The sequence below is a fragment of the Lagopus leucura genome, unplaced genomic scaffold, assembly GCF_019238085.1.
Source record: "Lagopus leucura isolate 7727_CA_CO unplaced genomic scaffold, USGS_WTPT01 Super-Scaffold_1, whole genome shotgun sequence".
NCBI classification, from domain to species: domain Eukaryota; kingdom Metazoa; phylum Chordata; class Aves; order Galliformes; family Phasianidae; genus Lagopus; species Lagopus leucura.
This window is the reverse complement of record NW_024962250.1, coordinates 28,741,681-28,813,769: the sequence shown is the minus strand read 5'-3', so window position 1 is coordinate 28,813,769 and position 72,089 is coordinate 28,741,681. Positions and strand designations below refer to the sequence as shown.

The following is a 72,089-nucleotide window of genomic DNA, read 5'->3' as shown; positions in this document are numbered from 1 at the left end:
AGTGTATTTTGTATGAAGAAAGGAAGGGGTGGAAGAAAAGCAATATATTAGAAACATGAGTATGTGCCCTGGCTTGTCCATCGGTCTTGGCATCATTTTATTTATACATTTTCTAAAGGATTAGAAGTAATCAGTTCCAGAGGATGTGCTCTGGAGTATTGGCAGCGTCTACTTTCTTGGCAATCATTCCAAATATTTTATATAGTTTCATATTGTTTTGTGCAGTACTGTGCATTGGAGGTTTGACGTAAACAGCATTGATATTTCAACTCCTATGGCAACAGCCTTCTTCCTATGTGCTCTGAGCTCTGTGAAGTCTGGGAGCTGGAGGGACCTGGTAAGCACCAGGGAATGCTCTCCTGTGAGGAGCAGAAGAACCCTCAGAGCCCCAGCAATACGTGGCTCCGCTGAGCCCTTCCAGCAACCTCATTTCCACTCCACCTGCATGAGGGCCTTGTCAGTGGGCAGCAAGACTCGAGCAGTTCTCATGCAGGATGTGCTCATTACATTCTTGTTTGCAGCTCTGCCTTACTCACCAGGTGAGAAATAATGAAGCTCCCCAACCCCTTCATTTTAACATTTGCTTATAAATAACTCCTAAGGTGCAGATGTCATCATGCAGATATGGGTGTTCCAGTTAGATCTATCCTCCATTGATTCATAAAGGTTATCTCTGAAAATAGGTTCAGACGTTAAGCTTGATCAGCTGATTCCCCACCAAGGATGCTTCAGAACTGAATACATTGAATGGAAGTACCTGGCCCCATCTACTGAGGCTAGGGGTTGGGTTGTTTGCTGATATAACTGTTAATTTCAGGAGTAGAAGTGGAGTGGGGTGTTAATGCAATAACTTGAACTGAGAAGCAGTAGAAGAGCTGAGAAAGGAACATGATTTAGATTCCCTCAGATGAGAAGTATAACATTAATAAAAGAGAGCTCTGTATTCCTCAAGGGTTTACTCCGTGCTGCTGGCAAAAAGAGCAAGGACATGTTGGAATATCAGTAAATGGTCTTCAGAAATCACTAGCAAAGTTCTGGCGTTTAATAAAACCTAAATAACATTGTAAAAAGAAACACAAGAAATAATTGTTTCTTAATATGGCATTTGCCTAAAGTAACATTGATGTTGATTGAAGTAATGCAATTTTCATATCTAAAATGTTGCAGAGCAGAGTATGTCTACTTCATTTATGTTTGTAGAAACTTAATCTACAGGAAAAGATTTTATAACAGAATTGGAGGTTAAATTTCATTTGTTGATTTAATAAAAGCTAACAGGATGGATTTGGGGATATTTCATTAATCTTTCTTTCCTTTCAGTGAAAAGGAAATTAAGTTCAATCTAGTTCAAACTTTCCTTCACTATTATACAATAGACTGCCAATGTCCATGTTCTCTCTGGCAAGTTAAAACCTAATTAGTCACAGAAAATTCTTCCCTGATCCTGTCACTGTGAGGCAGGAAAAGCCTGGGCTGCAGACAAAGAACTCAAATGCACTAGATGCTTTCCTATGCATGCAGTGATATAACTGAAAGTAAGGTATTTTGTCTTTCATGCACTGAAATCAGATCTAAGCCACCTTTGCAAAATATGAAGAAAAGCTTTTAACGTGAAATGGTGGAAAAAGCGTGCTGCTATTGACTCCTTCACTGTGCCTGCCTGTTCTTTGGAGTGATAAGAAAGGATGTTTGGGTGCTGGTTTTATATGGAATGCGGGACAATCAGCTGTGCCCAGCTGGGGCGGGCAGGGACAGGGCTCTGTGCCTGGCTGCAGTCAAGTGCGAGCCTCCTGTTGGAGCCCAGAGTGGCTGCTGTGGGGCACAGGAGCATGTGTGCTGTGCCTTCTTCCTGTGGCCCTGGGTTTGTAAACTGCAGCCTCATGCTTCAGCCTTGTGGAGCTTTGAAGAGAGGGATCAGCTGATAGAATTAATACAGAAGTAGTGCAGAATCAGGCACTTCCCCTATACTTACATAAAATAACATTTGTCCTTTCAACGCTTGTAATTGCACCTAATAAAAAATAATTATCTATTAAAAATACCTGCCCTTTCTTATTCAAGGCTTAATTCTAACAACTGCTGTTGCATTATTCTGGGCCGAATTAAGCCCCTCTGGCACCTACGCTGTCTCATATGCACTGAATATCCGGTATCTGATTGAATTTTACGGCACACACTGTTCATCAGCTGGGAGAGGAAAGCTAGTTTACTTCTGGAGGTGAGACTGCAGTGCATAATTGTCAGAAGCATGTAGTTTAAAAGGGAGCTTTGTTTGTTTCTGAACTCATACTCATAGCTGGGTCACAGGCAGTGTCAGATTAGTTATAGGGATGCTCTGTGTGCTTTGCATTTCAACTGAGATTTCCAGTGCACTCTCTCACACTGCCTTTGTGCAGCCCCTCTGAAAGTCTCAGCATTCAGCAACAAATTCAGCGTGATCCTCGGGGAAAATTTTAGCTATCCCTGTCCTATGACAGGGCATCTAGATACAGCCCTTTATTATTATTGTTGCACAATACGTGGGGGGAAAAAAGAGCTCAGCAAGTAGACATGAGCTGCTCATTCAGCAGCCTCTCTCCTCATAACAACAGGTGACTAAACTAAACCAGGTACCACGATGAAACCCTGTAGGATATGTGTTATGAAGGTCTTTTTTTTTTTTTTTTTTTTTTCTTTTATTCCGGTGGCATGGCTTTGTGGAATATGGAATAGTCCTTGAGTTTTCTGTAATGGAGTGAGGGTGAGATGAATGTGAATATCTCCAAGAACCCAAAGCCACCTCTGGGGATGTTGCTTAGTGTGCCCCAGCCTGAGTTCAGACGTCTTTAGAGAGATATCTTTGTGAGGAGAGGAGGCGGGTGTCTTGGGACCAAGGAAACACCAAGCCCTGCGGTGCTCCTGCTGCAGATGGACAAATGCCTGGTACCCAGCTGTGCTTACAGACTCAGCTCTTGTTCCCTTGGCTTCTATGAAAACCACAAGTGAAGAAACCACTAGGCTTTGCCCAGGAGCTGCATATGGTATTTGTATGAAGCCTAGCTGTAGGCTGACTGAGAAACTGCACCAGAGTGTATTTTCTCCCTATCAGGACATACGTCTATTTGCTGCTCCTGTGTTTGGGGTGATACAAGCAGAGGTTCACCCTGTTTCTGGGCAGGAGTTGGAGAGGATATGGATCTCAAAGCTAGAGAAATGCCCTTTCCATTTCAGCATGCTCATCCTGGTGAGCACTGGGAGAAGTTTCTCCAGAAGAGTTGTGTTAGGCACTTGCAAGCCTCAGGCTTGTGAATAATTCAGTATACAAAGTCATGGCTTTTTTACAACATTAAACTCTTGAAAGAAACAAATGGAAATAAAATGATAACTTGAGCTTAAACACACAGGCTGCGGCAACTCAAGAATTTATTATTTTATCTGCTACTGTAGAGCAGAATTTTAAATGGATATGTCATGTCAAAGCTTTTATTTTTCACGTGACTGTTGAAGAATGTACTACTGTGGAAGACATCGGCATTCCAGGCTTTTCCTATATTTGATTATAGCTGATAGCAATCAAAGTAATTTTATTGCCAATAATAATGCTGGCAGCAGCTTAATTTAATAGCATGGAGGTTAGATGTTATTTATATCATTCCTCAAATGTTGATAACTTTGAATTTAACTACAAAAAATTTCTGCAGTGAAAAGTTAAAATATGAAATTAAATTTAGTGCCTTGGCCTCAGTACTTAAAAATGTTCAGACTACACAAACACATTCTTACACGAGTTGTTCAGAGGACGACTTTTCCATGGAACATGGGCTCTGTTCCTGAAAGTCCAAGAACTGTCAATCACTTTATCACTGTAAGCAGTAAAAAAAGGTAAAAACGTGCCAATACCTGAAAAATCAGTATCCGAAAACCTTTGTACTTTGTCAAAAGTATATAAGTAATCATGGAAAAAATAAATCCCTTAAATGTTGTTGGGTTGTTTTTTTTTTCTCATTCTATTTTATTTCCTTATCTTGGTAGTCTTAGAATTGCATTATTGCCACACCAATTTATTACTACCAGCTTTGAAAGCTGTGTCATGGTTACACCACTGGAAAGTAGCAGATTTTCATCCCATTGCAGTTATGGTATTTATGCCACAGATACAGACAAAGTGGATAAGCTTATAGAAAAACTGCAGGGCTTGACCCTGTTGTGCCATCTCTGAGATGAACTGACATCTCTGAGATGTCAGTGATGAACACTGGTTTTGTTTCACCTCTTATTTAAAAATATCTGTGCGTGTTTAGTCTCAGAACTATTGCTCTTGACCTTCTACAGACATGCTCATTTCTCTGTGATCAGCACTTCCAAGGTTGGAGCAGGCAAAGTAAAGTAAGGATGGGAGTTGTGGAAACATGTTCTATTTTCCTCTGTTTGCTAGAAGCTCCCAGGGGTTGACCAAAACAGCAGAGGAATGGTCTCCTGTCTCTTGCAGTTTCTTAATGTCCAAAAGCTAATTTTCTGGAAAATTTCATTCAGAAACTGGCATCAGGTTTAAATGCTGAAGAGGAAATATGTGAGAATTTCATGCTTTCAAAGCACTTCAACACAGCTGGTTAATTCTGTGGTAGGGAGGTAAAGTTATCCCCTGTTACAGAAAAAAAAAGCAAAGTCAGAGGAGTCACGTATGAACTCAGGTGAGAAATATGCAGACAGTCAATGGCAGAACTAGAAGAAACAAGGGAGAACAGCAGCTCTGGGACTGAGATAGAATCCTCTAGGTGGGAAAAGACCTTCAAGATCACCAATTCCAACCATCAACCTGCCCTACTAAGTACCATCACTGAACCATGTCCCTTAGGGCGAGTTCCAATTCTTTACCACCCTCTCATTGAAAACAAAATAATCATGTCCAATATAAACCTCTACTGGAACAAAAGGGGCCATTTCCTCAAGTTCTATCACTTGTCACTTGAGAAAGGAGATCAATCTTCAAAAATAGGCAGGATATAGTAAGAAAGAATAGGGAGAGAAGGGCTGGAAACCTCTTTGTGGCCAGAGGAGATTTCTGCAGGGGACTATCTCCCCTCGCACCAGCTCTGGAGAAATTCCATCCCTATCTGCACTCCTTGCTCCTAGAGAAGTTCCTGTCCATGTCCATCTTCCCACCAGGATGGTACACTTAAGGTGGAGGGATCAGTGTACCCCAGTTCTCTTGCTCTCAGGAAGCTCTGCTAGACTCACCTAAATACAATATTCAAAAGCTCCCACCAAAATAACAAAAAAAATCCATCTTCTAACTGTAGAGTGAATTGCTTCTCTGCTTTAGTAGACTTCATGATAAAAACAGAAATAATTGTGTATTTACTTCCATGATTATTAAATTACATATAGAATATGCTTCCTGAGTATTAGCAGAGTTTATAACTGAATTCATCCTATCCATGCTCTGGTTACATCTAATGAGGATAATTATTACATGGCTTAACTATAATTTGGTATTGACTCTTTTGCACATGAAAAGCTTTTGTTGGCAAGCATCAGTGGAGAGCTTCAACAAAGGACATCTTTAGCTTGTGTAAACATTGTTATTTCGAGGTCTCACCCTAAACTGCTTTAGGCTAAGTACTTTCTCCTCAATTGAGTTAATAAAGCCAAAATGATATAAGGATGGGATTAGATACTGGCTTACACCGTGGAGAAAAAATGAAAGTTGGGCAGGGAAAAATGCAGTTAATTCTGTTCTGTCAGCAGTGGATATTAAAGATTATTAGTTGGCACACTCAATTATGTGTGAATCACAATAGTGGCACTGTTACTTTTTTATTTAATTTTACAGGGGCAGGTAAAAGTGTAGGTTTAGTATCATCTGCGGTGATTATTTTTTGCTTGCCGAGATATGAGGTTATATTAAAATATTTGACGGATTTGGAGGAAACATCTCTGTGTACTAAAATGCCCCACAGTTTACACGGGTAAATGGGTAGAAATGAAAAAATCTGTCTGTTGGGAGCTTGGCTTTAGCTGCAGTCTATGAATATATTTCTTCAGGGAGCAACTAGTTATTCTATTTAGTAATTGTTATAATGATAAACCAACAAATATAGCTCTCTTTTTGCTGCTTCCCTCTGCTGGATAGAGTCAGTAGTGCTTAGTTGTGTGCCATGGATTCATTAGCACCAGCAACTACAGGAGATTTCTCTACCATCCTGGGAATGGAGACGATGAGTTTTCAGGATACAGAAAAGTTTGAATCTTCTTCTGATACAGCGAATATTTCAGTCTTCAGGTAAATTAGCAGTCACAGAGACTATATAAAATCCTTAGGTCAAGTAAATTGTTCCAGTCTGAGGCTTTGATCCTGGGAGCTCTGTTGAGTGGAAATGTGTGCTGTGCTGGAGCAGAGCGTTGGGCACACCAGCCTCTGCCCTTGGCCCTAAGGTAGACTGACAGTAGGGCAAAGAGGTGGACTGCATAAGAAATCGAATTAATTATTGGCCATATATGTTGAAATTGGTGGATTTTGTTTTGTTTTGTAGCAAAATAAACCTCCAAAGCATTGTTTATGTTTTCTCTTTTTCATAGGTTTTGATAACCAAAAGAGACCACTGTGACAATATGCTTTGAGTGCTTGACTGCAGTTCCAAGACCAATAACAACAGTAGTTGAACTAGAGCATATATTTTAGGAAAAACAAACAAACCCAACCTTCTAATCTTGGTTTCCAGTTTCCAGAGTCAGGCCTCCCACAGCATGGTGACATTCCCATGCCAGAGCCCCCTAGTACAGTCTACATCCCCTCACATGGCAAATGAGTCTCATTTGAAGATTTAAATATCCAGATTCATCTTTCATCCACTGGATCTTGCACATCTTTTTTTCTCCAAAACTGACAGAGCCAGTCATCATACGTGTGTGGCCTGTATGAATACTTAACTTGAAGCAGCTTGGACAGCTTTGTAGCTGTCTGTGTGCCCAGATGTATGATTCTACAGCCTCTCATTCAGTTGTTCCATTGGTACTCACTCTAGAGAGGAACTTGCCCTTCAGAGACAGTGGTGGAGTTGATATTCATATGAATTTCCACACAGATCCCCACATCCCTTCAGAGATAGAATTTCCCAGGATCATAAACAAGACCTATGTGTTTTGTGCTTAGATGTCTGACTTTTGAGGCTTACTATCCTAAAACATGTCATCTAAGCTAAATTTACCAATAAATTTAGTCTACTGCTCTATTTATTTATTTATTTAGTAAAAAATGTGTCTTAGAATTTACAGCCTGAGCTAAAAATTCCAGAACAATCTTATTGTACATTTTTGTCACACATTGTCCTTCAACCAATAGTTTATTATGGCTGGGGTCATCCTGAACACTTGTTTATTATTCTGCCCAAGCAGAAGAGTGGATCTTCTGGAAAAGGGAGTTTTCTTCTATCAAGCTTATTAATCCAGTGTCCTTTGCCTTGAGATGTGCAGAGCACTCCTTGGATTGCTGACTTAAGTCTCCCTACTGCAGCCAGCTCTCTGATCTGAAGAGTTTCTGCTCCATGTGCTCTGTAAATCAGCAGGCTTCAACATCCTGTAATAAATTTGAGATCTATTTTATAGGAGGAATGGAAAGGACAGTACAAGAAAACACCATACCCAATAGCTTTGGTTCTGATCATGACAGATAATATCATTATAAGAGAACTGAACCTCTGGATGCTCCAGGAAAGTGAACTACAGATTCAGGTAATTGGGCTCATGCTGCAAGCTTCAAAGGAAGATTTGGCAGAATACATTTCCCACTGTTCCTGCAGTATTTATCACAGAAAAAAAAAAAGAAAAAAAGAAAAAAAAAAAAGAAAAAGAAAAAAGAACTTTTGGACTAGTATTAGTATCAACTCTTTGTGAGTCTTTGCCTATATAATGCCTTCAGTGAAGGTTGGATGGGACCCTGGGCAGCCTGAACCAGTGGGTGGCAGTCCATCCCCCATCAGGGGGATTGGAACTGGCTGATCTTTAAGGTCCATTCCAACTCCAAGCCATTCTATTATTTTATTATATGATTATATATCTTGTCACTGCTGTCAGTAAATTCAGTGCTTCACAGTTAGGGAAAAAAACAATAGCAGATCAGGATCAACTTGTCCAACAGAACAGTGGGGAAAACATCTCTCCTGGTCTCCCAAGTAATCAAATATTGGTACAATATTGTATAAGTATACAAATGCATTAAGTACTTACTCGTACTCAATCATCTCACATTACCCCCTTCATAATTGGACATTCAGAGAGCTCTGCTATAAGTTTAATTCTCAATTTCCAGGAACTGCCTCATTTTGTTCCTTGGTAGGGTTGTGACATTTCTTCTTTTAATTCTTTTAATACGACTTTTCCTCAATATCTGGTTTGGAAAGCTTATACCAAGACTGAAATCTCCTGCTGGATAAGAAGGAACTACTTCATTAGGTTTAACACTCTAAGTTTTTTTACTTGATTATTCTCCCCAGGCACCATAGGTTCTCATTCGGTACAGTAAACAACTGTGCCACATTATCGCCCTGATCATCAGGTTACCACTTCAAGACACCACAAAATCTCTGCTGAAATAGCCTGTAGAGAGGATAAAGACCACACCAGGATCAACTTAGACCCTAGTATGTGAATGTGGAGAGTATTTCAGCAAAGGAACCACATGCTTAATGTCATGGTTGTGTTGAGATTCAAGGTTCAGGTTGATCAGGATTACCCTGTTGTTGCATAGACCAGGTGAATTGGAGCAGATGCTTGAAATTGAAATAACAGGCCAGAAAAAAAAAACAACCTGGGTAGATCTGTACATGATTTTAAGTATCTGTTGTTGCTCTCCCAGCTGCATGCAGAGTTCTGGTTTTCAGAAGGGCAATTGGGCAAGATAACTTAGATCTTCCATGTCCCAGCAAGGACTTTTGCAAAAATCAAGCTCTGGGAAAGGAGATTTCCTCAGCAGGTGCTGGGTATTGCTTTCTGTTGGCACAGCAGTTTTGGCTTTGCTAAAATGTATGTTTACTTTATGTAGTTCTGAGTGTAATAAGAATGCTAGCAAAAACCACTTGGAAAAGGAAAAAAGGAAATGTTAAACCTTAACTTGGTATTCTCAATGAAATGATTACTCCTTCAGGATGAAATTGTACTTGATTCTTACTGTAAACCTTTCAATTTCTTACATAAATAGCATGATTATATTTACATAAATAGTTGCACCCTGGAGTACAACAATCCTATTGTACACAAAAATCCTATTAAAATTTTCAGAGAACTACTTTGAGCAATGGTCTGTTATGCATAAAACCAGACCTTCTCACTTCTTTCTTCCTTCAGAGCCAAACCATGCATTTAGAGGCATGCACCCAAATACAGAATTGATCCCTTAGAATTCTGTCCTAGAGTTCAATATAGGAAAATGCATTCATAACTGAACTAGGGATATTTCTAAGCAATATAATGTATTTCTGTCTATTTTTTTTTTTCTTTTTTTCTTTTTTTTTCTTGTCCTGGAGTCTGATTACATGCATTTAGACATGATGTAAAAAGCCTACCCAAAGGTATTTGACTCATCTCCGAGAGACACAGCTGCTATCTGTCTTCAACCCAAAACAAGCGTGGTCCAGTATCTAAGCAAGAGAGAGCTTCTGTCTCATTTTATCTCTCTTCAGCATTTTTCTGCTGTAAAGAAACTGTATGAGAACTGCTGAATGACAGCCTGCACCTCTGATTGATCACCTGAGGTGAGCAATAAGTCAGCCATGGCAGAACAGGTGAAGGCAATTGACCTGTGCTGCAGGAAGGGGTGGAGCCTGGCTGCACCTCTCCTACACTCATCTAAGAGCTGACTGCTAGTGAGAAGGTTCTTTTCTGGAGATCCCTCCTTTGGAGTTTTACAGTGAGCCCAGGATGCAGGTAAATATTCTATCTATTCTCTTTTTGTTATTATAATCTGCTTTGCCTAACTCTCTTGTTTATTTCATAATTATAACATATTTATATTCATTAATTATACAGAAACTTACAACAAAGATGAATGAAGAGAAACCCCACTCCGCAATGCCAGCATATAAAACTTGAATTCTCAAAATGAGATGTAAAGTACGGCCCAGAGTGCTCTCTCAGCCTCTTGGATCAAGAAGCACGTATCAATCTCTCACCCTAATTTCAAAGCATAGCTTTATATAGATGATAGTGTGGGGCAAGTAAATACCAAATACCAGCAGCTATTTATGGAATCAGATTGCTCATACTGTAGGGCAGTGTACGGCTGAAACTATGACTGTATTGACTAGTTGACCATTGATCCTGTTGCTGTAGTTTGTATGCATTCTGATACATGCAGGCAGAAAAAAGTTTCTTCACGGTCAAAGATTGTCTGGAGGTTATAAAGAAATACTGTGAGTTGAAGAACTTTTGGAGTAATTCATAGTAGGCTTGATTTCTGAAGCAAGCAAACAAAAAAGCTGAGTGCTTGACTCAGACCAACCCTGTGAATGAACATGTGCATGCCTGTACACATCTCACTAACTTTGTTTCAAAATAACATAGAAAGTCAATTAATTGAAAGCAAACACGTCTTACTTTAACTCTCTATTTAGATAGTACTCCCTGAAAATATTCTTTTTAAAAACAAAGCCAAAATACTTAGAAAGAACAGTAATGAGCTGTGTCTACCAATTCATTTCCACATTAGAAGGAAAACAAAATAAGATTACCACGAAAACTCTGTCCCAATTGTATCTGAATTTCTTGCAAGTTTTCACCAAAATTACAAATTTGGTGATCAGTTTCCAGTAGAGAAATGTAATCCAAACTTCTAGTAAATGATATTCTTGGTATAGTCAAGTAGCTCTGCAGGAAAGATATCTCTGGACAGATTCTGTCATGATGGGAAGTGCTCACAAGGGTCCTAGGGGATTCTGTAATATTTCAAAATCAAGCAGTTTTCGTGCAAAGGAAGAAAAAATAAATGAAGTAAAAGTGTTAAAAAAAACATTTGTAATCTGAAATGCAGGGACCAGGATGTGTGGCAGGAAGAAATCGTAGCAGGTGAGTGAAGCTAATATCCCATGCTACTGCAGACCTGCAGTCCGGACATGCAATTCAAATTATTTTGTTAAGAACTGATAAATCTTTGATTTTGGGAGCGATGTGACAATACATTTTGTATTTCCTGACGCAGCATGAATCTAAGAATGTTTCTTATTTCATATGGAAATGATTTTGGGATGCTAGCGACATAACATTTGGGGAATGAACAGTCTAAAATTTCTATAAACACCAGAATCAAGGCATTTATGAGTTTTAGTAAAAATTTTATTGAAGTCTGGTCATGTTGGCATATTGTGCATTTTAAATGTAAATTAGATTACTGGCAGTAGATTCAATTTAGTGGTAAAAATGTAAAGAAAACAGTTGGGCTACAGATGAAACAATAATGTAGCTGTTCTTTAGTTAAGAGAAGAGTGAAATCCAGAAACAAATGGTGCTTGGGAATACTTATGGTAGAGGAAACATGCTGCATACCATTAACTTTGTCAATTTTATGCAGTACAGTAGTTTTTGTTGCTTTGAAGAGCAGTTTCTGATAGTAAGCATATGATAGGGCAAATGGATGGCTCTAAGGATCTGCAATGGAAACAGAAATCTTTTCATCTTTAACTCCCTTGTTAAGATGCATCCTAGGCTGTGAGAGATAAATGCTGATGACTTTGTGTGTACAACTTGTCTGACACGACACCAGGTCTGCTCTCCTCCTCCTTCCCCCATAACAGTATTTCATATCCAAAGTCCATGTGACTAAAAAGGACTATACTTCTTGGCACTGCATTGGCAGTTCCAGGGGAAATATGCTATTGTTGGGATGTGGGCATTTGTCTTCTTTCCCCAGTTTGTCTCATTGTCCTGATGTCTGGACCTCATTCCATTAGTCTACCAAGACAAAACATCTGCTTGTTGGGCATGTCTTCAGTCATTTTGGAAAAGCTTTCAAATCTCCTGGAAAGCAGCAAGCATAAATAAAACAATAATAATATATCAGCTTAAGATTAAGTTGCTTGTAAAAATATTCAAGAGAAGAATTCAGGGTGTGGGCAGAGAGAAAGCTACTCTACTGGACTATAAAGAAGATTTAGAACATTTTGGAAAACAAATCCCATTTGCCTCAAAGATGCAGCCATACTGGAATTTGATGATTTTGCATCTACAGCAGCCTCTGCAGATTGCAAGTGGTAGAGCAGTGCAGCTAAGTAGATTTGATGCAGTTATTTAATTAAGCCAAATCTGTTTTTGGTTCAAAGCTATTAAAATGGATACTGTTGTTTGCACAAACATACAACATGCCCCATTGCCCTGGTGTTATTTATCCTGTAAATGATTAAACTGTAGGAAAAGAGTGAAATTAGAAGTCACCCTCACATGCCAATCCATCAGGCTAAAGGCAAGTGTCAGAGTATTGTCTTGTAAGTATTGGTCTTCGAGGTTAAAATCCTGTTCTGTGATGAGCTAAGCTCCTTCTAGAAATGAATGGTGGGAGAAACTGAAACCTCCCTTTAATGACAGACCAAGTTTGATGAAAAAACACTTGGGCAAAGCTCATGTGAAGGAGAGGGCATGGCTAGGATTCTGACAGTCACCTTCTGTGTATGGGAACAACAAGCAGGGAAAATAACTTACAAGTGTTAGAGCCCAGGGTTTTACCAGTATGGGGTCAGGTTTGTGAGAAACTGAGAAGGTGAGTGAGGTTTTCAGATAAGAATTAATTGTGCAACAGACTTGAAAACTGAATCCTGAATTTCTGGCCTCCAAAGCATGACTTCTGTACAGGTTCCTCAGGTCCATCAAAGAAATACTTAATGAATTTTATGAAAAAGAAAGCTGGAGCTTTGTTTAGCTGAATTAGAGTGGTTCAGGCACTGCAGTGACTAACAGCATTAGGAAGCACGAAGTCATACAGAGGTACAAGTAAAACCAAAATGTGAATAATGCAAAACTGGAACTGATTTTACTTTTGGATATGTTACTCCTTCTGTTGGGACCCACAGCTCTTTCATTAGCAGCACTCTTCCCTTGGGTGGATACAACCTGTATGTATTTGCTGTAACATTTCTCTTGTGAACTGGCTGGTTTGGAGGAAAGGCTTTGGGCTTCTATCTCCCTTTTGTTCCCTCCAGCTTCTAACTCTGTACTTATTAGTCAGCACAACTTCTATTGTGTTCTGTTGTGTTAAAATTGGAACTGCTTTGGCAAGAGCCTTTGACACCTCCTCTCAAGTGGGAAGTTCACTTCATTGGTTAAACAACTGGCTGGAGATTTGTGAGATTGAAATCAGTGTGTTGCACTCCTATTGTTTTCTTTCTGCCTTTGGCTAAATCACTGGAGGAGGAATTCATCTCATCTGGCTTCAGCTGTTACAAATTAGGCATCCAGATTAGCTTGTTGTCTATGCTCCCTTTGTAGTAAATGGAGTGGAACAGGAACCTCTAGGGGCTGACCCATCCCTCTCAGAGATGTCTGCTTCATCCAGTGTCTACAGGAAGATTGATCAGTTAGCTAAGATCCATATGCCTTACTTTCAGGTGCCTAAAATTATTAAAATTGGATCCCATACTTGGTCTCTCTTTTCTGTCTGTTGCACAAAAATTGAATCCATTAAGCTAATTAAAAACAATACAATACTAGGGCTATTCACATTACACAAAGAAAACAAAGTCAACTTGGAAAGCAATGACTGACTTTTAGAGCAGATACTTAGGAATGTAAAGGAATAAAAAGATGCTTCTTGAGCTTTTAAAATCTCCTTATCCCCAGTGAGATTTTCAATTGCTTACCTCTTGGCTCATTATGAGATGAGTAATTGAAAATCTCACTAAATGGTCACCTGTGTGTTGAGGAATTTAAACACCTAGCTCTGTCCTAGTCTCATTAGGGAGGGCACTACACTGAAATGGAATCTTGCTCTTCAAGTGCTGTTTTTCCTAGTTTTGTGCCCCTGCTTCTGTGTACCACATTTCTCGCTCCTGGCAGAGGTAAGCTTGGAAGAAGAGCATGCGTGACACACAACACTGCAACTCTCCCCTGCTGGTAGATAATTCATTAGGATGAGAGCTGTGGCAGGGCTAGGAAGAGAATCACTTAATCACAGCCTTCCCTCCCATTCAGCTGAAGTGTGTGGAAACTTGGCATGGTAGAGAGTCTTGTACATAAACTATATTTTATTGCTTGGAGTTGACAATTCAGCTGTGACTGTGGAACTAGAAAGTTACAGGCACAACGCAGAGAGTGCGAACTTAATTTCTTCTTTCTTTTGGGCTGCTTTTCTTTTCTCACTCCTTGCTGAGTGTTTCCATCAAGACCAGCATGATAAGAGTTAATGGGTGGCCTGGGAATGAATGTATGTGTGTGTGGTGGAACTGTTCCTCCTTTCTGATTCTCCCTTTCCATTTCTTTATGTGAGCAGACTTGCTTGCTGTCCCAAGAGTACAGGAGGCAAAGGTGAGAAGGAAGCTGACAAACAAGGAAAATAATCCCTTTGCCCACCCCTAGTGGAAACTGTTAGCTACAGCGTGCTAGCTGAGACAGAACAACTTAGCTCAACCAAATCTCTTTTATTATGTTCCTGTGTTTATTTTTCCGCTGTATTTATGACTTAGCATGTTGTTTTTGGTGTGGAAAGGACTCTAAAGCTGTAGATATGTGCTGTAATTATACAAATTCCTCTGCATGGAGTCTGTTAAAAAGATTGATCTATTTTTATGAGGACACACACAAATACTCATTTTGATGGACCTCATTGGCATTTATTGCAAGCCTGCCACTACTAAAATTTAAAGTCAACCTTGTAAATTTTATGGAAACTACATGCTGCAATTATTAGCCTGAAGACCTCCTGTCTCGCAGGAATGAGTCAGATTTTGCTTTCCACGTACACTATGGTTTACACCTGAAAGAGATTAGTGGGGACCACCAGTAGCTTGAAAACCTAATCTCCAGTATTTTGTTTCCAGTTTAGCTCTGAAAGATACTCCAGGTGTTCTCATTAATTAGTCATTGTAAGTCACTGTGTCACTATTGTGCTTAGAACAGCTGTTTTCCTGGTGCCCTTTTTTTCTGCAGGAGTGTTTTAAATTAAAAGTTGGTTTATACACTATTTAATGTTCAGAAACAATGTTTGTGACTGGTGAAAATGAAACAAAAACAGCCCCTCACAAATCAGTTTAGGAAGACAAATTCTACCATGGTGTAACTTTACTGAGTTTAACCTAAGTGGATGGTCCAGCTAAACACCACAAGCAGATCCTGGTTTTTTTTCCTGTTTTTATTTTTTATTTTTTTTTCCTGTGGCAAAATTTCCACTGTTATCAAGAATTGGCCATAGTCCCTATAGACTGTGCATGTTGTATTTCTACTCATATGACTTTATTTTATAATCGCAGACAATGAGGCAGACAGAAATTAAGTGAATTAGAGCTACCAATCCAGGCAATCAAAATGGAAAATTGATAATAGATACAGCTAGAAAACAATAGTATGCAAAGTATAAATATGAATTTGTGTATTTTGTTGTATACTGCCCCACAAATAGCCTTGCTAAATTTTTTTTGTAAAGCCTTGCTAAATGTTTTTGTTTGTGACCAGTGAGACAGCCTGTTGCAAAGGAAAGTTCAGCTGAAAGCAAGCAAGTCATTGTTAAAGAAAGAGAACTTGTGTGGGATCTAACAACTATAAGTTACATTTATTTTGTAGTTCATTACGGTGAGGCTCTAGAAGAAAAGGTATTATTGTCAAACCTTCTCATCCTTCATTTCAAAAGAAGTCCTTGTTCTTCTCAGATCAGTTGGATCCCAAAAGGAGAAGGGGGAAGAAATACTTGTGTGTTCATCTTGGTGGTATTATGCCTCTCTCCTCTAGAAAGCTAGTGCTATTCTCCCTAGCTCTGATAGTGCACCTCTCCAAGCATCTTAGTATTAATTTGCAATGGCTTCTAATCAGCAAACCTCCCTATTTCAAAGTAAACTCAGAAATGGTACGTCAGATGTGTGGTTGTGAAAACTGCACCTCCAAGTTGCTAAAGAAGGGACAGTATCTGCAGTTATATTGACTACAGATTTAAATGAAAGAGAGTTGATAAGTTTAATTTTAAGTCCCCAAAAAGCTTGGTATAAAAAAAAAAAAATAAAATAAAAATTGTTGTGACTATAGTGTAGCTGTAATAAAAAGTTTGCTGCACTTTCTTTGTAGCATCCAGTTTGTTTGGTCTTGGGGGAAGGATCAGAAGAGGTAAGCCAATTTTTGGCTTGAAAAAGCTAAAGAGGTGCAAGTTGGTGTTATCTTTTCACTACCTGTTGGATCCTAGCCAAAAGCAAGAACTCAAAAGAATTTATTTGTTTTTACCAAAGAAATGAAGAGGAAGCTTCCCTGTTAGGGGAAGGTGGGTGACAAGGAGGAAGGACTTATGGGTGAAATTACTGAAGAAATGATTGAAAGAGCTTCTTAACAATCTGGATCAGTAATAGAGTACATCAGGACTAGAAAAGGCAAAGAATAAAAGGCATTAGTCTGTGTAACATATTCAAAATATCTGTGGAAGTGGTCACTTTGTGAATCCAGTTATGTCAGGATGACAGGCTACAGTAAAGATATTGCAATTTCACAAGAGGACTATCGGTGTCTTGACCTGGCCTTTAGACTAAGGGGAATGACAAAAAAACTTGGGAAGACATCTTGAGAGTCCCTGGCAAATGGTAGGTCTGTGTGTCTTTGTGAAATAGCCTTAGATTAACCAAAATTATTGTGAAGGAAAAAGGGTTTATAGTAAAAAGACATTTGTAAGAGGAGGATGCTCTTCACTCGTCCGTAAAAAGATATTGTTCTGATCTGTAGTGACTAGCAAGCAGTATTTACTTTGTTTTCCTGTATGAGAATGTACATAAGGAGAAATACGTAAAGCTCTTTTGACAAGTGGGCAGGGCTTCTGTGAGTGAATTGTTTCTTCCTTACTTTTCAGAATTCTTGTTTCAACTTGAATAGTTTACCTCTGGAATTGGATACAATTTTCTTTAATAGAAGGACAGGTTATCTGTATCATTAGAAGAAGCATTAGAAGCATTCTTCTAAACTATTAATTCTTCTAAGGTAATAAATTTAGCAATATCCTGATTCTGAGTATATCATAGTTGTTTGTGGAGCAAAGCAAGTTAGTTGTGCTCTTTCTCTGATTTCAGAAGTACAATGCATGCATGAAATGTTGTCACTCATGATATGTCAAGATATAATAATGTGCAAAATGCACATAGAATTTACACTATAATGTGCTTTAATTTGATTTGACGTTAGATTTCTACTCCTCATCTTTTCATGATAGCTACTGAAAAGATGTAATTTTATTTTGAAGTCTTAAAATTTACCTTTGGCATACTCTGATAAATGGAAATTGAGGAGGGAAAAGTTATAGAGCAGAGTTGCGGACACATGCAAATTAAGTTTTGACTTTGATTATATTTTTTTTCACTTTCTATTTGAGATGTGCACTCATTCTATTTTCCTTTTTGGTGAATATTTATCCTGATGGCTATCGCTAAATAATTGCTTGGTGTCTAAAGCTTTTTCATCTGACAGGCAATTCAAAACCTTGATCAAGGTCAATTGTTAAGGTGTCGAAATCTGAAAATTTAATCATCACCAACAGTAAAATGATACTCAGAATTATACCTTTAAGAAAAGCCACTATTTACCAAGGAAAGAGTTTTTTTTTTTTTTATATCCAGTGATCATAGTAATTTCTAAAGTGTAGCATCTTAGAATTTGCTTTGGCTTATTCACTTGAGGAAATGGCTGTCTATTCATTCACTCAGGAAATTCTGGACAGCTAGTCAGAAAAACAGACAAAATCCAGTCTGATCAAGAGTAACACAGGTTTTGTCTATAACTTAAAGAAACTTGGTGCCCTAACCATGTTTTGATCTGCCTCATATACTTTCAATGCACTGCAAGTCCCCCATCCAAAAATGGCCCACAGTTGAAAAATCAATTCTCAACCACTTTTTAGTAAGACCAGTGTGAAATTATGCTAGTTAAAACATCTTCCATGGGACTGGGCTCTCCTCGCAGATATAGTACCTGCTCACATGAGACCGTAATAGCATTTAGTGATGCTTTCCTGTACAACAAACACTTGCAGCTCATTTGTCTGACAATTCTCTGAACCCACTTCTGCAAAACATTTCTAATGGCATTTGCATGCACAAATTTGGAACAGGGTAATCCAATTTGCCATTATACTTAGCAATTAATTGAGACATATAGTTGACTTGGACAACAGAATGACACATAAGCTGCATCTGGTTGACAAGACCCTCTCTTTCTAGCTGGGGATTTGCACATCATTAGACAGTCACTCTGTTGCAACTGGAGCAATGCTGTCATCTTTTATGGTGTGGTACCTCACAAGAATGTTCGCTGCTGAAGGCACAAGAAAGTCAATATATCCTCATAGAAAACTGCTGTTTGTTTACTCAGGATCTCAAGAGCTGCTCAGGCCTCACTTGCTGCAGGTGTTGTCCCAGTGCAAATCCAGTGCTCCATCCTGTGGAAACCCAAGGATTAGACTCATATCTAGAGGCTGCGCATTATTTCAACAATAATAACAAGTTGGCTAGATCATGTAGTTCAGAGCAAGGATCCCCTGCACCACTCTGAAATAATCTCATGTGCTTTGAGTATATCTCAAGTTCTCTGAATGCTTTTATTTATTTTTAGTTTTGTTTGTTTGTTTTAAAGACATGCTTATTGATGGCTGTCAAAAGTTTAACTGGAGAATAGCATATATTTTGTTCCTGAGTGAGTATTGAGTCTTCACCAACAGTTCCTGCGCTTCCCAAAGCTTCCAAGCTTCCCAAAGCGGCTGTGAAGATACTTTTGATACCTTTTCATAACTCCAAAAAGGCAGGACAGTAGAGCAATAAGAAGGCTGCAGTTGATTAAGTACCCTGTTAACAAGCAAAACTGAAGACTGCGTGGAAAGGCACTGTACTGCTTTACAAACAGTACTGATGTATTTTTTTTCCTGGTGCCTAAGAATCTGCTTCTTGATAAAAACACAGGGACCTCATTCATTAGGAACTCTCCTGGGGCATCTTTACTCAGGTTATTTCCATCCTCATTTTGCTAGCATCTTTCAACCAGTGACATGATTACAACCTTATGTAAATATATCCAAAACAAATAGCTTAGATATTACGTATTGTTCTGGTAGTATACAGTGCAACACATTGTCATTTATGGTGTTAGATTTTGCTATCAAATAGCTCTATACTGTTACAACCGTTCCTCTAGTTGGTTTTCAGGATGGTAGATTAAAGCTTGTGTTATCTCCATCCAAGGAAGAACAGTCCCACCTAGGCTGCGTATATGCAGTAAAGCCAGTATGTTGAGTTCAGTAGTAGCACTTGGAGTGACTGTTACTGTAATGCTGCTACAGGAAATGAATGTGTAGAAGTTGGATTGCTCTAATGGCAAAGAATTAAAAAAAGAAAACAAAAAACTCAGCAAATCGCAGATCTCACAAACATCAATCTTCGGAGTGAAAAGGAGTCTTATCATAATCACACATGATCACTTCCCACTTAAATGCAGGGCCTATTTTTTTTTTTTTTTCCTGATGTTCTGAAGATCTCCAGGTGTGGAAGCGAATCTGGCTCTCTGGACAGTGTGATTCAGAGTTCTGTGAAGAATTTTTTTTCTTATAACTGAAATTTCCCTTGCTGCAGCTTCTGTCTGTTGACTCTTGTCCTGTTCTGCGCACCTCAGGAAGAGCATATGGTTAACTTTCATTATCGAAGAGTGTTTTTATCTCAAATATATCACATAAGATCATTTCTGCAGTATCCTACTAAATGTATATCAGTAGGGGTGGAGGAAGAAGGTCAGGGCAGTACAAGATTTTTTTCTTCAAAGTTCTGTTTCCTCTAAGGATTTCAAAGAACATACTATGGAAAAAAGGCACTATATGTGCCTCTGGAAATGTTACATCTCTTCTCAGAAGTATATTTGCAAATGTGGGCGTTGAAAACTTGTAAATACTGAATTATTTGTCTTGTCTGAAATCACAAAAGAAATTAATCTAACCACTTCAGTTTTCATTTTAGGTGCCACCCTCTGTATCAAAGCAATTCAGGTCAGTGTGTCAAAAAAGTTTGTGCCTGTTTTATTCTTATTGTCCCATTATTGAAATGATGATACAAATACTTTTGGCTTGGAACCTAAAAACACATCAACAGCTATGAGACCTTTTCTTCTAGGAAAAAAAAAAAGTGTTTCATTTTCTTTTGGGTTATTTGTTTTTTCCCTTTGGTGGGCATTCATACATTTTTACTAGATCTCTTCTTGCCACCTTAAATTAAATTCATAAAAATGTCAGAATGCAAGTGGTCAAAATTCTTTTCTCATCAGTGCTGTGGTTCTAGAGGGAATTTTTTTTCTCCAGATGATGCTATTTGAACTTGACTACTGACAATAAATTTACTGCTTGTAGAGCTCCAAATATGTGATGTCTTTTCCTTCACTTTCCTGACTTGATGCTTGTAACTTTTTCCCTTTCTGGGAAAATATTGCCACACACAAAGCACTCTTCTCTATTTAGAAGAAGTTCCATGGTCCTTCCCATGAGAGGGTCATGGAAGGTAAGGCCATGAAATGAAAAGTTTAATCATGTCCATAGCAAATAGGAGCAGGGATCATGTTAGAGAAAAATAGTCCATTTCCCTTCTTTGGTCTTTGATTTGTACTGTATTTTAGCAACTAAAATTTGTTGTCATGGCCCTGTAAGTTGTTCTGGTATAAAAATAGCAGCCATATAATCCTCAGCCTCCCAGTGTAAGTTAAAACGTAGAGGTATTGATTTGGAAAAGATTGGTTTAGCATGCACTATTTTGTGTTTTACAAGAATTATTGCATTCTGAAAGCAAGATTATAACAGTGTTTCCAACACTCCTGATTTTTATTACAAGTCTCACGACATTTGGTGTTTTTCCTTAGAATGCCAGCTCCTAGACACATCTCATTACCTGTGATTCTCAGTTTTCATAGAAAAGGAATGATTTTAGCTCTTGCAGTTCCTGGGAAAAACTTGCAAATCTTAGCCCCAAACCCTTTAAAAAAAAAAAAAAAAAAAAAAAAAAAAAGCAAAAAGTAAAGACCAAAGAACTTGTAAAATTCCAGTTTGTAAATTAATCTTACAGTCTTTGGTTCTGATTCAGAACTTCTGGGTGTTTGAGGCTGGAAGTAGATTTCCTATTAAATTAATGGATTACTTTTCTTTTAAATTCATTTCAGATTTATTTACTGTTTTTTTTGGTTTTTTTTTTCCCAATCTTTCTTTGCTACTCCAGATTGAAGTCTGAGAAGATTGACTTGAAAGGCTTTGAGATGCCTCAAAAATAGCGTTCATAGGTGAGTGAGGTGAACAAGGCATTTGCATGCCCAGTAGAGATCTGACTGGAAATATTTCTGTATCCATAATGATAACATTTGTAAACGTTACCAGAACATTTCACAATATAATTTTGAACTAAATCTGTGTTTGCAGCACTTAGAGGACTTCACAATTTTCCTATTTTAAAATATATCATGGAAGAGAAGTCTTTTAATTTTGGCATGTGCTCAGAAATGCATGGAAATGTTAGAAGAATGTGCAGGGAGGGCGAATGAGTATAGTAGATCTACCTGCAAGATACTTTAATTCATTTTCTATAGAAAGTAGTTGGGATCATTTGTGCTTATTAGAGGGTTTATGAAAACAAAATGAAAACATCATAAATATGATGCTCTGTTCCTGGAGGACTCATTTTTCTGTCCTTCAAGAAGAGAACAAAAGTAGTTCCACGTGCCCAAGGTGGTTTGTCATGAGGCATGGACTGCATCCAGCAGGAAAAAGTGCATAGAATACAAATGATGGCGTGTACACAGGAGTATATTTGTATTCAAATACAAAAATACTTTGGAAATAACTGATTGGGAAATTCATAAATTATAACAGCTTGTTACTAATTTTACATTTACTCATCCATCTATGTTTATATTTTACAATCAGTTATTTAAATCAGCTGATGCTGCTGCCATGTTCTGCTTATACTGAAGTATCTGAACAGACAAAGTTTTTACAGTACTGTGGTAAATTCCAGTCATGCAGTTCTGTGGGGATCTTTTGTCTGTTTTCCTTGTGTGTGAGTGTGTGTGTGTGATTTGCTTGAAGTAATAAGAAAATAAAGCAGGTGAAGTGAAGAAAAATTGAGGTAAAACAATTTCTTGCTGCAAAATGAGAAATTCAGATATCTGAATACAATTTTCTCCAAATAAAATACATTTTTTTCTTTCCTGAGGGGTTTTTTCTACTGGTACAATTGTAGCTTGTTGTTAAAATTGGAGTTGTATCATAGGCAATGCCAAACCAAACAGAGCTGGCTGCAGCATTTTAATGACTTTCTCTGGCCCACATGAAGCCTATCTACTGTATTTATTACAACAACTCCTCAGAGCTAGTCAGAGGCATTGTGTTCACTGTGAAACTTATGTTTTGCAAACACCAATTAAGAAGCAGCCTTTCTCACTTTGCTACTTCTATACCTCCTCCCCCCTGGGTTCTACATCTTAAATAAAGTGGTGAAGGGAAAATCCATATGGTAAAAGTTTCTCCTATATGCATGCATATATACATGACTATGCATGTATATGTAGATGTATAAATTTCAGAGAAGCTATGCTACATTTCTACATCTCCACTTTCTCCTGTATAGAAAGTGTTGTGAGATGTGGAGGAAATTCCCTGCACCATTGACCTCTGGTGCTGCCACAGCTCTCCATAAACTGGTCTGGCCAAACTTTCACAGACCAAAACTTTGTAATATTTTCTGTTTGTGATCAAAAAAAGCTCTTCCTATGAGGGGATCTGACCATGGAGCTTTGTGTTCTCCCACCTCTCCCTCACTCCCTCTGTGCTCTGTGCAGAGCATCACTTGCAGTCACCACTCATGGGAAACTGTGTTGCACAAATTCCTACACAGCCACTGATACCGAAGTGCAAGAAAATCCCATGGCTTCTCTACTTCTTTGCCTTCAGTTTCCCCTTACTAACTTTATTTTGCACTCTTAATATATTAACATACTTTATTTTGCTCTATTAAATTAAAATATTTGACTAAATATCCAAGCAGTTAATCCCATTACGTTTTTATTGGATTTGAAACGGGTTTGTCAAGAAAACTGCATTCCTGCAATTTATGAATGCACTGAAGAATGCTTAGGAGACAACTGTGTCTGCATTCGGAACAGGAAATGTTAAATGGAAATTGAGAGAGAATTTGTAAGATTTATTTTCCGCTACTGCAAGTCTTGATCTGAAAAATAGATTATTTCTTTTTCTGCTTGTGTCCAAGAGACAGTGCTATAATTTTTTAATAAAGATCGTATAGCCTTGGAAAGCCATTTAACAAGCTTCCTTGGGATATTACAGTACAAGCAAGGTTTGTCTGTTTAAAAAAAAAAAAAAAAAAATCTGAAATGTGGAAAATAAATTTTGGACAAGCTATGGATACCTTGTGTTTTTTTTTTGTTTTTTTTTTTTAATGAAGCTACAAAATAGATGTTGTCCCCGAATACCCTGATGTACAATGATTAAATTCAGTTTTGCATGGAGACTGGGCATTAATCTTCTGCATCATAGCTTAATGATTTATTTTGCTTGGAAAGTAATTGTGGTCCTGAACTTGTCCTTAAGTCCAAATGGTTTCCTTGGTAGCTGGATCAGGCCTATAGATTGTGTGATAAAAGCCAAAATCTGTTTTGAATAGACTGGGCTGAGTCCAGGGCATGATAGGACATGGTTGTGTAGGAGTGGACATGAAACATAGTTTTATTTTCAGAGCATCTGGAACATGCCCTGAGGTAGGCTTCAGCCCCACGTCTGCTGTGGGAGGGCTGCAAGATGAGGCAACAAGGAGCCAGGCTGCTCCCAGGCCAAACATTTTCATATCCATTTGTTTGGGCAGGAATCCCTCACAGGATAGCTGCTGGGGAGGGCAAGTAGAAGGAGAGGATGTGGCTGGGTGGAAACCCAAGAGTTTCCAAAGATGGCTATGGGGCACGTAGCAGCAGGGCCACGCATGCCCCATGTGGGAGCCAGGCACCATTCTGAGAAGTTTCAGAGGGGTACAACCTCTGAGGTCTCCCAGTCCTACCAGGGCTCCAACTGGGTATAATGCACTGGTTTACCATCAGTCACACACTTCTTCCTTCCTTGTCCTGTAGACTGGATAATGTCACTGTGCCAGGGCATTAACCTTGCGGTTTCTGCATCTAAAATTATTTTGTTTTGAGTTTTCTTCTAATATTACAGCTTTGCTTCTGGTTTATAAATGCTCCATTTAAGGAACTATTTAGCAGTAACAACATTCCTGAGCTCAATCCAAGGATTGAGCTAATTATGGCTTCCCTTCAAAAATCCATCTTTAACTCCCTTCTACCTCCACCCCTCTCTGCTGTGGTCAGAGATACTGAAGATAATAAAGAGCTAAAACTCCTACCTAAATAAACAGAGGAATTAATTGGATGCACTGTTTCTCCCAGATTAGCAAATACCCGTCTTGCAATCCTTATTTATGTGAGTTATCCTGCTAAGTGGAAATGCTTGTGTAAGTAATACCTCGAGTCTTGAGAATTACTCTGAAAAACCCAGAAAGTCCAGGAGGTTGGGATTTTTTTAGTATCTTCTGTAAATGGGAGAAGGAAGACTGGCAAGAAATATTTTAGCAATCCCTTAGCTAATTAAAGTGGCTGGTGATGAATATACAAAAGAAAGTTCCTTCTCCTGCAACCGCGTAACTGCTGCACTAATTCGTCAACTTTATATCCAAGAAAAAGCATGTCTTAAAGTATCCTTGGAAAAAAATAAGCCTCTTCTGTTTATAGGCAGTATAGTTCCACATTCTTGGTATATGGAACACCAAACGTCCTGGGATAGGCAGCATTCTGGCAGAAAGCCATGCATCTTATTATATGGTAGGAGAGACAAATTTCCTTCTGCACAGTATGTCTATAAATAAAGTGCTTCTTCCACAAGCGATTAAATGGAAGCATTTTTCCTACCAGCATGCAAATACAGTATTTGTTTCTTACTGCTAGTAATAGCCAATTTGCGATATTAGTTTAAGATCAGAATTATTTTAATGATGACTTTAAAATGCTTTCTCCTTGGTTTGCACAGGGATGTTAAAATAAATAAAATAAACAAAAAAAAATTCTTAAAGGGGCATTTCTTCACTTTTAAAGGATCTGAAATTAAGAAGGCCTCCTTGAACTTTGTAAGCTGTCCATGATTAAAGTGTTATGTATGTCTCAGAGGCAATTTAAAGTTAATTATTAAGGGTTGCCATTCTATTGAAACTGTGTTTGCAGACAACCTGTAATATCTTTGGGGCATTTGTGTAGTTTATTTACATACTACCTACCAAAATAATCTCGTATTTTTTTGTTGATGTCTCTAGGGAGACACTAGAAAAATAAATAGTAATACATGACTCTTCATCTAAAATCTGGATAGCAGACAGTATCGCTGATATGCTCTTACCTTTTATTCAGAATATATGGTTATACATTTCTGGGAGTGAGTAATGAGGTTGTTGAAGTAAAGCAGGGGAAAGGCTAGGGCACTTTCATCTGATGGTTTTGGTAGCCTAATTTTTGTAGCAATAAGTAAATCTTAGGTGTCTTTGTTTTTCAGCAAAGTATTGTAGTATTCTGAGTTACTATGCCTATCCTCACTCCTTTCATGGATGAGGATCCATCTTATTATATGTCCATCTTATTATTATCAGTCCATCTTATTATATGAAAAATTTTATTATATTACAAATAGAACAGCTTCAGGATGATTGGCAGAAAAACAAAGATTTTCTACTGTAACTGGTAAATCTGCAGCCATCATACAGAATAATTGTATGATACTTCTAAATTGTTAAATTGTTACCTGGACCTTAGTTTTGCAAAATAACAGAAACATGGAACTGTTGAGGTTGGAAAGGACCTTTGATAGACATCATCTGCATCCTTCCCATGTTTGAGTAGACATCTTGAGCAGGCTGCTCAAGGCTGGGTTGCCTGTACTCCTCACAGGAGTTCCTTTTTTTTTTTTTAAAAAAAAAAAAAATCAATTTCAAGTTTATTTTTCTCTTGTTGATTCTAGAACAAAATCCTTGTGGCTTTTCTACTTGTCTTCCTTTCTTCTCCTTTATGAAAGCTCTTCACACATAAATAGCATAACCCACAGTGAACTACCTCCAGAAGGAAATGTTTGTAGCAGTGGCATTCCATATGGCAAGAAGGGTGAAGAAGTTACAGTGCTTAATCAGTGCTGGAAATTAGATTATTCATGTTGCAGTTAGAGACATTATTGTAAAGAATTTTGTAAAAATGTTGATTATATAATTAAACAGTAGAAGGAGTTAATATTTTTTATCTCCTACTGTTTCCTGATGAAAAACAGTGGTTTTTAATGTCTTTTGATCTAGTGTGTGGCAGATAGTTTCTAGTAGCTTTGCCTGTCTCACACATTGAGTGACAGCCAGAAAGGTGTCACACACAGACCTAAAAGGGGCTATCTTTTTGTAAGACAAAGTATGTTCTTAAATAATAAATGATCCTGGCAAGTTGTTTATTACCAGCAGTTAATGATCTGTTTATTAGTTAAAGTCTGTGGCTGTTAACACTCCAACAAATCAGTTCACTCTGTTAAACATCAATTTTGAGTACATTATTGGTATTAACCATACAACGAACTAGAACTGTTGCAGACAGTTGATTTTATTGCTGTGGTAGAATTGTATAACAGGAGGCAAAGGTGTTTGATAGGATACCAGTGTTCCTGAAAAGAAAAATAGATTAGGTTACTATTGTTTGTACTGGTTAACAACTGGCTTTTATTCATAGTGAGTGTATATTCTGTTTTCCCAAATGTCTCTCAAGTAGGTACATTTTGAAGTCCTAAATTCTCTAATTTCCATGTTTTTAATGCTGTAAGGATTACTTTTGCTTGTGTACATTTACTTTGGAAAGAAAAAATATATGGTGGCCTTAAAAATTAGTTTCTAGGAGGGGTGTGGGAGGAATAGCTTGCTTTAAAAAATTGCTCAGAAACTAAATTTTGCTAAAACCACTTATTTGAGCAATTGGCGCCAGATCAACTGGTTTTCCAGACTAGTTGCAGCTACTGGGAGGAATAAGCAGAGACAGAGTTTGAAGACTGTGTTGGATCTGCGTTAAGCTATGCTTCACTTACATCATGTTAAATTCCCACAAGCATCTTCAACAAAATAAAGTTCCAATGGAAGATCTCAGATATTAAGTGATCTTGATGAGAATACTTGATCTTGAGTGGAATGGTGCTCTACACAGTTTTGGCTCTGCCTACTCCCAAACCATAAAATACACATATTCCAATTTTGCATCTGATCAGGAAACTAAGCTGTAAAAGTAAGTTCACTCCTAGGGCTCAAGTGGTGGTAATAAGTCTGGCAAGGCTGGATAAATAGGTGTGAGAATTACATTCCAACCCACAAATTCAAGAGTTCAAATCTGTTCTTTCAATTTTGGCCCACTTCTTGTAAAAGGTAGCTCTGATACTTTCAGCATTTAGAAATAATCCTTTGATACATTAGCAGAAAGTAATCCCCAAAAGCATTTCTTTAAATTGTATCAAGAATACATTTTTTCAGTTTGTCTGACAACTAAAATGCTCTTATGTTTTCTCGATACTGAATTAATTACATTGGTACAAGTCATTACATGGAAGCCAAATTCTTTTTGGCTTTTCTCAGTTCTAGAATGGCTTATTCTGGTTTAATTTGAATCATTCTTAAAACAGCCGAACTCAGCTAAAATAAACACAGTAAAAACATCCATCAGTAGTTCATAATGCTCAGCTAGTGCAAAGGCTATCTCAAAATAACATTTTAAATTAAATCACACTGACTTGATGTCGATATCCTGCAACTTGCCTGAGGTAGAGCAAATTACTTGAAAATTTGTTCTATCACCACAACTTTAACTGTAGTGTAAAAGGTCAGTACTGAACAAGAATTCAGTAACAAGAGTGACACTTTGGACCCTGCACAGCAGGTCGTCTAGCAGACTTTTCTGTAATGGTATTAAAGTGCTTAGCTCTTTTTATGCTCAACAGGGCAGTAAATAGGTTGGCAAACAAGGAATAGGAGGACCTGTGGTTTACACCCAGTGTCAACAACAAGATAATTTGCCTATGGCTAAGTACAGCTTTCCTAAGAGTTTTAATTCCCCTAGAGGCCCTGTGGTTTCCATCTATTCCTGCAATTAGCCCTTTATCACACAGGAAGGTATTTGCAATGTAATCTGAATTAAAACCTAACCCAACACCCGTTAAAACCCAAGGTGCTGAAGATTTGCTGGAATACTCTCGCTGTCGGTGTGGTGCCAGTGTGGGTAGTTCAGGGGCTCAAGCTTCCCCCGTGCACAGCTGAGTTCTCCCATACCACAGCAGGTTTCTCTGCTCCGTCCAGAAAAGTCTCAGAGAATGAAGTGACAGCAAAGTGTGGGGGTGATCTTAGTTCTCACCCTTGCTAGACAGTGGCACAGACTTTCCAGCGGCCTCTGGGAGCACTGAATCATATTTTAATCTTGCAAAGCATGTGGAGTTTATAGACCAGTGATATGAAAATGATCTTAGCTGGAGTCAAATCGCTTGCTGTAGCCCTTGAGGATTATTGCCTGCAGCTGAAAGTTTCTCTGGTTGGCATTCTGAATTACTTAATTCACAGGGTGCACTGCAAACACAGCATGATTACACAAAGTCCACATCATCCAAGGAAGAAATCTGTGGCTGCTTGAGCTGATTGTTAGTGCTATAAACTCAAATGCACTGACATTTGCTTCTTGCCTGAAATGTAATGATCTTTTCTGTATGTGTATTTATGTGTTTATACATTATAGCCTTGTGTTGGAAGACATGAATGTTAAATGTGTTTTTCTTCCCTGACCTGAACAGCTTTTACTGACTCTTATTCTACCCTGTTTATACAGTGCTACATAGCAATGAGTGCTTTTAATAGAAAAACCTCAGAGCTGTTTCTGGTGGTACTTATTTTTTCTCTTCAATGTGATGCAATGCTTAGTGAAAGTAATTGACTTTCCTCATAGTTTTATTTTCCTTCAAGCTTCAAGAAGAGCAATTCTTCAGTTAAATCCCTCTAAGTGAACACTGCAAATGCCACATCAGAGAAAAGCATGTTTTTACCAGTCTGGCTTGAGAACATTTGAAATCAGACCTCAGTTTGAACCGAAGGGTGGAGAGCAGCAGGTGAGGTGACCAGGGATTTGGGGCAGGGGGAACTTATTGTGACTTGAGGAAATGCAAAAATTGTGACATTTTGCCATCATTTGTCATAGCATCTGACTGGCATCTTTAATATCACAGTCACTTCTAGAATTGTGTGGTTTGGTCACTGAAAGGAACAGACTATTATTTTTCTAACATTCCGTGAACTGTCAACACATAATTGTTCAGTATTCAGTAAACAGGCAGAAAATCCAACCACAGATTCAGAATTCCTGATGTTAAATTTGCAAATGCTGGAGTTCCCCTAGAATGAATGATTTTTGAATAAATTTATTGATGGAATTGCTGTGCACAGGCTAACTCCACGGTTATCTTGGTAGAGTGGATGCTTCAGTTTTCATCTCTCCATACGCCTCAAAATGCACAATACAGCAAAGTGTATTTTGCAGTGCAGAGGATTTTAAGACACAATTCAAAGGCTGTCTGAGCAAATGCCTTGCTGAACCGACATTTACACTAGCCATAGTCAGTTTTGAAGTCAGTGTAAGCCATGCACAAGAAAGTAAATTTATATTAGCAAAGCTCTTTCAAGAGCCTGAAGTTCATACTGAAATAGTCCTTGTACTAAGAATCCAGTTGTTGGAGCCAGAGTACAGGGTGGGGGATATTTGTAGAAAATATTTATAATTATGTTCTGGTTTCCCTAAATTCTGCTAATGTTTCAACATGAGTCAGTCTTCTTTTGTTGAATTAGGGCAGGCTGAGGTTAGGAGAACCTAAAATTAGTGGGTTTTAAACTGATTGCTAGACTATGGCATTAGTCATCTGGTGATCAATGACTTCAAAAGTCATTGTAAAGAAAATACTTTACAATCAAAAGAAACCAGAAGAGTGTGCTACCCATTTTGGATGAACTGAGCACATCCATAATAGGGGAACTTTTTGGGTTGCAAAGATTCTGAAAGTTCCTTCAGCTGTTTTACAGTTTGTCTAATGTGCATTACAGAATGTTGGCACTCTGGACCTTAACATCACATCCATCATTGGTTTTTCAATGACTTATCACAGACAGCACTTCAGATAGATGCATGAAACAGCAATGAATACAGACAAACCTTGCTGCCACCAACTACTGTTTCAATCTGTCTTCATGCCCTGTTCCAAACAGCAGATTTTGTTGCAAACATCAAGTTTAACAGCCTAGAGCAACAAAACTGAAGCTCAGGCAATGACATGTGGCACTGTGCTAAAAGGGTTCTGAAAAGACCCGGGAAGATAGCCTCAATAAGCTTGAAGTGCTTTTCTTTATCCTTAGGTGATTTCTGAAGGTGAAGTACTCCGATGTAAAAGCCCATACAGCCTTAAGGTAAGGTTACTCCTTGTCTGTTAAACTTGGATTTCTTAAAGAGCATGCAGTAGGATTCTGATATAGGTCTGCAGCTTACTGTTTTCTTAATGCCCATTGTGCAATGCTTCTGGTACACATGGTATGTGATAGCTGAAAGGTGCAGAGTACTTGTGGCATGAAAAAAGTTTTCCAAGTGCAGATTTAGTGTAGACCAAGACAGACTATAAATTCGCATTTGATGTGCACAAACTTTCATTAATCAGTCTGTCCTGAAGTATCTTGAGCACTCTGGATTTTCACAGTGTGGTATACCTAGTGTGTATTTACTGCCCTGAGGTTAATGCACAACAAAGAAGTGGCCTAGGAAATGTTGATGTCTATCTGTTGAAGTTTTGAGCATATTTAATCTCCAAATCTGTTGCTGATGTATGCTGATATATACTGCAAGAGGCAGAGCGGGAAGGAGTCATTATTTCCTCTCAAAAAATAATTTATTAAGGGCAAAAGTCCTCACTCTCAAAAATGTATGTAACACCACGTCAGCACATAAAAAAGAAGATGTAATTGGTAAAACTTCTGAAACATGAGCTATCCCTGTCTTCTGGCTGCTGCATGTTCTCAGCTAAGTTCCTGATCCAGAGCTATATCTAGCTACACACCGCAACAGCCTTCTGAAACAGGCATTGGGCCCAATCCATGGTCTTGCATATCTTTTCAGTAACTTTGGAACAAATCCTCCAAGAAAACTCAGAATTATCATAAAAGAACTGAACTTCCTTCAAAACCAAAAGATTGAAGACCAGACTGCATGGAAACAATATGTAGAAAAAATGTATTCAGAGGTCAAAGTGTCTGATTCTAAGGACAGCCAAAAATGTAGGGGGAAACATCCAAGGTCAGGCTGAATGGGGCTCTGAGCAACCTGATTGAGCTGTAGGTGTCCCTGTTCATTGCCGGGGAGTTGGACTAGGTGACCGTTAAGGGTCCCTTCCAACTCAAAAAATTCTATGACTCTATGAACAGATAAATACTGACATAACATTCTGGTTCACTGGAGTAGCTGACACTGTTGTTTCCCCTGAATACTTTATAATCACAAATTATAAAAATGCCTTGTCTCATTTGATCAGGTCCGAAGTATAAAGTTTTAACTATAAGTTCTCAAACTTGTAGGAACATTGATGGAATCTGAAACTTCAGTCCTGAACTGGTGAAAGTTGAGTAGCAAGGGAAAAGCCATCAATTAATCTAGACTTCAAAGATAATCCTATTTAATTTAAAAATTTTCCGTTAACTTTCAGAAAGGTATTAAAACTCTTGTGTGTACTAACAGTACAAATAGAAATAGCTTTATAAATATTAAGAAGAAACAAACCCAAGCTTTAGAATGTCGTATAAACATAGCTTCATACTTCTGTCCTTCAGTGATTTGGGTCTTGTGTTCCATTCCACAAATGACCTTTGTTGTAAACAGACTGTGTTTTTCCCCCTAAATGCATGAATTAGAATTCATCTGGGGATACAGTTGACTGAGAATGCTATGATTTAATCTAGAGACCTATGTTAAGGTCGAGAGCATTAGTAGGTAAGTATAATCATTCTTCTACCTCAGCTGTTTAACTGGATGGCCCTGTTTTATCTGTGTGGTGTAACCAGTGGTCACTGCAACCAATTATGGTGATATTGTTTATTTCATTATTTCAAAATAACATCTAACCAAGGCAGCAATTTTGTAATTCCTTCTGGCATATTTGTCTTGCTTCCATTAAAACTATTACCTTTCATTTTATATTTCTCTACTGTAATTATCCTTTTTTTTTAACTTTTGACCTTTGCAAGAATTCATTTTTAATATAATTTCTTCTTTTTTAAAAATTGTAAATCTTCCTCATCAGTATCTGGCACACCTCACTCACTCCAGAAATAAAGCAGTCAAGGCTTCTATTAAGTTTCAGTTACATGGTGTTTGGCAATGATAATGTAACTTTTAGCTGGAAGATCCCTCTCTCTCTCTTTCAGTTCTCATTCAAAATCGGTGGCACTTAGCAAACAGGCTTCCCTCGGTGTAGAATTGGGTGGTAATTCCAGTCCCACTGGAGTAAAGCAACTAGATTATGCTGGAGTGATACATATAAACTCTAAAAATCCCCAAAATAACCTGTATGTTTCATGAATATGTTAAAGAAAACAATGCAATAGCTGCCTTTTCTGTGGCTCCCTTATTTATTTTTAATGCTGATTTTGTTTCTCTAACTCCCTAGAAAATCCTTTTGAGGCTCTTTGCATTACAAATAAATGGCTACTTTGGGTGTAATCTCCCAGGGCCTTTCTGGAGAGGGGAGAGGTTCTGGTGGCATTAACTATGTCTGGTGGCATTAAGAAGAGCTTTAGCCAAGGAAATAATACTTGTGTAGAATGATAATCGCTGACCACACACAATTTCTGTTGACTTGATTTGTAGTTGTGTGTGCTCAGGATCTCTTGTGGTTTAAAATCCAGTGTGCTACATGATGATCCAAGAACTTAGTTCAATCACTGGAAAAAGGCAGTTCACCAACAAAGGTCTTAGTTTGGTTTATGTTTGTCACTCAAAAAAGCATTATTTTGGCTTACTCTGTGTGTGTGTGTGTGGTTATCATTATTATTCTTTTTAAATTGCTGTATTTATACTAGTAAAAACCTAGCATAGGAAGAGATCCAAATAGATACTGTGTTTAACACAATGTAGGCAATGTATGTAGGGATTAGATGCACATACCTATACACAGCTATATGTAACAGTATGTACAGGGAATTAGAATTATTCTTACAAAGACAAACCAAAGTACTGAAATGTTAGAGTGAAGTCACCTTCTCTTGGAAGCTTGTGAGAACATTGTTATGGTATGGTTCAGTTTTCAGGGAAAAATTTGGTTGTTGTCTGTCCTACGATAGGGAGTCACTTCTAAATTGTGAGTCATTCAAGAGACTGCTACATCAGCCTCTGCATCACAACTTTTGGCATGATTGTTGTTCTTAATGTTGATGTCATCTCACTTTACTGATACTAAGCAGAACTGATCACAGCATCTTTGAGTTTATGACCAGACTGCATCTAGTGGAAGGCAAATGACCATGGAACAGGGAACCCTCTTGTTGGCTCCTGTGAGTGCAATCAAGGACCAGAAATTTTTTCTCACTGTCCACTCTGAAATATACTTTATTTTGAAAGAGTCTTCCTTGCAATGACCTGCACAGTTTAGATGTCTCGTAATTCCTGTTCTTTATCAGCAATGATACAAACCTTAGTTTGCTAAGCATGATATGTGTTGGAGTACATGAGAAACCTGCGCAAAAAAAAAGAAAGAAGGAAAGAAGGAAGGGAAGAAAGAAAGGAAGAAAGAAGGAAGGGAAGAAAGCAAGCAAGCAAGAAAGAAAGAAAGAAAGAAGGAAGGGAGGAAAGAAAGGAAGAAAGAAAGGAAGAAAGACCCTATCTTTCACTTTTGTTCACATTCATGAACTTATTTAAGAGATTATACTTTCTTCATTAGAAAACCTCACATCAGACTGAAACCATAACATATTAAGCTTCTAAAACATCCAAACCACCTACAACAGAATGTGTCTATGTTGACTCATTACATTTATGGAAAAAAAAAAAAAAATCATCACTGTACACTAACAAAAGGGGCAGTGTATCTTGAGAAGTGAGTGTATGACAAACTGACATATACAATAAATACGGATCTTACTACAGTAACAGATTGAAATTATATAGCTCATTTGAACCTTTTTCCAGCTTCAGCTTAGCCTCAGCTAAAGCACACAGGAAATAAACACATTGAGCTGTCTGGCACCAAGCAACTCTCCAGGTCCTGTTCTGTCTCGCACTGGGCTAGGCTTATCCATCCAATCAACATTAGGAGGTTTATTTATGTGAGACAGATATATTAGCAATAAATGGATTTATTCAGTAGCTTGCTGGATTTATATACATTCACAAAATCATTTCAGTTTAAGGAGACTTAAGACTGAGTGACCTACTATTTGTGCGCTCTGTGTGATGAAGCCCTTATGGTTCTACACTGCTCTTCACCAGAAAGGGAAAATAAATAAATAAACAAATAAAAGGGAGAGGGGAAGAACAACAACAACAACAAAAAAAAACAACCCAACCCGAATTGAAGTCAGTGAGATATTTACTGGAGTAATACCTGCAAAAGACTTGGGAACTGAAGAAATGTCAGTGGACGCACAGCTGGCTGAATGGCAAAACCATGGATTGTGGCATGCCGATATACTTTGTGTGCAACATTCCATACACACAAGTCCGTTTTAATTTTTACAAACCAAGAATAAGTGGAAGAACTCAGAGAAATACATTCAGGAGAGATGTCTGACTTTCCTTTCTCTTACCTAGACGTGCTTGCAAGTCAGGTCTGAACTGTATTGAAGTGTTTTCATTGATTCGTGTCTGTTTCTTAGAAAACAAGACAGAAAGTTCGCGCTAACGCTATGGATTGTCCATTTCAATCAGAGAGTGAGTGGCACATTCTCACCTCATTTGCAATTTTTAATTCCAATTGGACATTGCTTTTGAAACGTCCCTTCTCCTTTTCCCGTTCTGCTGCCACTTGAAAGTTGAAATGTAGCAAGAACGTAATGGTAGGTGCCAGCATGCTGAATTACAGGGTGACTGCTTTAGCTGATCCCAAAAAGCAAGTGTCTTTTTATACCGCATAAAAGCCTGAAATGTTTACATATCAAAAGGCTATAGGCCAATTTCTGTCAAAATTATACATGAAGCTAAGCAGTACAAGCAATTTATTTAAACACTAGTCATTGTAGAAAAATTCAAAACCATATGCTCTTTTAGCAGTTTTTCACAAATGCATTTGACCCATGACTTGGCAAGACATGCATGCTTCATAATTTACTCTAAATTTCAAATTCCCCTGACATTTAAATAAAAGATCTTCATTAATAGAGTTTATATGAATGAAAACTTTAGAAGCCGATATTGTTAGAGGGAAACTTTAAGGGGGGAAAGGGGAGACGCGTTTTGAAAACGCTACCTCGTTTTCAAAATGACTGACTTTCCTAATCAGTTCAAGATAAGTTTATTCTGGGAACAAATTACCGTAATTTCTCATTGTACCGTTGGTTTTTTGTTGTTGTTGTTGTTTTCCCCCTTTTCCCCCGAAGTAATTATGCAAAAGCTGGAGAGTGATGGCATTCGCACGGGAGGGATGTGCTGCAAAGCTCCGAGGAGCTCTCGGCGCTGGAGCAGACCCTTTGATCCGCCTCAGCTTCCCCCGCAGCCGGAGTCCGGTGGGCGAATAGCGGCCGAAGCCCCTCCGTAGCCTCCGCCGGGAGGCCCCGACCGCGGCGTTGCGGCCCCGCGGGGCGACCGCGGAAGCTGCGCGGTGCTGCTCTGCCGCGGAACCCCCGCGCCCCGCAGGCGGCGCGTTTTGCATCCCCAGAATTATTCCTTAATACCTCAAAATAAAAATACCGGCCGATTTCTCAACGAGCGCATTTCCATAGACTTGAGTACGGTGATTACTTTGTATGAAATCGTGTTTGGGTAATAATATTGAAAATCAGTGCAGTGTTTACTGTATTTCCCACCTAACAGCTTGTTCCGCCCGGTGCCGTACTCCTCTTTAGGTCTTTCTTTCAGCCCATGCTGTGACTCTCCCTCAGTAACAAACAATTGCTTAGCAACACTATGCAGCACAATTTGCTTGCGTTTCATTTGTTATTACAATTTCATCCCGACATTGTGTGAGCGCTGACTGTTCGGTTAATACAATTTTACGTCTGCAAAGTTAGCGAGGAGTGGGTGCGAGATGAGAAACTGCGGAGCAGCCTTTGCGAAGTGGATATCGACACCGAGTTCGAGCTGCAAGGCTTCGGAGATTAAAACAAAACCAAACGAGAAGTTCCCCGACGGGAGTGACAAGGACTTGGAGAAAATAAAACAATCATCATAATAAAAAATCATTTCTAAATTGGCAACGAAGGTGAGCGTTGCAGTCTCGGCGACATCTCCGCGCTGCCCTCCATTCCTCCCTCCCTCCGTCCTGCAGAGGCCCTCAGGGCACCTGCGGAGGCCCGAGGCTGTGCCCTCATGGCCCGGCCCGGCGTATCCCTGGGCTCGGGGCCACCCGGAGCCCCCGCACCGCTGAGAGCTGAGGAGGCAGCAGGGAGGTGCGGTCGCGTGGCTGCGGAGCCGCTGGGACGTGAGTGAGCATCGCGAGGGGGGGAATTAAGTAATACGCGGGGCAGGGCCGGAGCCAGGGAACGACTGACCCCCCAAAAACCCAATATCAAAGCACACACACACACATCAAAAAAATCCAAACAGAACAGCAAATCAAAAACCACCCCAGAACGTATACAAAGTAAGAAGAAGAAAAGGAAAAGAAGAAACAATAAAAGGAGAAAAAGAAAAAACTGACTACCCATCAAATTCTTTCCTTTTACATCAAATTTGTAAAATTCGCATGAAGGTCAGCTCTAAATACCAAAGGCGCAAGGAAATTGATAGGTAAATAAATGAAGGAAAAGAAACGATGGTAACTATTAGTCACATCGCTATGTATCAAAGTGAGAAAAGAGTCCTGGGGTCCTTTTTTCTTAACGTTCCTACGCGTCTTTTGATAGGCATAGGTCTTCGGTTTGGTTCAATATCAGACGCAGTAACAAAATCTGGAATTTCGAGGAAAGGAAGGACAAAGTGCGAGTGAGCGCTAACGAAGATGGTCTTTGTTGAGGAAAAATAATGTGTTCCTCGTAAACGGATATTAATAGCTTGTTTTCATTCCTTGCCTACAATTTCCTACCTTCTGTCATGGAGGGCTGATGGGGTAAATAGTCTAATCTGATTGAGTTCACCTCCTGTGGATTCCCAGTGACAGTCGTGACAGACGAAGTATTCTGCAAATCACAAGAGCAGCTACCAGGAGAGCCGAGTGTCTCAGCTGAGAATTTTACGGACTTTTAAACTGCTCCATTTCAAATTCTCGGAACATGAAATAGGCGAAGTTTCTCCGTATCGCCGCAGCTCTATACGTTTCGTTTTCGAAGTTAGAAAAGAAATTATTCTTGCTTAGAAAGTGAAAAGAAAAAAGCACCAGAACGCAGATGAGAAGCAAATCGGAGCACCTACCAGCTCGGCGATGTGAGATGGCAGCGGTCATTGACATTCCCACATTCTGGCTCGTTAAAAAACAGAAAGCGATACCTGTGTGGATGAGAACACACAACATAAAATAAAATTTAAATTTTACAGTGTCTGAATGTTTCCTCTCCAGGTAATGTAGGAACAGAGGGAGAAAAATAGTTCGCATACTCAGCAGAAGATATTGCACAGCGCACAGAATGCAAATGACAGCAGCGCACTCCTCAGTGCCCCACCGGTTCCCTGAGTAAAGTTCGCCTCGTGGTACAGAGACACTTCGAGGGGGAAAAGTTGCGTGGTTATACCGAAATTTTTTTTTTAACATGTTTCTCGATCAATTCGAAGTATAAATAATGAATCTGATCTTCAGACGGAGGAAATTGCACCCACTAATGCGAACTAACACTAGTAAAGTAGTGCATAATAGACAAGGCGAAGACCTGCTAACCGCTTCTGCACAATGGCATTAATGAGATTAACCCGGGCAATTAGCCGGCGCAGCAGAGATCAAACCTAAATCTGGGGCCTTTCAAAAAAGCCCACTAATGGAAAGGATTACGTTAATTTCATTAATTCTCAATCCACAGACCCAGGCTCCTTTCACTCCTTTGTGCAACCCCCCCATCCTTTCCCAACTGAAACGCGGGGGGTGGAGGGGGGGGTGGGGGAGTGGGTGAAAAATCAAATCTGGTTTTGTTTGTCATCTGCATATTACCAGGAACTAAATCCAGGATGACGTCGCCTGGGTATAAAAAAGGGAAGAGGTTCGGATGGATTATACTCCGTGCAGCCCTCCGGGCTGAGATCAGTAAACAGGCGCGAGTCGAGGGGGGAAAGTTCCAGGGGTGGATCCTGCGCACACACACACGCACACACGCATGCACATACACTCTGCCCGACTGCTGCCCTCGGAAAAGGCTTCGCTCTTTTCTCTCCGATCCCTTTCCAAAATTTCTCCCGAAAGTTTCGATTTCGCGTCTCTCACGCTTCCCCCCTCCCCTCCACCACCACCACTGCCGCCGCAGCCTCCGGCAGCACCTCCCTCCCCCGGCCGGTCCCCGGCCCGCGTTGGGGCATGCCTGCGAGCATGTTCAGCATCGACAACATCCTGGCGGCCAGACCTCGCTGCAAGGACTCGGTGCTGCTGCCCCCGAGCGCCGCGCCCGTCGTCTTCCCCAGCCTGCACGGGGACTCCCTCTACGGCGCTGCCTCCGACTACGGAGGATTTTACTCCCGGGCTGTGGCTCCCGGCTCGGCGCTGCCGGCGGTCGGCGGCTCCCGTTTGGGCTACAACAACTACTACTACGGGCAGCTGCATGTGCCCGCATCTCCCGTGGCCCCGTCGTGTTGCGGGGCCGTGCCGCCGCTGGGGGCCCAGCAGTGCTCCTGCGTTCCCCCAGCAGGTAAGGGAGCGCTCGGGGGGGACGGGGGAGAACGGGCTCGCTTCGTCGGGGAGCGGCGGTCTCACGCACGAAGCCTCCCGTCGTCTCGTCTGTCTGTTCGTAGGTTACGAGGGCGCTGGGTCGGTGCTGATGTCCCCTGTTCCCCATCAGATGTTGCCCTACATGAACGTAGGCACTTTGTCCCGGACGGAGCTGCAGTTACTCAACCAGCTGCACTGCCGGCGGAAAAGACGGCACCGGACTATCTTCACTGACGAGCAGCTCGAAGCGCTGGAAAACCTCTTCCAGGAAACGAAATACCCGGACGTGGGCACCAGGGAACAGCTAGCGAGGAGGGTGCATTTAAGAGAGGAAAAAGTGGAGGTATTCCGATCCCCTCTTTCCCTTCTCTTCCTTTCCACTTTAAACGCGGAGATGCCTGAATTCGGCTCCGCCGGCCGCGAAGAGAGAACAGGTTCGGGGCTGGGGAACGTCCCCGTTTCTGCGAGCGGGCAGAGAACGCGGAGGCGGCCGCACCGCGGAAGTTCCTGGCACAGCCCCGAACACGGGGGCGGCCGCGGGTCCGTGCGGTTCCAGGCGGGCAGGGCCCAGGGCTCGGGAGGGTCGGGGAAGGGCCTTTTCCTTTCTCTAACTTTGTTGCCTCGCTTAACAGGTTTGGTTCAAAAACCGCCGGGCGAAATGGAGGAGGCAAAAGCGGTCGTCTTCTGAGGAATCGGAAAATGCACAAAAATGGAATAAAGCATCTAAAACGTCTCCGGAGAAGAGGCAAGAAGACGGGAAAAGCGATTTGGACTCCGACAGCTGATGCCGCGCAGGGGGACGCTCCCCGTGGACTGTAGGATACGCTCCAGAGGATGCTACTATCTTGCACAAGCTCTGCCTTGTCGGAGGGGAAAACTATCTGTATATAATGTACAATACCCCGAGTCGTATTTCGTGTAAATAAAATGTGTTGCGGAGGTGTTGCACAGGCAGCCGGTGCCGGGTCCGTGCCGCGGGCGAGGGCTGCCGGGCCGCAGGTGGCCGCGAGCGGGATGGGCACGGCCGGAACCGAGCGGAGGGGGACGGGGCCGAACCTGGGCGAGGGGCAGCGGTGGAGCGGTTGCCTGCGCGTTCCCCGAGGTGAGGCGCGGAGGCCGCAGTCATAACGATCCGGTAATTTATTAGGGCCGCGGCAAAATGCCTTTTTATTATTATTATTATTATTATTATTATTATTATTATTATTATTTTCCGCCATGTCCTTTATTGCTCCCTCACCACCTTTGTACTCCCTGGTCGTAAACCTGGAATACTTGCAGGCAGCGCAAATCCAGCATCCCGTTTGTTCTTTTGCTGTGTTTCCTTGCGCTTTTCACTCTCTTTTCTGCTTTCTGGAGCTTTGTCCCGCTGAGTTTCCACAAGTTTGCCTTTGATAGAAAAGCTATCTCACTACATCCACATCTGAAAGCTCTCCTAATAAACTTCAGCCGCTATCAGCTGCGTTAAGCTTGAAGCGCAGCCCTGGTATGTTGCTCTCGGGGATGCTTGCTAAGAAGCTGCAAATTGATGTTTGGCCTCTAACAGCACCTTCGCTGTTAGGAAAGCAGCTCTCCTTTCGCTCTTCCTTCGGGGAGGCCCTCTTAGCAAAAGCATCTATTCTCCCTGTAAAATCCACATTCTTTTTTTCTTAGGCCTTTTTTCTCGTCTCTCCCAAAATCTCAAGGCAGAGCTACTTCTCTGAGATGGCAACTTCCTCATATTGTTTTGCTGAGAAGGGCCTTCCCTCTCCTCTGTGAGAGTTCTATAAACTGAATGCTAATGACTTGAAGGTATGAAGTCAATGAGGAAACCTCCATACTGTGTGTTTCAATCAGCAGTTAAGGTTAATTAATGTAATTTTTCTTAATTACCTTAAATGCCTGAGCTCACCTGTATACAGCAGCTTGTCTGGGTTAGACAAGACATATAGGAATGCTCCAAACATTGTTTCCAGTGATGCTAGAAGTAGTTTACAACTGTGTTTCTTGTCCTCATGCTTTTCCTCACATTCAGTATACATTCAGTTTTTATGGGCAGTGTAGCATAGTGCGTACCATAGGTGTCAGTGGGACAGGGAGGATCCTGGTAGCTGTCTGCTCAGGTGACATTTCCTAACATTATGTGTGCTTCTTCGTAGATGTGGTATTTCTCGCCAAGCAAACTCTCCCTGTACCAGGTAGAAGGAATAGCTGCTGTGGAAGAAATTAACTGAGGTTTTGTATGAGTTAGTCCTTTAGGGGGCTTATCGTTTCATAGCTACTGCTCTCTCAGAGAGAAGACTTGTAGCCTCCCTTTTTTTTTTTTTTTTTTTTTTTCCTACAGGGAAAGGAAGGTGAATAGCAAACTTCTTAGTTTCTTCTTCTTTGACACATACCATGGTTTGGCACTTCGGAACTACTGCATTTTGGAGATGCTGCCCTGCTGCTATAGATACGTATCTGGACTTCATTCACTGCAATCCAGCAGAAAATTAGCATTCAAATTATTGAAAATTATTTTTCAAAAGAATATTTTCTCTCTCTCCTTTTTTTTTTTTCTTTTTTTTTTTCCTTTTTTTTCCCCAAGTTGTATTCAAGAAGTCTCACTGAGTGGATATTTAATCCATCGTCTTCTTTGTATTTAGTCATTGTTACCTTTTTAAATCTGTTTTCAATTTGCCAAATAAAAAGGTAGGTCTAAGGATAATATTGTCAAGGGTGTTGCAAATATGGATATATTTTCCTTATTTCTCATGTATAATTAGCCTCACTGCTATACTGGGGATTTGGTAGAGTTTTGTTTGGATTTTATGTGTGTAAGTGTAGTGGAATGGTAATTTTGGAAGTCAGAATTGAGGATTTCAGCCTGTTCACTTCAATGTGAACGTTAAACTGAATGGTGCTATAAGAGATGGGTTTGGAATACATTTCTGATAACCAGCACCAGTTAACTTAATATTATAGTTCACATCTTCAGAGATTTTCAGACTTCTACAGTGGGAGCAAAGTGCTCAAGTACTGTGGAAGCTCCAGGTCACAGAACATGTCCTTATATACAACATTTGTTCTGTGAAATCATGTCATTTTTCATAAGAATCCAAAAACCGTGTTCCAAAACAAGCTTTCTATGCACAGGATTGTGATGAAATCACCAGTGATTGCTTCTTAAGTCATGTTGTGCCCTATCCTGAGTTAGTATCTGCATTTTCTCTAGTCTTGATCACCAGAGCTTGGTCCTGCAGTCAGTGGTATGTGTTCTTAATGTTATATGGAAATGAAGGTCTTTTAGAGATAAAAATGTTATGTTCAAAGTTATATTTTAGTATTTTATGTCTAATTGAAAAGCAGTTTTAATCTGGATCTAAAAATGGCATCTATACCATTAGTTGATAGAAGTATCTGTCTTACTGTTTTTCTCAGTAGTGTGTGGCAGAAACCCAGTGGCTTTGCTTTCCCTTTTGGATGCTATGAAATCAGGTCCTGTTGGGTCTGGAATAGACCAACAACTGAAAGGCAGTGAGAAGGCAGCACTGGAAGTATCAAGAATGTAGAAAAAGAAATGGTGGAAGGTGTGAAGAAGACAGTAGTAAAATCTCTCTTTTAATTGCTGTGTTTCATTGACATTATCAGATGGATTATTATTATTATTATTATTATTTTAATTTCTAGATTAGGAGAATTCCTATGTGCCAAAATGCAAATCCTACAAAAACAGTTTCATTATTTTCTCTGTTAGTGCATTAAGGGAAAGGCAACGTGAGGGATTTGAATACCCACTATGTTCTAACAGGTTCAGCTTCAACAAAAGCACTTTGAAAGGTTTCATTGTGGTGCTGTATGTTAATTCTTGTAGAAGGAGACCAAAACAGGTTTTTTTTTTTTTTTTTGTTTGTTTTTGTCTCTATCTCCCCCATAATTTACAGCCAGAAAAACTCATTTGGTGCTGCTGGTTTTTTTGTTTTTTTATTTTTTTGTTTTTTAATATATATATATACACGTGCTCTATGATTTGTGATATTGACATACTACCAAGGTTTTAGAACTTTGGTTCAGTTTCTTGCTGTAATTGGTTTGTGTGCTGTTCTATGAAATGTTGGACTTTCCTTCCTAAACTTGTTTGTAGAATTAATAATATTCCTTTCAGATCTCACAGGAGAGATAGGGTGGAGGGTGGACTGGAAGAAGAAACATAAGCTACTTACAGATGCTCACTGTTGTAGTGAAGAATTATTCCAGATAATGTTATGCATTATAGGAGTAACAACTGAATAACTATACAATAGGACCATACATCACACACATCTTCATGACAGTAAGTGGCTTAGGATTATGAAATTCTTTTGTGTGGGACATTTGAAGCTAGGAAGAGCAGACTTGTAAAGGTGGAGCACAGATGCATTCTGCCACGCAGTCAACTTGAGCAGTCTGATACATATCTCCCTTTGTGCCATCTGTATCTAGATGACCCTAACTCATGTTTTTATTTAATATCCTGTTTACTGTATTTATTCCTGTCATCTTGTAGTAAGTAATACTGGAGAGCAGAGTCAGATTATTTTGGCTGACAAAGTGATTTATTATCAGTTGAAAATCTATACTTTTTTTCCCCCTCAGTTTTACAAATACTTTGGTGAGCTGGTTTTGAGCTTTACCATAATGGGACTCTGGGAATATAAACCACGCAAACTCCTTCTTACATGGCTCGTGAAGCAAACAGTTGGATTAGTAGAAGTTATAAAAAAAAAAAAAAAAAAAAAAAAAAAAAAAAAAAAAAAAGGCAATGTTGAGTTCATATTTTTTTGTGCTCCATCTGCATTTATTGGTTCTCTGGGGTTATACACTGTGGAGCATAAAGGAACAAAAACCCAAAGAGTTCTTGTTTTGTGTTCTACTCCCTTAGGGTTTCATTCCACTTATACTTTATGTTTTCCTACTTCAGAGACCTGGTGAGTCTTGACTAAATCTAGACAGAGCAGTTCAGTTGAATTGTTTCTCTGGGGTTACGGTTACCCTGATTTGATACACAGAGTCTGTTATACAAAGGTAATAACTGTAGCTGCAATATTTTACCTTGTAAGCAATTAATACAAAGTTAAAGGGCCAATTGCTTAAACTCTGATAGCTTCAAATGTAGAGCCCTGTGTCGCTACAGTACTCTGCTTTGTGCTGAAAATCTCCAGAGGGAGAGAGAATTGAAAGGTAAAATAAAGTAATAATTAAAAAAAGAAGAAAAAGAAAATGTTAAACCACAGCCAACCAACCAACCATCTTTTTTTCTTTTTTTTTTTTTGGGTGGGTTGAGGGGGGGGGGCTGTGGGGGAGAGGTAGGGAGGGGTGGAGATAGAATCAGTGTTTGCAGAGAAGCACAGACTATATCCCTCAAGGATATAAAGCAAATCTGAGCTATAATGGTAAGGAATATGGCACAACTGAATGCAACATGGACCTACAGCACGAGAAAGGCCAGGAGACCTTGTATAGCTTAAAAGTGCCTGTGTAACAGAATGCTGAAAGTCACCCTTGTCTTCTACATGATGTCTGAATACTGGTATTTGCATTTCATTTCCACTCCTTGTTGAGCATGCTTTCTAATTTGGGAGATTTGCAGCTTTGCCTAATTAGTATACCTCAAAACATACTTAATGTATGTGCCAACCTGGAAATTCTAATTGCCTCTTCCCATTACATCCATGTGAAGGAACATTCCCTTTAATTCTGAACTGAGCAGTGAATCTCCACTAGATTCTACATGTGTTTATTTATACAGGCACAGTGGCTACAATAAATCTTCATGGTTTTCAGTCTTTGAGGGGATTTAGTCAGCGGTTGCTATCCAGTGACTGCAGAGTGCTCTGTTAACACCGTGTGTTGTGTTTTGACCTCGACTGCAGCTTGGCAAGAGTATATATGGATTCCCCTCTCCTCACTCTCCTCACTAGACCATCTTCTTGAGCACAGCATCAAGCAGCAGGGCTTTGGCTGCTCTTTCTGTGCAATGCAGGTGGACTTGTGGACATGGCAGACTTAATACATTGTTTTCTACAGGAAAAAATAAATATCAAGAGAATTCCGAGCCAGATTATGACCATGTAATATCACAATGGCCATGTGTTATCACAAACCATTGATCCTGCAACAGCAAATTATGGTGCTGGAATGAGTTGCTAAGAATCAGGATGGGAGTTTTGGAAACTGGAATTGTGAACGTTGACTGTAAATAGAACTATTTATTTGAGCTGTGACTTTTCAGAGTGATCCCAAGGTTGGGCGCTACTTTATTAGCATTACTCTGTTTTACTGTTGGAGAAGCTTACGTACCTCTTCCTCAAAAAGTTACATGGGAAGCTTTTTTGGCACAGTGTGGGGAAGAGGAAGTGATGTCATGTTTCTGGTGATGAATTTTAATGCTGTCACCATGATTCCCTTTTACTCTGGTGAAATTTTGCTTTTCTGGCAGAAATAAAGCATTCATAGTCATGCTTTATGTAATTATGTATATAATTTCTGTTGGTTCATGAATAAATTACTCAATTTTTGCCATGTGAGTGAACTCAAACTAAAAGCTGAATTAATGGAAGATAAGTGAAGGAAAGGGCAGTGTGGTTTTGTGGTATGAAATACAGTGTTTTTAAAAGTTACAAAATGGGTTCCCTGGCCTGCTTCACTTGCACACCAAAAACTCACTGAGAATCTTGCCTGTGTGAGAAATGCGGTACCAGCAGTGTGTAATGTTCTGTTAAGAACAGAAAATGGAAAAGAGTTCTCTTAATGCCAGATTTTACCACATAGTGTGTAATTATAGTCAAGTTATAACCCCCTAAAAAGCTATAAGGCACCAGGATAATGAAACACGTAACCAAAATTTACTGTTTGCATGTACATTGCAAGCTTATTCTTGAATGTTTAGCCTTCAACTTCTTAAATTTGTAGTTTCCACAGAGGGGTTGTAAGTGCTAGAATTTTGATTAACTGTCTCAAACTACCGCTGTTGTTATCATGATAAATCCCCCCAACCTAAGAGTTTTAAGGAGGCTGATGCTTTCTGTGGAAACTGTCATGGTTTAGAAGGACATGAATCTTTTTTTGGAGCTTCCTGTCATTTAAAGTCTCGTATCTTATTAGTTTAACTTCTTTTTTTTTTTTTTTTTTTTTTCTTTTTTTTTTTCTTTCTCTCTCTCTATTTATTGTGCAAGTTTTTAGACCATACCTTCATTTTCTTTTGGTTGACATTAATGCTAAGGAAACGGCTCTTCACAGGAAACTTATTCACTGTTCTCCATCAGCCCAGTTGAAAGGACAACATGGACCCAGCCCAAAGATCTACGATCAATATCAGGTTCTTAGACTTTGTGGTAGGGTAACCTTGATCTGCACAAAGGCAAGGTAAAGTGCATTGACACCCATTGTATTTGCCTTCAGAGGAACATCTGATTTACCAGATGTTGAAGAAATAATCCAGAACAGTGTTCCTGAGTTGGAAAGCAGCTGTATTTTTCACTGCTCACATATTCAGCTGCTTCAGATATCCAGGCATCTAAATTATTCTGACATTAGAGAAAAAAAACAAAAAACAAAAAACAAAAAAACAACAATCATTGAAACAGGGTCTTATTATGGCCATATTGCTTATGATGTTTTAATGCTATGGCTGACTGATCACTGTGAATACCATTCATTTGCCAAACACATTGCATTTAAGAGGCAGGTAGATTTCATGTTGAGTGCTAAGAGCTAAGACATTAGGTGCATTAGAATAATTCTTTCTCATATCTCCCCCTTTGAAGTCTCTTTCTTAGGAGTACAATCAGTTTCCATTGCAGTTTCACAGCCTTTTATGTTGTGTTCTGAAAATTTTGGTCTTGTCTGGATGGACATCAAGTGAATATGGAACTAAAACAGAATAAGGAAGAGTTTCTATATTAAATCCAATGTTAAAAATAAAATTTTTAAAAAGCCTATTAATTTGCTTCTTCACAATTTCCACGTTTTTTTTCTGTTCTTTTTTGTTACAAGTCTAAGCTTGGTTAAATACTGCTGGACACGTAAATAATGACTAGATGCAAGTTTAGAACTAGTCCACTGATCCCAATCAGCACAAGTAGAAACAGCTGTCCTAGAAAAGTGTCTGAGGACATTTCTGGACAAAGAAGGACTTGATGTGACCTGGAAGAAGTACTCTTGCTGGGTGCATTGCCAAATGCCTCTTGGCTCTGGATGAAGAAAGAACAGGTAAGAGCTGCTTCTCTGCATTTCCAAGTCATCACTAGATCTAAAGTCACTGTGGCTATGAGCAGGCATGACTCTTGTTATAAGGATTTGGATTGCAGATAAAACCGATACAGTCACTGTGGATTTTGGCTGAAGATTAAAACCATTTAAAGTTTGTTTGAAAGTACATTTGTACAACTGATGTTTTGGGAATTTTTAAACAATATGAGATGCATTTCATGTTTATTTTTAGAAAAAAAAAATGAAATGCAGTTTTGTTTGTATACCATCATGTGTTTTTGTTTTGTTTTATTCATTTTTTATTTTCCTCTACTGAAAGTCCTTCCACTGTTGCTGCAGCATATGTTGTGAAGACTGGAATTTATGCTTGTAAATAACTGAAACATTCTGACCCCTTTTAGAAACTCCAGGGCTTTCTGATATCTCATGATTATGCACCTGTGATGTTCAAATGATAGGGTTCCATTCAGACAAGTCATTTGTCAGGCAGCTCAGAAAACCTGAAGAGAGTGGCATGTTGCTTACTATAAAATGGAAAACAAAATCTGCCTTTGTTATTAAAGAGCCAAAAAGCAAAGAAACAAAAAATCGAAGATCTTACTGAAGCTAATTATACATGACTATTTTAGATTGTACTTGCAAGGCCTAGAGTCGTTCTTTACTTATTTCAGCAAGTTTGAACTCATACCTAGTACATATAAAATAAGACACAGCAGTGTCTTATAAAATAAGAAACAACAATGAAGTGTTCAGGAAGCTTTTTAGGACAAGAAGGGCAGTATTTCAGGGCAAAACCGTCCTGAGAACTTTTAGGCAGAGATTTTTCAAGGAAAAAAAAAAAAAAAAAGACAGTATTTATAGCGCAAACTGAGAGTCTGTAGTACAGTTCAGTATATGGAATGTAAGTATGAAAGTAATAGAGGAGACATCATCCGTAATTCTGCTATTGTTTGAAACTTGTGGAGGCTTATGATCTCAGCTAGGCTACGTATGTTTTCATCAGGAATATGGAAGCCTTTCTATACAATACATACAGATACCAGGTACTAAGTATTATACCTCCATTGGGTTATCTTCTGTGTATTTTCCTCCATTCACTACAGATAGTTAGAACCATAATTTAGGTCAAAAAATAAAAATGTTCAGATGGGTCTGTAATATCAAATCAAATTGAGTATCGAGAATGAAATATTGCAAAACCTGACTTGACCTCACCAACACTGGGCTTGTAAATTGAAATTTACTTTCCCCTCTAAAATCTTGTTTTAAAATCCATCCTGAAGGAGGAATAAAATGACTTTGGAACTCATAATAGAGGCATCTGAACATGTGAGAGATGCTTGGGAAGGAATACTGTAGGTTGTCTCTCTGCCACATTCTGCAGTTCTAGGAGAAAGGACACTGAGGAGCTGTAGAACAAAAGACTGAAAAAATAAGGGGGGAATTGAGGCATATAAATCTTTGGTCTTTGTCACAATGAGAGCTTACTGTAGTTTGTTTTACAAACTGTTTCCAATGAACTGTTAAAGACAGGGATGGGAACTAAAGGGTTAATCAGTTGAGTAGAGGCAGAAGGTTGGAGGTTAACCTCATTGATCTGTGCTACTTTGCCAGTGCAGGCATTGATTAATGAATTTGACATCTTCTTAATCTGTATCTACGAGTGATATTTTGATTGGTTATGCATTGCATCTGCATGTTTGTGTGTTTTCAAATAGAATAGCTTTTATTTCAATATTGTAAGTATCCCCTTGAGGGGTCTTACAGTGCGCAGTTATCAGATGATCTTGTAGTTATTAACAGCAAGTTAAATGTGATCGTTATGCATTGTAATTTCATTAATATAATGGAAGATTTTCTGGCTTGTCACTTACTCCCTATCAAAATAAATTGCAAGGCTGTAATGCTCCACTGTGGTGAGGTGGATAACCACTTCACGGCAGGTGTTGAACTGAGCTGAAAATTATTGCGGCCTCGGAGCAACCATTTGGATCATTGGGTTTTAATCTATTAGTATATGAAATATTGAGGAGGCTTTGCCCCAGAATCAACAGGGCACTTTGTCCAAGTAGGAGGATTCTTGTTAGAGGGATGGATCAATACTGACCAACATGTGCCCCATCCTTTCCCTCCTTGCAGATCAACATCTAAGAGTGAAGCCCCTTTGGACTGATTGCATGGTAACTCTAAGAGAAGGAAGGTGGGCTCTTGCAAGGCTGGCTGCACATGACCTTTCAGCTGACAGCTCTCTGGAACAGGTGGGTTCTTGATACAAGGTCTGAGTTCCAACAGTTGGGATTTGGCCAAATTTCACAACTTGGTGACCCTGCTTATGCCATTACTGTCTCCTTTACACTGCTAGCAGGAGATCAACCCCATTCCCTTTGGGGACTTCCCCAAGCCAGAGAAGTCCCTATAAAAGTAACTAAACTAAACAAGCTTCACAATAACATACATGATCTAATGCTATAACTAATGATTGAATTAAGTAAAATACTGCTTTTCTCCATAATAGTATGGATATTTTCTTTTTTAGCACAATTTTTACTTCTGAGATTATAAGCTATAAAAATTGAAGATAAGATTTATAAACATTTGTTCATAAGTATGCGCCCATCTGAAGTTAAGAGGCAAAAATGATTAGTACTTACAATTGCTATTTGAGTTTATGAAGTGACTTAAATCTCCAAATTCCAATACAGTGAGGAAACTTATTTTTGAAACTCTGCTGCTCTTTAGGAGGTAAATAGTTTTCTGAACTCTTCACGTTCCCATTGCGTGGTGCTCTTATAGTATGCTTTTTCTCATAAGGTCTTGTATACGTATAGAAACAGTGGAAAGAATAACATATTCTGTCACTTTATGTTCTTTTGGTGGCCAGAAAGTTGGTTTCAATTTGACAAATAATAGTCTTATGCATCTATAGAAGATATTTTATAGCAGAATTTGATCTGAATGCATCTTATACATATTGAATGTTTATCTTCTGTTACTAGTAGTTCTAAACTTGAGCAATTGAAAAGTGGTGGGGAAAGAGGTGAGGCAGAAATGCATGTGAAAAAATATCTTAGAGATTTCAAGGCAGATACTATGTTCTGGTGGAAGATGGATGATCCATATAATCTTTTTGTCAAGAGAGGAAATATGGAAAAAACAAAGAGTGCTAAAAGCTTTCATTACCAGTACTGCTTAAGTGCAGTTGGATATTATGGCTGAATCACATTTCAGATCGTTTCCGATTTGCAGGCTTTGAATTTTTGTACCTTTGCTATAATGTCACAGATTTGCTGAGTGTCTTTACTTTTTGTTGCCTGCAGAGCTTTACAGCGCTGGATTTTCAGTTTTTGCAGCTGTACCTGTTTACACTGAGTCATCTTAGGAAGCTTTGTTTCATGTGTGAATCTGAAAAGAGAGGAACAAATAAAAAGTAATTAGTGGTTTAGTATGCATACATTTGGTAAGATTAGTTACTGCCTGAACTCTTCTCATACCCAGACATCTGAAAGTGAAAGGACAGAATTAATGATGACTGACTTTACCTCCTTTGGAAATGGAGATGTATATATATTTCAATGATTGTCCTTCCGCTAACTTATATTCATGTGTCCCTATAGTTTCACTTTTCTGTTGCATGTACAAATATTGCAAATCCAGCACTGATTGCAGATAAATAAATGAGCTCTTTTCATGGGACATTCTGGTTACATCTCCAATAGCTCCTCCTATAAAGAAACTGAAAGGACACTGGTTGTGGTTACAGAACTCAACTCATTCTGAGAAATTCTTCCAAACTATGAAATGATTCAAATCCACATTTTTCTTTTCTCAGGCACTAGAGCTCCAGAAATGGGTATGATTTGGCCTAAGGAGCATGTTTTGTGCAGTGCTTTGCTCATTAAATTTCTTCTGTCCAAAACCACTTCAGTGAGTTTCAGTTTACTCATGCAAGATATTTTATTCCTGTGGTGGAGAAATTCACCCACTTCTGATGTGGAGCAGATTTAAGAAAGCCAACTGCTTACATGTGTTTGTATAGATACACATGCTGGTGTAGTGATCCCTTCGTAAACATCTGCACCTATGAAATTCATGGGGTTTGGAAGCTTTACTGAGGAAGTGGGGGAGAATCGTTAATAGAACTCTAACTTGCAAGACAAATGGTGTCTTAGACTTTTTTGACATGTTAAGGAAAATTACACCCTTTGCCTAATATTTTAGAAGAGACAAGAAATACAACAATATATATATATTTTTTGAGCAAGTATAGCCAACTTTTTCAAGTTCTGGCTAAATTTTTAAATCCACGTAACTTGGACTTATCATCTTAGTTGATGATTAGTTACCAGTGTAAGAGGTGGTGTTTAGAAGTGCTGAACATCAGTGTGAGTGTCAAAACCGTCCAGTTTTTTCAAATTATAGCATCATTCTAAGCCTGTTGATGGCATTTTGAGTCAGGTTCTGCTCCAGTTTCAGCACGGTCAGTAGGTGTTGATGAAACACCCAAACTGCTCCTTCCTCAGATACTTTTTGTGGTAAAGGTACTACTGTCATAACTAATATATTCAACTGATGCAAAATTTGTATACTCAGAACTTGTATTAATGTTTCAAGAGCCTTCCAAGAGAATAAATGTTATTTGGAAAGAGAGTTAAAACTGAAGTAGTGTCACAACTGCTGTGTACATCAACTCACAGATGACCTAACAGGGATCCTCTGCAGGACTGTTGTTGCATTTGGCAATTCTTGGAGATCTATAAATTATATCCTGGACTGCCAGTTCCATGTAGCTTCTGAGACTTGATGTTATGAGAGCACAGTGGAAGGGATACCTGGTGTGCATAGCATTTCTATATTCTCTGTGTGACTACAAACCTGAGAGAGAAGAGGGCAATGTCATACAAGATTCTCATAATTGAAAACAATAAAATACAAACTTGCTTTTTTCTGTTCATGTTGTTACTCTTTAGAATGATTTACATGTACAAATAAAAATGCTTTCCTCTTGTAGTTTACAGATGTAGGATGTGAAGTACCTGATGTATTTCATACGCAGTTTTTTTGCCTTTGTATAATGTACTTGGAGATATTGTAGGAGCCCATATCAATACTCACTCATCTGTAATTTTGGGGTTCTTTCGTGTTTTTGTCTGTGATAAGAACCTGAAACAAGGGATTCTACTGTTAAAATAATATGCGAAAAAATGCTAGAATTGGAGGGAAATTGAAACAATGGAAATTATTTTTCAATCTCCATGCACTTGTAGAAGCTGTGCTAGAATATCAATCCTGCAGATGTTATTCTAAATAGCAAAAATTTGTCTTGTTTTCTGAGGGGCAACCACTAGGTTTTCTTTGTGTGGGATGGAGGTTAGTGTAAGCACAAAATGAGTGTCGTGCCTTGGAATGCGTTACAGTTTTGAGGGATAGGTCCTGTATACTCATTTTTGGTTTTGGCATTTAATGCCTTCCTCCCATTCGAATATGTGGGAGGAATCAAATGTCAAGATCTTCACTATATGTGATATATAATTTCTCTCTTGTATTTCAGTGGGAGGAACATCAGACTCCAAAATGATTATGTGCGTACTGGTAAAGAATACATCACTGCATATTTTAATGTCAGTTGTGGAAATTGCCGATAGAGTGAAATATTATTGTCACCTTTCGTCCTTCTGAATTTTTGGCTGTATTTTCCCAAGTACTCCTGCAGCAATGTGGAGCTTTACTTCTGTGTCCCAGCATTTGGTCCTGGCCAAAGCAAAACTCGAGATACAAATGTGCCTTGGGACTTCAGTATCCCAGTCCAGATCTAAGTTCAAAGACTGAAGCTGAAGCCTAGCATTTGTGAGTAGAACCTTATATACTCTAAATAGCTTTTCAGTCATCTTGAAAATTCTTTGATATATGCTTAGGTAGCGTGCCTATTTTACAGCTGGAAAAATGGAGTCATGGAGAAGCTAAAAGTGTACTTGCATTTCACAATGAGTCAGCGGCAAATTTATGAGAGCTTGGGATTTCCATAGCTCTGTGATTCTTAGGAACAACTGAGGTTGTAACCATTTTGTGTAAATTATATTCTCAAATAAGATGTCAGTTTGATTGTTGGTGTAATTTACAGATTGAATCCTTAAGTCACAGGGAATAAAGTAGAGAGAGTGTATGGGAGAAACTGAGTTGGATATGAGAAAAATATTCTACATCCCAGCAATGCAGACTTCAGACAGCTGGAAGGTCACTTGCTGAGCTTCTGGCTCACTCCTGCGTAGAGCTTGAGGGAGAACTGCTAACGCTTTGTTTGGAAAATGATGCTAGAGAGCCTGGGGGCTGTGCAGTAGTTTGGAATGCATCTGTTAGCGTTCTCCTGATGCTGGAGAGTTCATAGAACAGCTGAACAAGAGGAGAAAATGGCAGTCCTCTTTTTGTGTGCTCTGGGCGTGTGATGCACCTTACAGGCTTAGCTCTCTCCCATGCTGAGCTGCTCTGTTGTTGCTGTTCGTATGACTGGTTTAGGCACAAGCTTTGTTCCTGGCCCAGTGCGTCAAGGCCTGTCTACTGCACCCCATAGCATGTGATAGGTGACACAAACCACACAGAACATGAGCAGAAATTTCTGTCTGTCAGTAGCATGAAATCTGGACAGGACAGAAATCTGTTCTGTGCCTCGTTATGTATTGTTTGAAATGGTGATTCTAAACACGTTTTGCAGATGGGGCCTGATACAAAGCCTATTAGAAGGAAATGGTCCTGCACCAGCTTTAGTGGGGCTTGGATTGATCCTTATGTGTCTGTTCTCACTCCTAGTGCAGTCTGGGAGCTTTGCCACAGATTCATTGGGAATCATTTGACTTCACTGGGTTCAGGACAGGATCCAAGATGAGCAGACATGAGGGAATGAACAATCATCTTGACCATTTCTAATTCTATTTTAAGGCTTCACAGCAATTCAAAATGGTATAAAGAAACATAAATAATTGCATATCCTAGGAACAATGATGAGAATTCTAAGGACGTGAAGTTTTGTTGAATATTATCAACATTCCCTAGTAGTTAATTTGATTAAGTAGGGCTCCCTGAATAATTTTTCTCTGAAAGTGATTTACAAAGTGTTTTAATATGAAGAGTTTCCAAAGGCTCTTGGATGCCAAAGAAGAGCTATTAATCTTTATATTAGTATTTTGAAAAACAGCTTGCATTCCCTGATTAGCTGATATTTGTTTTCATTCCTCCTTTCTACAGAGGATTATCGCTTTTGACCTTATTAATATACTGTATAACATTTACCTATAGGAGAGGAATGTTTACGAGTGAGTTAATCTGGTTTTTCACTGGTGCAAATAGGGTGTGAAGTCCACAAAGAATATTGAAAAACCTCAGAAGTGAATTTTAATAACCTTTATCTCATGGAGCACATTATTGATCTAGCTAACACACCATATATATGACCATCTTTGACAAGGCACGGTGGGGCAGAACCTACCCATTTGCAGCCTGTACTGGGTGTCTCACTGTCTTCAGCAAGATGGGCTGTGTGAATTATGGGATTTCTGCCTGCTGCCTTTGCTAGCAAGGAATATTTACTAATTCAAAGAGAGTAAGGCAAATGGGATTGGCCTGGTGGGCAGGAGATAGGGCTTGTGTGCTGTGCAGTTATCCTTCTTTCATGATTTTAAGTAACTGTAGAGCATACTTTTAAATACTGTCTAAATAGAAAGACAATGAACACTTTATACTTCATGTATTGCTGACTATTGGAATTCCTGTTGCATCATAGCAGCGGTTTGTTTGTTTTGTTTTATTTTCCCGCTCTTACTACAGTTTGGAGTTGTATCCGTTATTGATACTTTCCATTTCTGTGTCTGTCTATGCAATAAGAACTCAGAAAGCTAACATAACTGCAAACTAATGACTCTTTCAGATGCTTGGGACTCAGAATGGTGCTTGAAGTTGTAAGCAATAAAGGCATTGTGCATGTTAAACAGAGGCAAAAATAAATACATATGGATTAATAAAGAAAGGCCATATTTGATAAGATCACAACAGGAAATATTAGGACATGTCACAGAAATTCATAGAAGAGTTCAGCCTTCCAGCACATGCACTTGCTCTGAAATAAATGAAGTACAAGTCCTGATTGCTACAGTTAGGACAGTTGGCTTGTTGTTTTGACATTTTCAGTATTGTGAATTTGGCACTATATTGCCAGGTGAGAACACTCAAATTGCACATTGCTTTGGATTGCCTCATAGTATTTCTGCTAGAAGAAAATAAAGAAAGAAACTACTCAAAGCTAGACCTTAAGAATCTGCTGGCAACTATAATTCTGACATCATGTGAAAGAAGATATTACAGACCTTACATTACAGACACTACTGCTTTTATTAAGATTTATGGGTTACTAATAATTTGGATCCTAGGGATTCCAAGCATGACGGAAGCCCTGGTATAACAGTTATTTCTTTGCTTGCAGAAAAGCACCTGACATGTAGCAATATCTAGCAAGCTGTGCTGAGACCATCAAAGCTGCAGCTGGAAGCAGCCAGCATCTCTGCTAGCAAGCCTGCAGCATGACCAGGTGAGTGGAAGAGACAGTACAGTGCCAGCCGCACGCTTGAGTATATCAGGGAATCCTACCAGATACTCTGCATTTTTTAGAATGTTTCTAGACTGTGCTTTCTGTTTTTCCTTGTGATTTCTGCTGTGTGCATCTACTTCCCAATTTTACCTTTGGTTGGTGTAGTTCTTTTCCTCAGAGAGTGATTTTTCCATTGCCATGCCTTCCTTCTGAAATACTGGTTGCTACTAATTTGTTCTATCATAGCTTCTGGCTTCTTGTAATCTCAGTTCTTGTTCTGTTCTGACCTTGTTTCATATACCTAAGCCACAATCTATTTCTGTCTTTCTTAACCTCCTTGCCTTTCCATTTTCATCCTCAAATATTAGATTTATTAAATCTGCATATTAATATACACTTGCTCATAAATTGAGAAGATAAATGACTATGACAATATGGCACCTTGAAATACAGAATACTTCTCCCACCACTGTAGGGCAATTTAGGTGGTTTACATTAGCACGAGAACTTATACTTAGTTAAAACAAGTGCTTTACCTAACCCATCGATCCCAGCCCCAATCTCTGTTCCCTGGAGAATCTGAATTTGGCTTAATAAATATAAATAAAGGGCTAACCTGTTCCTCTTAGCCAATAGAGCACTATCTTAGTCTCAAACTCATCTACTTAACAGGCATTTTAAAGTGCAGAAATGCCAGTTGGCTTGTGCCGACTAATGGTGCATAGAGTTTTACTGTCATAAGCTCTGAGATGTTCTTAAGAAAGCTTGAGATTGGTTATTTTTATAGAGCATTACCAAGCAGATAGCTTGGTAATGTCAGGCAAATCCCAACATCTCCAGACTGAAACTGGAATGTTCTGTACCTAGCAACCTTGAACTGTCTGAAAGGCAGAAATGCTGCACATAACAACTGGCCTAGCAGACTCTTGAAAACTTTTGGGATGCTGCCGCATATCCCACAGCCTCTTGGCTGACCCATTTTTGGCATGCACGGTGGGGATAACCACCTTTTGTGGCCATTATATTCCCAAGGAGGTATTTTGGGTAGACCAGATACGGCTACTTGATTTCAGAACCCTTCTAGACTCAATGTGAAGACTCAATCCCTTTCCTGTCTTTCTCCAAAGAGTAACAGCAATATTCAGCCATACTTACAACATGGTTGGCCAGGCTGAGGCTGAATACAACTGTGTGACAAGTCGTCTTTCACCACTGTGTTACTAATTGGTGTTCGTGATCCATGGCAAATTCTCCTACAGGACGCCCAGAGCTGTTGGATGCAGATTTCTCTAACACTTAGATCTACTCAAGGATGACAAAAAGACTGATACTATATGGGTTTCCATTCACTGTAGGAATTTACTACTATGTCCCATCTATCGCTTAATTAACTGTCATTTGCTCTAATAAAACTCAAAATGCAATTTTATTTATTTATTTATTTATTGTGAGGAGCTTCATTTGGCCTTAAATCCATAGAGAAGAGGAAAAATCTATGCCTTTACTGGAAATAGTATTGTTATTTTTGTTTTCCTAAAATTATTAGTATTTAACATTCAGTATGCCAGACCTGGTGTATTGTAGTAAAAGCTGCACTGGGATTTTAAAGTTATTTACTACGTGATTTTTAGATTTACTTTCTTTCTGGTTGATTGTAACATTTTACAATTTTGAGGCTTGATCAGGAATACTACATCATGTTTACTTTCTGGCTATTTTTCAACATTTTCTGTGTAAGAAGGAGTAAAAAACCTGCAAAACTGACTGTGACTTTCATCAAAGCCATTACAAACGTCTAGTTGTGGTTTCCAAATAATAATTCTAATAATTGATTGTTGTAGTGGAAATACTAAGTCATGGCTTGAATCAGTGATTGAGCACCTGGTGGGAAGGCAGGGCCAACCTAGGGGAGCTCAGAGAATGCAATGCACCTGAGCGACCAGAAAGGGTGGAGCCAGGATCCACCCTTTCCCACACTTCATTTAAGGGTTGGCAGTGGAGGCAAGGGAATCCTGTTTAGAGATCTTTGCGTATCTGAGGCCTTCTGAAGGTTAGCAGATTCTTTTCTTCCCCTCCCTCCCCCGCCCCACGTCTACAGCTGTTGTATTTGTGCATGTTCTCGCTTGCTGTAACCTAGGACAACACTACTACACTGTCATTGCTGAGCTTTCTATTGCATTACCACATTATGATTGTTAATTTTAATTGCCAGATGAAAATCCTGATAGGAGAAGGTGTATGTGGTCAGTCAACCAAAATAAGCTTAATATTAATAGGCCATTTTAGCAAGGTGTTAAAAAGTAGTAATATTTCATGGTGACGAATTTATCGTTCTGTAAACTGAATGGGAGCAGGATATGGTTAATGTGATGTCACTGTTTAGATAGCCTCTTTTAATGACTGGTTTATGTACAGATGTTCCATGATACAAGATGGTGGGTCTGTTCTTTTAACCCTGAGCAAGCTGCACACTCCAGTGAGAATCTGTTTTTCAAGTGGAAGATTCACAGTACCTTCAAAACCTGTTTATTTTGCTGAGATCTCTAGGCCTCTAGCACTATAACAACTGTATAAATTTACTTTTTCTTCTCCTTATTGTGAGGTGCTGCAACTGCATGGTGAATGCCTTCCAAGTCTTAACAGGAGTAAAATATAAACAGAAGAGTTTATTAACTACATGAAGGCACAGTGTAGATTTAAAAAATAAAATAAAATAAAAAATCAATACTAAGTAGAATAGAGGTTGTATCTTCAGTTCACCACCTCTAAATCCTGGTTTTGTTGCAGTCATCTGCTGTGGATTGGTGTAGTCAAGGCTCAGGAGACATTAGAAGAATATCAGTGAAGAGAGAAATGTTGCTGAGCATTTAAGTTAGAAATACAGGTCTTGAAGAGTTGCATGCTGAAATTTTCTAATAATTGGATAAAGTGTATTTTGATTTCTCTTGGTGTATTTTCTTGTCTTATGTGGAGAATCCAGCCATTCACACCATCAAAAAGAGGAGGAAGAAATGCTTTATTTAAGTTAGTGTTGAGTAGTAGGTAGTGTGTAAGGATTGTTCTCCTATAGTACATCTCTACCTTGACCCTGTACTGGATGAAACTAAACTGAGTTTAGTACTGCATGTCAGCCTATGGACAAGGGTTTTTCTTGTGTTGAGCTGGTGAGAGGCAAGAAGTTGAAGGCACGACTTACGTATTTAAATAATAAATATTTAAATAATAAATAATGTTTTATATATTTATTTTTTTATATATATATATGTTCATATATTTTATGCAGCAGAAGAAAACATGGTAATATGTAAGAACTACTTTGGCTCTTCAAGTAACAATGCTCATGTAGAGGGAAGAGGGGGAGGGAATAAGGCTTATCTTTGTTCCAATCTCTAACTTTGAGAAACAGACTAAGAACTAGAAATATAGTGGATGTATTATAGGTAAGTAGATCATTCAGGTTGTAGGATGTCTGTGATGTGCTGACCAATAGCAGAAGTGATTTCTTGTGAGCTGGTTTTAGTTTTCCCAAATATTTTCTTGAATGAACTCAATCACCTGTTCTTGGTAGAGTTGTTCTTTTCTACACTCTCCCTTGTTGGTTCTTATCAAACCGTTTCAAAACTTTTTTTTTGCCTTGACAATTGTATTCTGTACTTTTCTCATTCCTCTATTCAAATGAGCAGTAATCATTTGAACTGATCACAAAGGTCAGAACATATTTCTTATTCCGAACTAAAAAGGTAAGTAATTTTAACACACACAAAAAAAATCTAACAATAACTTTCTCAGAGTCTGTTGTCTTTAGACCTTCGACATCTAGGTAAATAGATAGAATAAGACATTAAGATATTACTGAGGAAGTCAGTAATGAGGATGTTTTATGAAGTTTGAATTCTACACCATGAACAATACGTTTTAGTTCCTTCAACATACTGATTGAATTTCAGTTCCAAATTTTCAATTATGAGTCCCTCTTTGAGTAAGATCATCTACCAGTTAAGAAAGTCACAAGCTCCCTAGGATAATAAAAACTCAGTATTTTGTGTATCTTGAATGCTTTAAAAGGAAAGTTAAAACTTGTGAGTTCCATGTTCTGTGAGGTAGAAAGGATTCAGTGATGAATATGTTTATAAAGGTTAAAAAGTCTTTCCATTTGAACATCTTGCCTCAGTAGAATGCCTAATCTAGACAAAAATGGATGAATGTAGAATATGATATTTTCCCACTTTCTCTAATGGCAGAAATTCAGACTGAACTTCTTACTGAGAAATGGCCATGTGTGGACTTCCATTCTAAAGTTTTGGTTGTATAATTATAAGTACAGATCTCAAAAATTCTGCTTGGCTACTACAGTGTGAATAAAATGGTTGCATCAGCAGACCTGTGTCTTCCCTATTCCTTTTTTTTTTTTTTTTTTTTTTTTTTTTTTCTCCTAAAATGCTAGCAGTGTGCAGTATTTGCAAATGGGAGGGTTTTGAGAAGGTTGGTCTGAAGATGCTTTTGGGATGTGGAAAGTGTGGTTATGTGCTTTTAGGGTAAAAGATGTCACTGCAGAACAGAACCAGCAGCTACTGTGACCAGGAATACTTTTAGCCTTATCTGAAATTTACTCCATTGTCAAAGTTATTCATGAGTATTCATGAGTAATGCTCATTCTTACAGACGGTAAACAGCGGAGGATACTGCTGATAAATGCTTGGTCCTGCTGCTGTTACACGTAAATCTAAGGACATTTCTTGAGCCATTCGTACCTAATATGTGAAGTACTAACAAGATCTTCTAGGTTCAGATTGTCTGCAAGCACTATAAGCTCTCATTTTTCAAGTAAGAACTTTTTTTTCCTCAAGCCACATTTGAAATGCCATAATTCAGTACATTCAGATTTTTTTTTTTTTTTTTTTTTAGCTCAGTGGGCAGAGATTTAGCTGAGGTTTCTTACTGATGCTAATGCAAGTCAGGTGGCTAATACCCTGTACAGCTCACTGAAGATTCACCTCGAGATGCCTTGTAAATTGCTTTTCATTGAAAGTACATTCAAAATTCACTTTTCTGTATGTGGTTATTACTACAGCAGACTTAGTATAGATATCAAGGTTGTCACTGAAGAAAAATTGTCCAGTTAAACAGAGCTTTTAAAGAAAATCTCATGCAATAAAATTTTAAACGCAAATTGATCTCTTGAACTGCAGCTTTTCTTCACCAGAGGTCACAACTGGTGTGCGTTACAACTGGCTATGCACCTAGACTTTTTTGTCCTTCCAGTTTGGCACAACTGAATTTTATTTGTGTTTGCAGCCATGAGTATACTAGGATCAGATTTGTTTTCCCTTCTTTAAAAGAAAAGAAACTTTCATGCAGAGGTGACCTCCCAGATTATAATGCTTAGTTAAAAAAAATTCTGTTTTCAATCTTTTTGATATGTTAAGCCATATAATGCTTTTTTGTTTTCCTTTCTCCAACTGTAAGTTCCTGCTGATGTTCCCTACTGTACTGCCGTTACAGTTTCTGAATGCTGTACTGTGTTAAATTTAGCGCTATACTTTTAGGGGGCTAAGCTTATGGTTACTAGATGTAAAAGGACTGTTAATGTAGTCTCAGTAGATTAAAGATCAGGTGCCACCATGTGAACAACCAAGTTGACCATGTGCCTCACTAACAGAAATTGCTGATGACATTAACAGCTTTGACTATTCACCTGCATCTTGTGATAGTCAAAATCTGGTATTGGTGACAAAATTACCCTTCTAAGAACAAAACAGAGTTTGGCTTATGTACTCCTTCACAGTAAGCATTAGAACAGACATTTCTGTGGTTTCTTTGTAAATTGTGGAAATTTCTGGGTTTGGAAAGAAGATCCTTCTTTCTGAGCACTCTGAGCCCTTTTGTGGGTCTGGTGAAAACCACAAAGTTACTAATGATACGATGCAAATGTGTTTTCAACTCCTTAGTGAATCCCTTTAATATCTGTACTTCCATACAAGTATGGTTTTTGTTGGTTTTTTTTTTTTTTTATGAGGTGAGGAGTGGCAATATTGTTGACTGTTCAAAACAGGGATGTTGTTTATGTTGATTGTAAAGACTGTTGTGTTGGCTGTAGTTATACAGTTATATATATACTTAAAGACAGCGAGTACGCTGTTCTATATTATCCCATCCACTAGCTCAGAAGTGACTCTATTAACTCAAGTCTGAGTTTTGAGGAGAGAACCATGATTTGTGTTGAATTTTAAGATGTAGAATTCTAAAAAGAAAGTGAGGGGGTGGAGGAGGGGGGGGGGGGAAAATGTGAGGATTGTTCCATCATTCATAACTGGAAAGTGAACGTTACTTTTATCTTGGTGCTTTCCAGTGTCATTGGCTGTGTTCATCCTCGTACACATTCAGCTTAGTAGCTTCAGCCATGGGGCTAGAAGTTGCTTCAGAGTTAATGAAATGATGCAAGCTTTCTAGATGGTTTATTCAATTCAATTACACTCCAGCTTGGAGGGTGTTAGAGCTACTTGTTCAAATGCCTCAAGCTTTTGCTTGCAAGTAGAATATCTATAGATTTTTTTTTATTATTATTTTTTAAATAAATCTCAGTGGTAAACTGTGACCAAATGTGAATAATAACATAGTTTCTGAATGTTCTCATGGTCTTAAGAGTATGAATCTCTGAGTACATGCATTCTATACCACCACAGCTTGATTCTTTGTATTTCAAGCCTTAGTATGGACAATCTTGCTGTTGAACTTTGCTGTCTGCCATACAAATTTAAGGGTTAATTGAACTCAGGGGTAGTATGCTGAGAAATACTTATTTTCTTCTTTTCACTCTCAGAGAATATTTCTACTTGCCTGTCCAACTAAAATCATGCTTTATTTTACTTAGCTTTATATAGAGAAGTTAGGGTTTCAGGAGACTAATTCTGAAGAATTGAAGAGAGCAGTGAGATTTTATTTTTTATGAAAAAAACCTGATCATCTTTTTCGTTACTTGGATGAAGAAGTAATACATTTTGTATATATTTCTTGCAAAATAGAGGTAATTGTTTTGAACCACAATAGGAAATTCAGAAGAATGGAGCAGATTACCAGCTGTATCACTGAACTCTTTCACATTTTTCTTGGACTAATTCTGGATCTCATTTTTTGTAGAGAAAGCATGAGTTTTGTTTTGGAAAACCAAACTGTATATCATACAAGCTGACATTCACATTTTATTAAGGGCATTCTCTCATGGTTGAAGCTTGTTAAAAGCCACCATTGAAGTCTGGATTTGTTAGATTAATGCTGGAATGGAAAGTGATAATAACTCTTGACCATGATATAACCATAGATCACTGATCTCAGAAAACAAAAAACAACAAAACAAACAAAAAAAAAAGCACAAAAAATGACCTAGATTTGGGGTACAGTAAACCCAGTGTGAGGCTCTCTATATGTACATACAATATTAATGAGATCTTTCTTGCTTACTGAGGGACTTAAATTGGTAACATATACTTGGCTACTATCGGAGTTAAATGCTGTGGTTAGAAGTAAAATAAAGTTTCTATTTCTTTTCAGCTATACAAAAGGTAACTTGCATACATATGTTATTTTATTCAGTGTAGGTTTTTTTTTTCAGTAGTTATAGGACTAATTCTATTGATGGAAGTTCTCTCTTGAATAGATGTTTCAATGAACAGATAAGAGCATCAGATGAGGTAGTGCTGTTTACAGCTTGGGTGGTTGTTGAATGAAGATAGGAATGATCTTCCAGAAAGGAACAGTTTGTTTTCATCCTTGTATGACTTGAATACTGCTGTGCTTTTTGTCAGATATGATGAGTACTAAGAACCCTTATCTCTGAGAGAATTTTAATGTCAGAATCTCTGAAAATCAGGACTTCAAACCTCCTAGATTATACCTATATATATAGATATATAGATATATAGATATATAGATATATGTATTTGTGTACAGCTTCTTGCACAATATGGTGAAGTTTCCATAACTATTAATATCCAATAATAAAAAAATACTCAGGGAAGAGGAAGGTGCCATGCACTTCCTCACTGCTCAGGAGATCATGTTTGAATAGCTATAATATAATCCTATGGCTATAATTGGTGTTGTGAACTCTTCTTTCCCAAAATATCATCCAAAGTCTTGCTTGTTCACCAACACTTGAATACTGTAATGGTTTTCCATTAAGGATGTCTGGAGGAGAAAAACCAAAAGTTTGTGTCTGTAAAGTCCTGTCCCATGCATATGCTCTTGGTAAGTATTTAGTTCATTTGTAATACTACATGGGAAGATGCTGCTGAGCTGTAATTACTTGGAGAACCAGGGTTTAGAGTTTCCTGACTACTGTGGGATTTAGTTCGCAACCATAATGTGTCATTAATATGTTTCTTTGCACTGAACGTTGAGCATGCTGGCAGCTGCTCGCTCTCTATACTAGTTGAAATAGTCAACTATATATAATTAGTAACATTCAATCTGCTCTCCAAAATACTAGAGCTTACCTGGGTCTCAGATTGTCAAGGTTTATTGCAAGCAGCTCAAGACCAGAGAGTTCAATTAGAAAATTAACTTATATGTTATTTTACCATATTAGAGAGTTGATTTCCTTCCAATTTGAAACAGATGATACATTGTTATAAAGGGTTGGGGTTGCACTTAATATTCTCCTATAAAAGAGGTAAAGACATACAAGACTTTTCCGCTACATTGGGTTAGGGCTTTAAAAATAATATGCTTTTTACAAGCCTAACTGCAGTTTTTATTCATCTAAGTCACGTGTGTTTGCTGGAAACCATGTACTTTCAGTGCTTCTCAAAGCATAAAATATGCAATAAAATTTTTTAAAAGTATTTATGCTATGTTTAACTTTGCAGGGGAAAAAAAATCTAGTAAGTTTAATCTAATGTCATTAAATGTTGTGGTTTTCAGTAATTTGTAATCCAGAAACTTTTGGTATTGGAGGCTAAATGGTAACAGAAAATTAAAGCAATAAGGAACACACAAAAGTTACTAAGATTACATTCTGTGGAGCTAAATATTGACTATTAAAATGTTTGTGTTTTCAGTGAAGTGGTGTGAGTGTTGGCTCACCAAGTACTAGTACAAACTGTACCTATAACTTTCTAAATGTTTGAATAATAAATTAAATGGACCTCCCACCTAGGTGGTCTTGCTGCCATAGATGGCACCAAGAAAGAATGGCCTAAGGGAAAAGGACGTGGGCAAGAAAAACATCAGGTGGGACTTCAGTATGAGCTGCTTAGGATGTTATACCATCCAGAAATCTTTTATTCCAGAAAACAGTTAAGGCAGTCGAGCAGTCCTAAATAGTTCCTAGGTTGCAGCTTGTTTGCCCGTATGGCTCTCCTTTTTTTGAGAAGTAAATCAGCATTTTTACTGCAGGTTCATGTGAGCAGACACCTCTGGAGAGCCTTTTTTTTTTTTCTTTTTTTTTTTTTTTCCTGCAGCTTTTACTGCTCTTGTACAGCATGGCACTTTGGTCAGTATAGAAAATTCAAGGATTTTTTAATATAAGTACACAGGTTGCTATCAGGAACCAATGGCATTCATAAAGACCGAAGTGTATGCTTTGAGGATGTGATAAGGTAGATAAGCCCTTTCTTCTAGACCTTCATGCATATGAAGCCAGTTCTCATAAAGTACATAGGTGAATGACCTGTTTGAGTGTGCGTGCCAGTAGCATAACCTTTTGGGGACATAATAAAGATATATTTAAGATAGGAGGCAGATGAATAGGCTCCTGAGCCTTCAGTGTTTGAAACATCATAGAATCTTAGCATTGCTCAGGTTGTAAAAGACCTTCAAGATCATTAAGTCCAACAGTAACCAAATCATACTAACATAATTCTAACCACCCACCACTAAGTCATGTCCCTGAACATCACATCCAAAGGGTTTTCAAACATATTCAGGGATGGTGACTAATCCACTTCCCTGGGGAGCCTATTCCAGTGCTTAACAACCCTTTCTGTAAAGAAGTTTTCACTGATATCCAACCTAAACCTCCCCTGGAGCAACTTCAGGCTTTTTCCCCTTGTCCCCTCACCAGTGAGGAGACCAGCTCTGCTCTCACTGCAGTCACCTTTCAGGTATTTGAAGAGTAGTAAGGTCTCAAGTTGTTCTTCCAGAAAACATAGGGTTTCCTTGTTTTATTGGTAGATACTCTAGCTTCCTCTGAAAACTTGCAATCTCAGCAGGACTTTCTTGTTATGAGAAAACCTGCGGTTATTGCTGGGGTCTAGCAGCTGAGTAACACCTACCAATAAGTGCAGTTATTTGAAGAACCCTTCTGAAACTTCAAGTAGGTATATGGTTCCATCTATCCTTCATCTCCTTATTTCTAAGGCCCAAGTATGAAGGTAATCAGCCTGAGGCCAGCAGGTGCTGAACTTGGAGGTAAAAAAAGAAGTTGTCAGAAGATACTGGGTCATCTCGCTGACTGGATAGAAATGTCTCCAGAGACTCCAGTTGGCTTTTACGGATAGCAGGCAGTTTTCATTTGGAGGGAGGCATTGCATTTGTTTCAATCTAAGAAGTCTGAAATTTTAGCCGTAATGAAGGTGTACAAATATTATAGGAAAAAACTTTTCTGTACTTTGTTGGTCAGCAAGTATTATCAGCCTGGATGCCTGGATGAAGTGCAAATATTTGGTTTGCTGTTTTGTACCCTGGTCTATTTTACATCATCAACCTGCAGAAATGTCAGTGCCTTGACCAGACACTGAACTTTGCTATTCTGTCATGTAACTGGAGAAGCAGCTCCTAAAAGCTTATACTGATGTCACAAGCACTTGAAATCAGAACTTACACCAGAACAGCTCAATTTTTTTTTTTTTTTTTTTTTGTTTTGTTTTGTTTTGTTCCCTTGGTATAATTTGGAGTAGATCACTGAGGAAATGACATGATTTGTGTTATGCAGTGTACAGTATGTTTATTGCCATTTTGCATTCTCATTCATTTGAAATATTATGGTTCCCACTAACATTTAGAACATTTGCAGTGTTATTCCCTGGATTTTAACAGAGCAAAGTGATAGTGGTAAATTTCACTTTTTTTAAAAAAAACGTTCTTTGTCTCTATTTATGAGACAGGAATAAATTTTCAAATTTTCTTTATTTTTGGAGAAGATTTTTTTTTAAATAGGTAGGAATGCCTTTTTCCCAAGATAGAGCTTGATGCTGCAGAGAGCAGATATTACGCTGTTTATGTGAGAGAGTTGCAGAGAGTGCTAAGAAAAGACAGCAATTTCTATTCAAATAAGTAGATATAATTTTTATTTTATTCCCTTCTATCATTTTAAGATTCTAGAAAGGGGAATCCATTTTCCATTTTAGTGATGTTATAGCCACAGAACTATCCTCGTGCCAAGTGAATTACAGATGTGTTTTTAGTAAGTGTGGGAGTTAGCTGGTTAAGTGTGAGCTACTGAAAAGAAAAGCTTTTGTACAGATTTGTTGCATTTTCTTTGTAGGATGACAAGTAAAGTGAGTATTTCTTCAGAGCATACTTCCTAGTATTTCATGAACCAAATGTTGAACAGATGTACTTAAAGTGTGGAAAAAATTAAATGAAAGGCACATTTAGGATTTATAGAGTTGAAAACAAAAAAAAAAACAACAATGGAAATTAGAACTTTGATGAACAGAAACTATGCTGTTAATGCAGGGTTTTTTTACTGTAACTTAAAAAATAATAATAAAAAAATTGGCTTCCAGGTCCCTGAGTTGTAATCTGAAATTGTATAAATTATAGTTAGAAAATGATGCAACATTTGTTCTGAAAAAGGTAATTTAGCTGTAAAATATGTTTTTATATTCATTTTAAATTAAGAGTGACTATTGCCATTCCATAAAAATGTACTTCTTCCCAGATACACTGAAATCCAATGAAATCTGAGAGCTGGGAATGTAGAGTTTTTTCTATTTCAAAATTGTGCAATCAAGATGAAAGATGACATGAAAAAAACAAAGATTCTCAACTCATGAACAATCCCTCATTACTGTGTTGCTGCAAGAAGCAAGCACAAGGACTAACTGTGCTGCTGAAGCGTACTCACTTTGCACAAGTGTGGGAGCATTGGCTCTAACAGTGTGCCATTTATTTCAGTAAGACAGGCACATATTTCTAAAATGAGCTGTGGCCTTTATTCAGAAAAAACACCTCTGTTCTGGAAAACAGTCTCTTTAGACAATTACAGTTACAACAACTCTACTGCAGAAAGCATTTGAGCCTGGGACTTTGGGAATTAAACACATGCTTAAGTACTTTTCCTTAATAGGGATACATTTAGAGCTCTGAATTGAAGCTTGCATGGACTAGTGAACAAGGGAATTTTTAAATGGTTGTTAGCCATGTGCATTAAGAAATCCACAGCCGACACCATGTCCTTTATGTGGAAGGAGGTTCTGAAATGAAATTCTTTATTAAAACAAATGCAGAATCTAACAGTGCACACTGTGATGCAGTGAAATGCAAATATCTTCTGTCATTTTTACCTTCATAACAGGAGGTCATTTATTTCCCTGAATAAAAGAATAGTTGATCCAACTAAATGACACACTGCTGCCAAAAGGGATTTTGATTGAAAATTAAGGGAGAGACATATGTCCTTCCAAAGATAACCTAAGTCTTGCTGTTTCTTCTCTCTTCATTTAAGTATTTATTTCTAAAATAGCAGTATGATTGTTGATGTTTTCCTATCCATTTTGAAAAATCTGTTTCATGGAAGACTCGGGTCTATTCTTAAAGCACACTATTTAACATACTATACCTACACGCTAAACTGATAGATCACTCAATATTCAGGTAGCTGAGTTCTTAATGTTATAGAAACTGTATGCATTTGAAGATACTCAGACAGCAGCAGTACCCATAGTTAAGCTGTATAGCTGGGTTGTTCCTTTCATTGACATAATCCCTTTCCGGTTATGTATTGCTGTTGCATGCCATTCCTGTTCTTGTGCAGTAAGCGACATCCTTCTATTTGTGATTCTTTCACAATAGTTATTTTAGTCAGGTCTTGCTAAGATTTAGAATTTTTCTTGAAGTAGGGTTTGAAATTATCGTTAGGACGTGTTGTGTATTTTGATAACTGTAAATAAAATTGAGTCCATGCACCAGAATCATGTCTCTTTTCTATGTCTCCTGACAATAGGGTTTTTACTGTTGCTTTTCATGCGTACTATATCTAGGTAAATTATTTTGAACAACAATTATTGCTTTGTGAAATAAATATGTAGTGCTTGGAATAGACATTATGACAGTCTGGTATGGGAAGTTCTGGTATGTATCACTCTTGTTGCTTTCCCACAGGAAGAACTGTAAGTCCTATTTAAAGTGCCACTATGACACCATCATGTATCACCTGATCCTAGTGGAAATGGGGCAGCGAAATGGATTGCAGGATTTAGAATTTCTTTTCCCCAGTGAGAAGAACAATCATGACACTAAATAGTAAATCAAATGTTGATGAACAGAATTATCTACTCCCACTCTCATCATTATGAAGTGTATGCTAAAATCTTTACTTCTTCCTGCAGGGTAAAACTCATTAAAAGTATCTAATTTTCCTTCTCTACTGTTCTGATGATTGGCATTAGTAATTTTTCTGCTAAGTGAATCTCACCACTACTATTTTATTGTCTTTGTGTGAAGTCTTATTTAGCATTATGGGAATGGATGTATTGGAGCAGAAGATAATAGGGATAAGGTCTGCTAGACAGTTCAGAGAGATGAAATCAGATCTTAAATTTCAGTTTAATGCTTCCTTGTACGTGTGCTGATTAAATTAATCTGAATACTTCTTCAATGTGTACTTCCTCAAGGTTTGCATGCAGAATACTCAATGAGTGTATTCCTAGTCCAGATAAATTAAATGAGATGCACACCTAGTATGGAAAGCTTGAAATTCAGAAAGTGATAGACAATCAAGATTTGAACTGATGACAGGCATTCTTCTATAACAGAATGTGGTATTAAAATAGTAAAATCAGTAAATATTGAGACTTTAGATTTCTTGCAGTCTGAACAAACAAAACCTTGCAGGCTTATGCATTTACCCAGAATAAAAGTACAGTTTTCTAAGCAGAGAATATGAGGTATCGCCTACACCCCTTAAAGCTGGTTTGGCCAAGAATAATAATGTACAACTGTTGGAACAAAAACCTCCCATTAGTAACTATTTTCAGTATTTTATTCTCCATTGGCACTCTTGGAATGTCTTCCATTCTCACTTTAGCTGCCTCAGGAGCCTTACAACTCCAGCGGAAACGTTTCTTATGGAGCAGGGAGTAAGAGTTAAGTGTTTCTCCCACTTTTGAGAGAAGGCCCTGTAAATGAAGCTGCACCTCCAGGATTTGTGATGCCTCCTAGGATTATAGGAATTTGAATAATACTGTAATCAATACTACTTTGAAGAGGCTAGATTTTTAAAACTCCCAAAATCTACTGCTGCACAAAGTTTTTGTTGAAAGAAGTAATAACTGCAATAGTGTAATAGAAAGCTGGAAATAGAATTGAAAAAAAGACAGTATTTCAAGTGTCCAAGCCTGGCTTATTATCTTGCATTGGGACTTCTTATATGGCAGCATACTTCTGCATTTCCTGTGTCCTGGTGAACACATCTATGTGGGTCACATGATGAGAGGAACACACAATTATCATGAACGTGAGGAATGGCCATGGTGCTAAGTTGTTGCAGGTTCTCCTTCAGTAACGCCCATAGGACCATAGGGTAATTGGGGTTGGAAGAGACCCCTGGGGAGTTATCTAGCTAAGATTCAGTATCAGAAAACATTCAGGCATTGACTTGAAACACAGAAGTGCAAGTTCACAATCCATTTAAAACATGATTTGAAAATGAGAGGTGTGTTGCATAGGAAGTCTGCTATAAAGAGTAGTCTGAGCTGACTGAGCAAGACCCCTTTCAGCTTGAGACTTGGTGACCTTTCTCCTGGCATGTGACTTTTGGCACTAAAAGCACTCTGCTGTATGTGGTGTCAGATTGCCAAGCTGTTCTCCAGTGTGCTATGTCATTCTAGGCCTGGAAAGTTAAGAGGTGGATTTGTTAGTGGTGGGATCAGTAGTTGTACAAGTTTAGAGGACAGAGAACAAGGTCTTAGATGATAGCACTGATTTAAAAAATAATAATAATAAATTTAGGCCACTAAATATTATCTTTGTACAGTGGATGGAATTGCTTCCTGATACTAAACACAATATTTTGATGGGCTATCTGACTATTTAACGTGCACAGAAATGTGATTTTGACATGATTAGCAAAAGAAAATATAACATTTGAGAAAGCCATCTAATCCTGCTTCCTCCTTTTAACTCTGGAGAACCAGAGAAACGGTAGCATTTGAAATGGTGATTTCCTCTTTGGTCTAATTATTATGAGTTGGAATGATTAACAAAACAGAAAACAAGCACTTAATGGACACATAAAAGCTGTTAAGTAGACACAAAAAACACTTATGCTCTGTATTTGCTCTGCTGTTAGTGGTGAAATTTCAGAGACGCTACCTCAGCGTTACTATTTAACCTGAGTTTTAGAGATTCAAACAAGAGCAGACAGGTTTCATTAACATAGGAGGTCCCTGAAGAAATAAATATTTATTAAACTTTCAGTGATGTAAAAAAATGTGTTTTTTTTTTTTTAAAACCACACTTCAAGTGTTGGTGTACTGCCTGCCAAATACATAGCTGGTGAGCTATTTAGAAGCTTCCTGTTCCACATGCTAATTAACAGTCTATGAATTTTAACTTAAATCAGGGTCACATAGCTGAAATGTATTTCAGAAAAGGCCTGCATTTGTCATTCAAAGGCATTGCCAAGGTTTTAAGGCCCTGCTATAAAGTGGATTTCACAGCTTGAAAAACTAGTTCTCCAATAACAACTGGGTCAAAAGTGGGAGGAACCCTTATGCACTGAGTCACATGAGGTGCATTAGAGTTACTTACATTTGAAATCAGAGTTAATCCAAAACCAGAACATTTAATACAAACCTCTTTGAATCC

The 72,089-nt window shown here is 38.6% G+C and overlaps 1 protein-coding gene and 1 long non-coding RNA gene across 2 annotated transcripts; one reads left to right on the top strand and one right to left on the bottom strand.

The window, feature by feature from the left end:
• Positions 1–36,878: 36,878 nt before the first annotated feature.
• LOC122181185 lies at positions 36,879–39,708 on the bottom strand. The gene is made up of 3 exons (XR_006179375.1): positions 38,979–39,708; positions 37,846–37,920; positions 36,879–37,742 (listed from the first exon to the last, which is right to left on the bottom strand). It is a non-coding gene; the product is annotated as an uncharacterized LOC122181185 (long non-coding RNA).
• GSC (goosecoid homeobox) lies at positions 38,681–40,259 on the top strand. Its single transcript, XM_042873543.1, has 3 exons — positions 38,681–39,260; positions 39,364–39,623; positions 39,913–40,259. Exons 1-3 carry the CDS (start codon positions 38,933–38,935, stop codon positions 40,063–40,065), a joined length of 741 nt encoding a protein of 246 aa, XP_042729477.1. The 5' UTR covers positions 38,681–38,932; the 3' UTR covers positions 40,066–40,259.
• The last annotated feature ends 31,830 nt before the right edge of the window (positions 40,260–72,089 follow it).

Coding starts and splice junctions, on each gene's coding strand:
- GSC (XM_042873543.1), top strand. CDS start 38,933: ATGCCTGCGAGCATGTTCAGCATCGACAACATCCTGGCGGCCAGACCT. Junction 39,261..39,363: donor CTCCTGCGTTCCCCCAGCAG/GTAAGGGAGCGC, acceptor GTCTGTTCGTAG/GTTACGAGGGCGCTGGGTCG. Junction 39,624..39,912: donor TAAGAGAGGAAAAAGTGGAG/GTATTCCGATCC, acceptor CTCGCTTAACAG/GTTTGGTTCAAAAACCGCCG.